The sequence below is a fragment of the Manis javanica genome, chromosome 10 (assembly GCF_040802235.1).
Source record: "Manis javanica isolate MJ-LG chromosome 10, MJ_LKY, whole genome shotgun sequence".
In the NCBI taxonomy this organism is placed as follows: Eukaryota; Metazoa; Chordata; class Mammalia; order Pholidota; family Manidae; genus Manis; species Manis javanica.
In genome coordinates, this window is record NC_133165.1 from 8,500,054 (window position 1) to 8,561,001 (window position 60,948).

Genomic DNA, 60,948 nt, shown 5'->3' on the forward strand with positions numbered 1-60,948 from the left:
TAACACTAAATGCTACTGGATGAGATTGGATTACTTTTACTAGGAGATTTTGCAGAGGAGGAGACTGAGGTTTAGTGAGGTTAAGCCCAAAATGACTTAGAATTGGTTGCATGATTAGTCAATATAATAATAATCACAGCAGCAATAATAGCTTGTATTTATTGAACTGTTGACACATTGTAGATAACATGTTAGGTGCTCAATATACATTGTCTCATTTAATCTTTCCAAAAATTCTATGAGGTAGTATAATTTCCACTCTACCTTTTCAGATGGAGAAATGGAGGCTAGAAGAGGCTAAATCATTTGCCCAAGTTCACATAATTAGAAATAAGTAAATATGGGATTTGAACCCAAGCAGATTAGCTCCAAATTCAATTGCTTCATCTCAATGCCCCAACTGCCTTCTTGTTATGATAAAACTTCTGAAAAGGTCTATCACTTTATAGGTCCTCAAAAAAGCAAGTTCCCTTCCTTCTAATAAATACCGGGTTGCATCAAATGGAATCCACAGGCTATGAACTTCTCTGGCACATGCACACAGTTGGTACCAGTGAGTGTCTGCGGTGTCTGCTTCAACCTTAGAACCCCCATTTCCAACCAGTCACCAGGCACTCCAGCCTACAATGCAAATGAGGAAATCTTCCTAAGCTGGAAGGTTCCTTCGCCCAGTTTTTCACTTCATGTTTTGGATGCTACAGACCGGGTGAGCAGAGATCCCAGGCTCTGGCCCAGGCAGCTGCCCTGCCTCCGAGCTCTGCCATGAACCACTTCCAGACCATCCTGACTCAGGTCCGGACGCTGCTCTCCAGCCATCAGTCCAGCCAGGTGCAGGCCGTCCTAGACAGCCTACTAGAGCAGGATCTTCTCTCCCGAGAGTACCACTGCGCCCTGCTCCGTGAACCTGATGGTGAGGCTCTGGCCAGGAAGATCTCCTTGACCCTGCTGGAGAAAGGAGACCTGGACTTGGCCCTCTTGAGGTGGGCCTGGAGTGGGCTGCAGGCCCCAGTGGCTGCACGAGACCCCAGTTACAAGGACCATGGGGGTAAGTTGGCTTCCCCTTTGCTCCAGTAGCAACGACTGGCTTCAGGCAGTTCAAGGATTGTCCCCTCTCTGAAAGGGAAGTCAGTGAGACCATTCCCACCCCAGGATGGGAAGGCAGACCTGGATGGGAATGAGGGCCTCTCGGGGAGCTGCCAGGCGTGGCAGATGCCTGGAGAACCCTGTCCTTGATGCTGAGTGAGCTGGCAGCACACAGTGTGCTTCCCACTCTGCTGAAAAGAAGAAGGCATGCAGCCAAATGCCTCTTGATTCATTCTCTGAGCTGCCTTGACATGTCAGGCAGTGTTCTGGGCACTGGGAGCAGGGGGGCACAGATGGACAGATCCACTCCTTCCTGCAAGGGACTCACAGTCTAGTGGGGAAAGCGGATGCAGGCACAATCAGAGTGGTCTCAAAATGGAGAAATAGGGGGGGCCTCGAGAAGAGGGGCCGAAGAGCTGGCCAGCAGAGTATGCCGTGTGTGTGTGCATCTATAGGCTTGTGCGTGTGTTTGTGTGTGCATGTGTGTATGGGCATGGGTGTGCATCCATGCCACGGAGTGAGACAGGAACCAAAAGTCAGACAGGGAGAGACAGAATAGAAAGAGCCAGACAGAGATGGAGAGAAGGAGGGAGAGAGTGAGAAAGAGGAAGACGGTGGGAGAAAAGAGAGACAGAGACAGAGGCTAGGAACTGCATCAGAGGAAGAGAGGAAGAAAATATATTACTTAAAAAAAAAAGTATCAGTGACACTTGATGCATCTTAAGTGGGAAAAACAAGCCTGTCCTACCCCGCTGCTGTACACACCTCGGCTCTTCAAATGTGGTAGGTCTTCCCTCCTGGTTGCAAAGAGGGTCTTATTTTGTTGCAAACAACTTCTTCCCAAAGACACCTTTGCTCTGTGCCCTTCTCTATGCCAATCTGTGCTTTTCCAAGTTTATGACTTGGCATCCTACCTTCTAGTCGTTCTTGGACCCTTTATGGTTTCTGAGTAACTTGAAACTTGAGATACTAATGATTTGCATGTACTGAGTATTTCCTGAACCTGTTCCAGCACCCTCTCGGCTAGTTCACACACCCACCCCGAGCCCTTGGGTGACCTCCATCCTTATTTTACACATAAAGAACCAAACAGACTGCCTGGAGGTGGCACAGCCTGGGTCCCTTGGGGGGAAGTGGTGGAGGCTGGGTTTGAAGGCAGCAGAGGACAAACTTTTATCCATTCCTGGCCTTGGGATGAAAAGCCTTTCAATGGTCTTGTCTTAGCCCCCAGGGTGGTGTAGATAGTTCTCCAACTCCTCTGCCAAGACTCAAGTTTATATGGGGCTGTTTCTCCTCCCATTAAATTCTCACCCAAATGGTGTCTATTGATCTCTGGACACGTCTTTTACAGGACATCTGTCCCACTTGTATGACCCTCCCTGGCATCTTAAAGGGAGTGCAAGCAGCTGGGTGGTACTGATGGGGGTGGCAGAAGGGAGTCACTGCCTTTTTCGCTCCATGCTCCCCTGCGCCAAGGCTGCCCGACACCTCTGCCCCCCCAACTCTCTCTGGTTCCTGTTATTTAACTCCGTTTCCTCCCCGGGGATGTAATATTTTTATTTCTGATCCCACGTGACTCTAGAAAGGGAACTGGCTCAGGGTAGCATGGTCCTCAGGGGGCTTGGAGACAGAAAGTCGAATTTCTTCCAGCCCCACCCCCCCAACCGATCCTTCTAACTGCCCTCCAGGCCAGCTCCCCGCTGGGGCGGCTGGAGCCAGGAGCAGGCCAGGCCTCGAGGAGAAGTGCCATCTGAGCAAAGAGCTGAAGGCTGAGAGGAGGTTGGCTAACAGGGGGTCTTTCCCCCAAAGGGAAACGAAGCTGAGCCAAGGCAGGTGGGCTGCTATGGTGCCGAGGGGAGGGAGCAGCTCTCGGACCCGGAGCAGGAGAGCAGGAGAGAGAATACAGCACTTTGTAAATGTCGTGCACTGAGCTCTGCATCAACAGGGGTTCAGAAAAGGAAATGGTCATGTGAAGAATCTGTAATTCTCTCTCCAACCCTGGAAAGATCATCCTCCTCCGCTGCTCTAAACCCTGCACTGGCTCCCTGTGTCCTTCCAGACAATGGCCTGCCAGGCCCCTTACATTCAGGCTTTTGTCACTGCTCTGCTGTCAGCCCACCTCTGCCTTGCCATCCACTGCAGCCGGGCTGGCACCTCACTGCTCCTGCGACAGGCCTGGCAGGCTTTCCCTCAGGACCTGTGGATGTGGAGTTCCCTCCATCTGGAACACTCCTCTCCAGATACCCCTTTGGCCGACCTCCTTACAGCCTTCAGCCCTTTGCTCAGATGTCACCTCTTCGAGGCCCACCCTGGCCACCCCACTTAGAATTGCAACTCCGCCTCCCCCTTCAGCCTCCTCCTGAGATCGACAAGTTCACCTTGTATAAATTTTACTTTTGCATTATGTTTATTGTTTCCTATCTGACTCTCCTACTGGAAAATAAGCTGCACATGGGCAGGGGTCTATATTTTTACCACAGATGCATCCCAAATGCCTAGCCTGGTGCCTGGCACAGGGTTGGTGTGAGATATGTATTTGTTGAATGTTGATGGATGGAGGGATGGATGGATGGGTGAGCGGGCAGGTGGAGGGGCAATGGGTGGTTGGTGGATGGTTCATGTGCTACCATTATTCTCACTTTATTGATGAGTAAACTGAGGCCCAGGGAGACTAAGTGATTTGCCTCAGGCCGTGCCCTGGGAGGGGGGCTGTCGGATTTCAGAGTCCAGATCTGTTACTGCACTTTCTGCTTGGCTGCCTCTTCTAAACAACCCAAAAGGATACTGTAAATGTACCAAAAACAAGTTGGCCTACTTCAAACCGAAACTGACCTGATGATTCAGAAGGCACCCTCTGATATCGCTGAGCTTCGGTTGCAATGGTGCAGAAAGCCCATTTCTGGGGATGTTTGCCTCTGTGCTTCACAAAGCAGCACAGGTACCTCCAGCCCCTTGCAAGCATGGAGGAGGCCTGAGAGTCGAGGTTGCTGTCTGGCCAGAACTCAGCAGCCTCACTGAGGAATAAGAGCCGACACTTGGGCGTTCTTTGCTTGACAGGGTGACAAGGCTTGAAAGGACCATCAGAGGCCAGAGAAGAGAGAATTGGGGTGGCAGTGATGGAAAGAGAACCAGGCTAGAAGCTGGATAACTACAGGTCTAAGGCCAAACACTGCACTTAAACTAATTTTGTGACTTTGGCCATGAGGCTGGAACCACAATGACCCTCAGTTTCTTCATCTCTAAAATGGAAGTGATGATATAAGCCTCCCAAGGCTATACTAAGGGTTAAACGAGGAGAGTGTAGCTGGGAAACTCTTCAAGGTGGTGCTTGGCAATAAAGAAATAACTTTAGAGAGTTAACAGCAAGAAGAATTGGACGGGGAGAATAAGCCAGGAGTTTCAAGGTGCTGAGAAAACAATCATGTCTGCAGTCTACAGGGACCCCCCATCATATCTAGATACCCACTCCCTGTGAAACACAGTGCTGAGTGTTGGGTGCTGTGTACATCCAAGAAATAAGTCAGTGTGGCCCCAACCCTTGGGTTGGCACATTGGTTAAGCATGTGGGCTATGGCCTCACAGACCTGAGTCCCAGTCACGGCTGCCCGATGCTAAAGGGTATGACTGTGAGCACTTCCTGGGAACCTCTCCAGGCCTCAGTTTCCCCATCTATAAAATGGAGGTGATAATAGTACCCAGAGCGGTGTTCTGAGGATGCGGGACATCACCCCATGCATGCCCAGCCGGAGGAAAGCTGGCTCTGGTGTATCTGCCTGAGAGCGGTGTTTGGGGTGACCTCAGGCCGGAGGAGCACAGAGGGATGACTATGGGCAAGGTCAGCACCCCCGGCCTTGGGTTTGTGGGGGAGTATGGGGCTGAGGGTGCCTTTGGAGCATGCTTTCTCAGAGCTGTGGGCCTCCCGGCTGGGTTTCTCTGTTTTCCTGTTTTCCTTGGCTTTCCTTGGCTGTGCTGTTGCTCTGTGCTCTCATGATGTGCTACTCTTGCCCGTGAGGACTATGTCCTAGCAACCAGGGAACAGAGTTTCCCTCTAGGATGTTGACTGACTTACAGGAAACAGAGGGACCACCCTAGCCGGGAGGGGAAGGAAGGGGAGGGAGAGACCCGGCTGCCCACCCCCCACGTCAGCCGGTCCCTCCTAAGCCGCCAAGCTCTTCCTTCTGCATTTGGACTTTAGGATGACAGACATCAGAAATGGGAGCTTGGAGAGGAGATGGGGCAAGCCCTCCCTCTCTCCCCTTCCTTTCCCAAAACCTGATTCTGCTCCAATCCAGGGGCTGCTGGAGGGCAACGTGCTGGCAGGCACAGCTGTTGGCCCTTTATCTTGGGCAGCTGCCCAGCCAGACGGACCCACTTCACCTTCATGCACAGGAGCCGCAGAAGGAGAAGCACCTGTACCCAGAAGCTGGCACTTCCCCGTGGGTTTTCCCGGGCTGGCCGGTGGCCGGTTCCCTACTTGGCATGGCCCCAGGCTCGGCGCCTAACCCAACCAGGGACAGTTTCTGTTCTCTGCTGTTGTCACCTTGAGCAGCTCACCTGTGTCACTGTCTGTTGGCCTCTGCAGCCACCTGCCTGCCCACCCTGCCCTCAAACTTACCTGGTCTACAGAACCACATACCAATACTTACTTGGCAACTCATCAGCTTATATCTACTTACCAATTTATCAGTCTTTCTATTCATCTAATCACCTACAGACTTATGGAATAACTTATTTACCTGCCTTCCTACCAACTTACCCACTTGGATATTTACCCACCATCAGACCTACATTCTCAGACACCCTCCTACCTGCCTAATTTGGATACATACCATCTTATTCTGTTCACCTCCTTCCTTAACCCCCTCCTTCCTTGTTTATTTAGCACCTGCTAGGGATGATGGTGCTCACAAAAAGCGTAAGAAAAGGCACTTAGAGCTTCAGAAGGGGGTACTCTTGGTCTGTGGGGAACCTGAGCCTGACTTGATTGTTCAAATGCAAACTCCATCCATTCATTCAAACAATTGTGAAGTGGTGAGTCTTTTTTTAAACAAGCAAGTAAAACACCAAGTCCCAGACATTACAGACTTTATGACCTAATAGGAGACAACAGGGACCATCCTTGTTAGGAAGCTCATGAGATTTTGCCATATACATGGCAATAAGCTTTCTACAACTGAATAAAACAGAAGATTGTTGTTAGCTGGGACGCTGATGAAGGAGGGAGCAGAAGAATTCCTATAAAATATGGTCCGATGGGGGAGAGGCTGGGAGCTCGGTCCTGGGACAGGGTGCTGCAGGAGCTGACGTGCACAGGCAGGGTGCAGTAAGGTGTGCTGTGTGGGACTTCAGCAAGCGAGGGCCAGTTCTCAGGAATGCTGATCTTACTCAGAAATCAAGTCCCCCCCCCTGACCTCCTCCCCTGGGGACTGCGCAGGGAACCCCAGCCAGACTGGCAGCGTTAACTATGCTTCTAATCTGCTGGTGGCTAGTGGTCTTTACCATGTTAGATCCTAATCAGAGACAAGAAATTCGGAAGCCCAGCGAGGCTGGCTGCCACGGCACTGAGAGGACCCCTCGGTCAGGAGGGGACTGACTTTATCCAGAGCAACTCCGGGCCCAGGAGAATGGTCGCCACTCTGGGAGAGCTTTGAAAAGGAGCACCAGCAGGAGTGCGGGAGGCTTCAACGGAGAGAAGTCCTGGGGTTGGCTCAACGCCTCCGCCCTGCCCCTGGCCCCATCCACTCAGCCAAGGCTCTGGTCATTCTACCCTGGCACCACCCTGGCCCATCTCCCCATCTCTCTATTTCCACTGCCTCTGTTGGAATTCAGACCCCCCAGCAGCTCCTGGCTGGACGCCACAGCAGCTTCCCTCTGATTTCTATCCCGGAGGCCCTCCTTGTGCCCATCTATAGCCTCTGCCAACAGGCTGGCTCATGTCACCTCCTGGCTCAGAGACCTTCTGTGTTACCACAGGTGTGGTCAGACTAGGGTGTTGTGGAGCATGGGTCTGGAGCGGGTCAGGGAGGTCATGGAGAGACCAGGCAGCAGATGCTGCAGCCATCCAGGTGTGAGGCGATGGCGTCCAGGCAGGATGACTCCCATTCCAAGCCTTGCCCTGCCATGGCCCTCAGAGCCGGCTGCCTCTGAGGACAGGAAAGGACTCCCATAGGCGGCCTCAGGACAGCTGAGCCGCCAGGGGGGCTCTCCCTTGGCACCAGGCCATTGGAGGATGAGGTTTCTTGGGACTTCTAATATGTGTCACATCTGTTTCATTAGCCTAGCAAAGCAAGACTCTGTTTCAAATCAACTATTAGCATTTCTCATTTGTCTGCCTACCCTGGGACTTCTGAAAGAGCCAGTGCTTCAGAATAATCAGATACATGCACACACACAGGTAGACATCATTATCTTCATTTCATACATGCGGAAACTGAGGCCCACTCAAAGGCAACTAGGAGTCCAAGGTCACACACCTATTAGTAATGGCAGGGGCCAGACTCCAGCTCTTCAGACTCCCAGCGTGGGGCTGTTGGGCAAAATGCACGAGGCACTGAACTCACTGTTTCCCAGACTTTATTCATTTCAGTGCCAACGTCATGATTTCTGCACACTGACTATATACTATTATTGACAGGTGTTCCCCCCCCCATCCCAAATCACTCACATGTTCTATTCAACTTGATTTTTCAAGGGAAGTTTAATGTCTGCCATCAATGAAAAAGGTGGCCACACATAGAAGGTAACTATGAAACCAGAAAGCAGAACAAGATCATACGAGTCTAACTAGATGCCATTGCCTACCGAAGGTTTGAGGTTGGGGGCTGCTGTCTGTGAAATGGGCAGGTGATGCACTAGAAGAGGTGGTCAGGAAATCTGAGCCCCACACGGAGACTTTCTCCCAGTTGCCATTAGGAGCATGAGTAGAGATTTGAAAGGATACTTTGTCCCTGTGTGAGTCAATGTTCTTCAGCAATATATCTGCATGTCACCACAAGTCACCTTGCTGTAAGCATACCACATTTTGGGTAATACCTTTTTGTGTGTAATTTGTGTTTCAATCCAAGCTCTTGGAATAAAACCGTGGGTGAACCACCTATGATCTCCAGGGAAATTCAGGGCAATTTGGTGTCGTGGTGAGGTGTTGGAGGGGAGCAGAATCTAGAGAGTCAGCTGGAATCCAGCAGAGGCGCTCAGCTCGCCTTGAGGCATCTGGGGGCCTCCAGTCCCAGCCCCATCCTGCAGAGGATGGCAGATACTGGCATCTGGTACCAGCGTGGCTCTATTGTGATCTCCATCAATTCAGAACATCAGCGTGTCGAAGGTCCCCCCAGCAGACAGCTCACAACCTTCTGTGGTTACCCCACTTGGTCCACAACAAGGAACTGAAATTAACATGGGAGGTATGGGAAGGGTGTAAGGGAGTGTAGGCAAATTAGAGCCCACGTAGATGTAAGAAATCTGACATCTGTGGGGCTACCTCACAGGAGGAGAGTTTTCTACCGGTGCCTTGCTTGCTTCCTTTGCATGCTGTCTTGGCGCTTGGTGGTTTCCTGCCTAGTGCAGGGAGACAGGCTAGAGATGAGGTTGCCTGCTCCTGAGCTGGGCATCCGAAGGCATCCCTGGGCAGGCTGAGCGCACCAGGAGGGTCTGCCAGACTCCAGGAGCTGCTGCCTTGCTGCGTTTCCCACACCATGCGTTGCCTGGCTCCACGCCCTGCGGGGTCCTACCTGCCAGAGCCCCAAGGTAAAAAGGCAGGTGGAGGAGGTTGGCACTGAGAGTACTTCTTAATTTAGGGTGAGATCTCAGCTGGTCCCGCCACTCCAAGTAAATAGAGACACTGCTCTGAATTGGGGGCTGGGGGTGGAGAGAGGGGTCCTTGTGCTGTTCGACCTGTTGGAAGGAGGGAGGTGGTTGGCCATTTCCTTCCACTTGAGGGACATTCGGGTCAGCCCAGGTGCCTGGCATGTGAGAGGGCTTCATCAGCACTGAAGGGTTCTAGAGGGCCACCTTTCAAGGGGTGTGCTGTTAGCCCTCAGCATTGTTAGCCTGGTTCCGTCAACCACAAGCTCCTCTCTCTGCCAGGTAAACACTGAAGGGTACCCTCAAAGGATGGAACAGCTGCCAGACTCCGCCCCATCCCTGGGGAAGCAGGGAAACCCAAACCAGACCCAGCCTCTTGGTGTAGCTCTTGAGCCCCAGCCAGCTAGGAAAACACCTGGAGAGATGCTGTCCAGTTTCTCCCTGGGTGTGTTTTGGCAAGAACTGGGGTACAGGGGACAGCCGGTGAGAGAGCACACAGCACTTCTTCGAAGTCAGCAAGGCAGGTTCGAATCCCAGCTGCTCTGTTGGCTGGGCGCAGTGCGACACTGAACACGTCACCAACCTTCTCTGAGGCAGTTTTCCTGGGCAGTGAAATGGTATAAAAGGGGAACTCTTACAACAGGGTAATGGTGAAGGATTAGAGGGTGTAGCACAGTGCCTGGTACATCCGAGGTCAGCCAAGAAGCCCAATATGATTGGTATCATCCTTGTCGTGTGTTTGAGAGGGATGCGACTCCTTTTCTCATACGCTGCTGAAATGTGTGGCTTCTGCTGAACACACAGATTGGTGACCCTTTTGCCAGCCCTACTGGACGCAGCAGAATCTGTGGGTATATTTTCAGTGTGTGCGTTGGGGGGAGGTCAGAAGTCACTTGACTGACCCACTCCCTCAATTCCACGTGAGGAAGTCCACTCCTGGGAAAGTCTCACAGAGGGAGGGGCAAGGCTCCAGGATCTCTGGAGGAGTAAAGGTGGGAAAAATGCCACCAGGGGGTGTGGTGATGGGATCTTCTGGTTGCCAGGGCTGTTACCAGCCACTGAAGGTCCCCGAGGAATTTTCTCTTCCGAGGACGTCTGTCTTCCCAGGAGTCAATGGCTCAGCAAGCAGGTTTCTGGGTCCATGTGCCATGCAGAGGCGGTTTGCCACTTCACGGTCTGGCTGAGCGTGAGAGAAATCGAGACCACCTAGGGGTAGGGACATGGTGCCCGCAAGCCAGGGCTTGCAGATCCCGTGCCCAAGGGCAGGCTGGCTTCCCCGAAGCGGTACACTGGACCCATGGAGAGCTCAGGAATGTAAGGGTGCAACACAGGCGCTTCTGAGAAAGCACGTGGTGGGGGCAGCAGGGAGAGCATGGGTGCCTGCTTACTCCCCAGCTTGGCCCAATCCCCGCCCTACAGAGAGAAAGTGAAAGAGAAAAAGGGCAGCCGCGGGGTGGAGGTTGGGTGACCAGGCGACTAGCCCGCCTGCGGCTCACTGCAACCCAGGGCGCGGAGGGAGAGGCCACCGGCGGCGCGCAGCAGTCCGGGGAAGCAGTGGTAGGTGACCCAAGTTCCCTCTGCGGCCCCTGAGTTTGAGCTGGGAACGGAGATTTAGAGACTGGCAGCCACTTGCCCCGGGAGCAAGACTGCCAGGAGGGAGGAGGGAACGTGCAGAGGGCGGACTCGGCAAGCACTTGTTTCGATCATCCCTGGAGCCACTCCACGCCAGAAACGCGAGCGGGGAGCCCGGAGCTGCGCTGCCATGCCCAGCGCGCAGGGTGCAGGGCGCAGGGCGAGGGGACGGGGCGGGAAAACCGGGAGCGACAGGGAGCGTCTGCAGAGACTGGGACGCAGAGGGAACGCACCGAGCGGAGACAGGCGCCGGGCCAAATCCTTGGGGACTCGGCACCCTAGAATCCGTGGAGGCGTGCAGGGGCGCGTGGAGAGGCTTTCCCTCCGCAGGGGACCTTGGACCAGGGCCGCCCTTCTCTGAGTCTCAGCTTCCCACGTGGAGCGTATGCCCACTCTGACTCGGGTCCGGATGCTCAGCCCTCCTAGTGGGGTCCCCTGCACAGGGAGGGCTGCTGGGCGCCCAACCTTTAGCGAGCGGACCAGAAAAATCCTCACCTCTCTTTGACCATCTTGGGGAGCGGGGGCTCTCCCGCGCTGTCTGACTTTTGGCATCTCGACCTCACTGTAGGAGGCGGAGACACACCCTCTAAAGAGGGAAACTAAGGGGCCCCGGAAAGGCGGATGGGGGCCCCGGGATGGGGGCCCCGGTCCCCGGAAAAGTTCTCTGAGGTCCCAGAACGCCAGAATTGGAGCCTCCATGCCTGTGACCCCTAAAACCGTTCCACAGCCCTGTCTCCACCCAAGGTGACGGGGAGGGGACAGAAGCCAGGAATCCACATCGCCACCTCCAATCGCAGCCAAGAGTTCTTCCATCTATGCGCATCCCCCTCCCGCCTCACCCCCGCCCCAAGAAAAGAAATACTCTTAGCCAATAAGAAGGCTAAGGAAGTTGGTGCTTCTTGTTCAAGGGCCTGGTGGACCGGAGGGGAAGGGATGGAAACCCCAGCAATCCAGTACCTTCCAAACCCCAGGCTGCTGTAGGCAAGGACCTGGTCTCCAAAATGCCAGGATGTGGAGTGGAATAGTCCTCAGAGACAGGCTTGCCTAGATGGACTTGGGGAGGCTGTTTAGTGTACAGGAGTCCAGGCTCCGCCCCCCTCTCCCCACTGGCTGAGCCTGGGCTGGGGCTCCCAGTCGCAGGTTAAACCATTTATACCTGGTGGTTCCTGCGTCAGAGGTCCGGAGGTCATACATACATTGAGAGGCACTGATGTGGTTCAACACCTGTACCCTCTGTTAGAAAACATCTGGGGACTTCTGAGGAAGGTTTTTGGCAAAGGCCACAGAGCTGCTGTTGGCAGTCAGTATGTGCACCCAGGTCTCTGGAAAACCCAGTGCCTGGACCAGGGGGTGTGAGCCTCCACAAACACAGGTCCCAGGTAGTCAGAAGGAGATTATTGATCCAGCAAAATATGTCTGATGGCAGGGCCCTGCGTTCACATTCTTGAGCCCACAGCACCTGGTACCCCCGAAGAGTAGAGTCAGCAAATTAACCCAAGGACCCCATACCAAGGTCCAGGGTCAGTTCCAGGCAATCAGGGAAATGATCTCTGGGAGAGGGGGAAGCTTCTACACTTGGCTTTTAGACTTACCGTTGGTCACCCTGGACGTCCCCTCTCCGAGGATGGGTAAAACATGAGCACTTTCCCGATGATTGCCTGACAAGCCCTGAAGCACTTTGGAAAAACCACCGAGGAATAGACATGAGCCAGGAGTTAGTATTAGAGATTATAGAGGGATTGCATAGAAAGATCTGAGAGGAAATCACAGGCAGAAAGGAGATTTCCAAACACTTTGACATATGCACAATTGGTGGTCCAAAGACAGTTCTCAAAGAGGCCATGATGGACAGTGGTTCTCATAGGAGAGAAATTGGTGCTTTTCTTATTCATTTTCAATCCTTCTCCATTTTTGTGTGTAGGCATCTTTAAAAACACACTAATACTTTTTAACAAAGTGGTAGGGCAGCTGATATTACTGTAACATTGCTTGATAACATTGCTTCATTTCAATGGCAAGTGATACTATTTTTTTTCCATGTCAGGCAGTGATAGAATGTTGCCTAAGTTCTTTCTGTGCTTAAGGACACAGTTCAGTGGCATTAAGAGCATTCACAATGTTGTGCAGCCAGCACCCCCATCCATCTCCAGAACTCATTCATCATTGCAAACTGAAACTGTCTCTGTTAAACATTCACTCACCTTTCTCTGCACCACCACCCGCTTGCTCCCCAGCTCCTGGAAACCATTCTACTTTCTGTCTTTATGAATTTGACTATTCTAGGTACCTCATATAAGTGGAATTATACAGTATTTGTCCTTTTGTGTGTGGCTTCTTTCACCTAACATAAGTGACATGAGCATAATAAACTTCAAGGTTCATCCACATTGTAGTATGTGTCAGAACTTCATTTCACTTTAGGGCTGAATAACATCATTTTGCATGATTAGACAACACTGTTCATTCATTCATCTGCTGATGAACACTTGAGTTATTTCCCCCTTTTTGTCTATTATGAATAGTGCTGCTATGAACATTCACGTATGAGTTTACGTTTAAATCCCTGCTTTTAATTCTAGAAAGTTTTCTTTAAACATACAAAAAAAAATGTGTGTCTTCATAAAGTTAATTCAAGGAAAATACTAAGGTAAATCATAGAATAGGTGGTGTGCAGATATGACCAGACAGTTATTAAGGAGGCTAGTGAATGCCTGAAGTTTGGGAGACTTTGGACTAACAGACTGACCCAGTAGCTTTTGTAACAAGGTCGACTGTAGGGCTACTAGCTCAAAGGGATGGCTGCTGAGAGACTCTTGGAAGGGAAAATATAAAAACTGAGGAAGTGTCCGATCTGATTCCAGGGTTCTAGGTAGGGAAAAGTGGAATGGGGTCATAAATGGAGGGTCTGGAAGGTTCCCTTAGCAGAAGGAGAACTGTAGACATCCCGGTGTTCAAGAAAAACCAGGCAAACTGAGGGGTCATGGCTTCTCGGCACGTGAGAACTTAGACTGCCTCTGAAGTCAAACTTACCTTCGTTCTCAGTGTCACTACAAAGCATATGATCACATGCAAAGTGTGTGTGTGGGGGGGGTAGGGGCAGGGAATGTTCACTTAAAAATGAGCTTCTGGGACTGTTACTGTGTGTTTCTCACTCTTCCCAGGCAATTTGGTTCATAGCCAAGCCTGCCAACTGCTGGGCTCTGTCATCAGATCTTGGCAGGCAGGGCTGGCTCCTGATTCATCTTGGACTTTCCAGCCCCTGCAGTGGATGCCTGGCACTAGCTTAGGTGCTGGTTTAGGTTAAGTCGGGCATATGGGCTGGAGCTGGGAGCCTGACTTTGCTAACTGCGGCCATGGGATCCTCATTTCCCTCCCCGCACCTGCACCTGGCTTGGGTTTCCTTCCAGGAAAAACTTGCTGGAGTCTTTTTCCAGGTCATTGATTGCAGCTAGGAATGTTGGGAAATGCAGAGGAGGGCCGCTGGAGGTGGGAGAGCCAGGCCAGCGGAAAGGGGCCTGCTCTCCGGACATGCGCCGAAGGCACCCTACCCCTGGGCTGCGCTCTTACAGCTGCTCTTCTCTCTTTTCCTCCGGGGACCACCAGGCCCTTCACTCCCAATAACCATGCCCTTCACAGCAAAGGCTGTCTCATTTGGGTTCCAAGGTTTTCCAAGTTGCAACGGGGCCATGTCCTCAATGGGGATCCAGAGAACACAGGTGGCTTGCCAGAGCTCTTAGAAGTGGCCTCTGTGGTTTTTTTGTTGTTTTGTTTTGTTTTTTGATTCTGCATGATTTCTTTGGGAAATTTACTTGGGGGAAAAGCAGGCAAATTGTCTCAGGTGGGGTTCCAAGGGAAGTAGACTCAGGTGGAGATTTGCACATGGGTGGTTTACTGGGGAGAGGTCACGGTCGGGGGGAGGGGACACCAGGCAGTGGTGGGGAAGAAGGAGGACCGGACCGCGGGAGGACTGGGCTGCCATACAGTCGCAACAGAGGTCTCAGCCAGTGCCACGTGGAGCACTGAAGCTGGGGTGGCTTTCAGAGTTATCCCAAATCGCGACATGGAGGTCAGACCTTTGCATCCCAGGGGCCAGTCTCTGGATGTGGGTTACCCCCTGGAGAAGGGGTGTGTGCTGGCTATCCCCAGAGATGGTGAGCAGTGAGCTGTGAGCCCCTTTCCCCCTCCAGCAGCTGGTGGATCGGCTGGATGACTGAAGGCTGATCTGAGCAGCATGCTAATGTCCCCTTTGCCAGTTAAAATGATCAAATCAGAGTCTCTGGAGGCCAAGGGCTAAACTGTCACCTGGAGTTGTGCTTTTAAGTGGAGTCTGTGCAGCCCCTTTGGGGAGGAGAGGTTGTGGGCTCCCCAAATCCCTTTAATTGAACAGCTCCATCATCACCTGTTCTGAGATTTGGGCTCCTTGTCCAATTTCATTTGAAAGCCGCTGCTCCGGTGTGACATTCTTATTTAACAGATGAAGGCACTGGAGACCAGAGAGGGAAAGGGGTTCCCCCAGGGTCACACAGCCTGTCAGATGCAAAGCAGGACCCAGGTCTCAGGTCTCACGACACCCATGTTGAACCCATCCCACTGGTCTGCTGTATATTCGGTGGTCCCCTTGGCTGTGCCAGTTGGCTTCCTCCACCCTCCCTCCAACTGCTGAGAAGCTCTGTGGACAGGTCCTGGAGACAGTCATGCTTCCCCTTCCGGCTTTCCCGCTCCGAGGCCCCTTTGTCCTGGAACAGGCTGGTGCCAAGATTCTTGAGGGTGCTGGCACTGGGGGTGGTCAGGGGAACAGCAGGCCAAGTCCTGTAGGATCCAGTCGCACCCTTGTGTCTCTGGTTCCCCAGACAGCGTACCTCTGGATCCCCTTTCAGTCTGAGCTGACACCAGAGCCGGGGACATACACCCAGCACCCTGGGTGCTGCAACTCCCACGCTTCCTGCTCCTTCCTTCTGTGGAACTGGCCGGGTTGGGTGCTCAGGGCCAGTCCTTTCCAAGCCCTTCTATAGGAAGAGACCCTCCTGTGCATCTCAATTCCATTGTGTGGCAGGACAGACCTTAACCCTGCCTCTCCCTGCCCCAGTCACCTCTCCTTCCCAAGCCATCATCTTTCCAGCAGGTCAGAGATAGAAGGGACCTTAGAGGCCTCCATGCCAATGGCTACAAATCCAAATGCCTAAGAGGCTGTAATTGTTGAAATGGGGCCAGGTGGAAGCAATAGGGAATAGTGGGAACTTTGGTCACAAGCAGCTGTATACTCCATCTGGAGACATTGTGATGGTAATTAAGGCCCACAGACACACAGGCCCACAGACACACACAGGAACAAAACACCTATGCCTATGAGCCTCACTCAACCATCACTTTTGAGCTCATACTCCAAGCCAATCCCCCTGCAGCACAGATGAGGAGCCTGCGGTCAGAGTCAAGTACCAGAGCCAACCAACAGCAGTATTTCCAGACCTCTCCTGACATGAAGCTTGTCTAGCCTGCTACCCCAACCACAGTACATGCACATACACACAAAGGCATGCATGCACATAGTCTTCCAGTCTCCCAGCCTGGAGAAATGACCAGACGTCCAGCTGCTTCCCAGCCTCATAAGACCCTCAGCATTGCCACATTCCTCAGTTTCTTCTCCTTCTCTTGTGACCTCCTGAAGCTTCTCCAGGAAGTGAAAGTCCTAAGTGAGACCAGCAGTTCCTAAAAGTCCCCTCTGTCTCATTTTCCTGGGACACCCATGCTGGCTGGAAAACAGCAGGCCAGATGGCGGGGCTCCCTCCTCTGCAGATGACTCCTGCCTCCCCTGTCCATCCAAACCCCCGTGCATCTCCTCCCTCGGGCCGTGGGCTCTTGGGCCCAGGCAACCCATCACCGGGCAGCCTGCGGGATGGGCAGAGTGCAGGTTTGTTTTGTTTTGAGCATCTATAGGTGCCAAGCTCTGTGCAAGCCCTGTGAGTGAACCACAGAGATACACCCCACACCGTGAAACTTATGTCATTTTTATTTATTTATTTATTTTTAAAATTTCTTTGAGACTGCAAGAGCCTTTTGACCCTGGGTTCACTGCACACCTCAGCACACTCTGCTCTTTGGTCTGCATGCGGCATCTCTCCTGATCGGCTTCTTCTTCCTCTTTCATCATTCTGGGTACCCATGGAAATGCATTTGCAGTGAAGCCTTGTTTGTATATATTTCTGGAATGTGTGCATTGCTTTTTTATGTGCATGCCTAGAATTGCCACACATTTACAATTGGGGTGTCAGAGCTCATTCTGTTTCTGATTTTTCACTCCGTGCTATGTTTCCAGACTCACCTGCATTGCTCTGTGTACACCTGGCTGTGGTTTCTAATCACTGCACCATCTTCCATGGATTGCTGTGGCTACTTTTTACTGTCCCTCCCCCAGCAGTGGACACCCAGGTGGCCTCCACCTCCCTGTGAACACAGCTCGCCCAGTGGTGAACATGTGCTATTCCTCAAATGGTGTCCTTGTGGAGTTGTGGGACCATTTCTTGGGGAAGTACATATCCAAGGACTGAATTGCTAGACTGTAGGATCTATGCAACCTTAGATATTCTAGGTGGTGCCAGACTGTTCTCCAGGGTGAAAGGGTCCCTTTGTCAACTTCTCAGAGGTAAGAGGAGAATTAATAATAGTAATGGCCATTCCCCCATAGTGTGCTCATCAAGTACATGCTGAATGCTGTTTTAAGCCACCATTCATTAAATATGTACTAAGCACCAGTCACCTTTCCAAGGAATTTATGAGAATTAACATGCTTAATCCTTACGAGCAACCAATGATTTATTCCCATTTTACAGATGAGGAAGCTGAGGCTCCAGTTAAAAAAAAAAAGAACTTGCCCAGGTTGCGCTGAGTTGGAAGGTAGGAGCAGTTCCGGAGACAGGCAGTTTGATTCCAAAGCCCAAATGAGTTGGCGTCTTTCTCTGGTGTTTGACCACACTTGGTGATGCTGCCCCAAGTCCGTCAGTAAATGAGGTTGGTTGAACTTCTTCAGGCCGCACCTTCCTCCATCGCTCGTCTGTGATAGGACCCGGTCCCCATTCCTGGCCTAGATATGATGCAGGTGTTCATCTGAATGGAATCATTTTCACTGGCAGGAATGAGCACTGGACTGGGGGCATTGTGCTGCGGGATCATGCAGGCTCAGCCATGACAGGCCGTAGAGCCTTGTGCAAGGCACGTCTCTTCTCAGGGTCTCATCTTCTCCTCTGTAGGGTCAAGGATGTGGAGCTTGAAGGTCCCTGTGAGAAAATGAAGAGTTTGGGTAACTTGGCCAAAGTCACATAACTTGTTTGTGGGATGAATAGGGTCAGGGCAGGGCTGTGTTACCAGATCTCGCTGCCTGGGAAGGAGGCAGATTGCTACAAAGTCGGCTGTGAGTAAATACCATTGATGAACAGGGTGCAGGCAAGACTCTGGGCAGGGAGGTCTTCTCTTCCCTCCCTGGAGATAATAGGGGATTGGGGGGCTGGCTCAGACCAACATGCCAGAAGAGGTGAAGCCCTTCACCCCCCACCCCCACCCAGACTTGGCCCCATTCCAAGAAAAGGGTGGTGGCCCATCTTTCAGTTCTGCTTCCTCCAGTCATGGCTGGCTGGGCCTTTGATGCAAGCCTGTGTTTGGGCTCCTATGGCCCCCACCCAGCCCTTTATAAATAGGCAGCCTCCACCAGGCCCCTGCATTGGACTGGAAAGTTCATTCTCTGTGGTATCTGGGGTCTGAGCTGAGACCCTTTGTAGGCAGTGAGAGTTGATGAAGGAAAAGACAAAAGAAAAACAGCAGCTGGAAAGTAGTAGTGAGTTGGGTGTATTTTCTCATGTGCTTAACTTCTGCTGTCCGTCCCCACTTCAACCTCATTTTCTTCTGGCCTAGACTTTCTCCACCACTTCCAAGGAGCTTCTCTGATTCCTTCCTTCTAAACTACTGCATCCCATGTATAGTGGGTTGACTGATGTCCCCCAAAAAGATATGTCCATACAAATGTCTGGAGCCTGCAAATGAGACCTTATTTGAAAAAAGGTTTTGCTGATGTTATTAAGTTAAGCATCTTGAAATAAGATCATCCTGTGTTATAGAGGTGGGTCCTAAATCCAGTGACGAGTGTCCTTTTAAAAGAAAGGCAGAAGATTTGAGACACAAAGAGGTGGTGAAGTGACCACCGAGGCAAAGATGACAGTGATTTGGCTGCAAGGTCGCAAGTCAAAGAACGCTGCAGTTCTCAGGTGCTGGAAGAGGTGAGGAAAGGCCCTCCCTAGAGCACCCACAAGGACAGTGGCACTGCCAACATCTTGATTTGAGGCCTGCTTCCAAAAGTATGAGAGAATAAGGCTCTGTTGTTTTAAGCTACTCAATTTGGGGTTCTTTGTTACAGAAGCCCTAGGAAATGAGCATATGATGGAATCGTAGGCTATCTAATAGAGTGAAGTAGGGGCATTGGGGCCACAGATGAGAACGCTTCAAAGTTGCTCCAGCTAGCAACAGCTGCGCATACCAGGGGGCTGCTCAGACTCTCTGAGTGTCAAGTTCCTCATGTGCAACGTGGAGACAGTAATGCCTACCTTCCAGGGCCGGGGCTTATCAGCTTTATTGGGATATGATTCACATGTCAAATGACTCACCCACTTAAAATTTTCAATTCAGTGGTCCTTTTAGTATATTCACACAGTTGTGCAACCGTCCCTACAGTCAACTTGAGAACATTTTCATTCCCCCCTCAAAAACCCCCATACCCATTAGCAGTTGCTCCCCATAGTCCCCTACAAATTTTGCCCGACCCTAGCCAACCACTAATCGACTTTCTTTCTAAAGATTTGCCTATTCTGCATATTTCATATAAATGAAATCATACAGTATGTGGCCATTGTGTCTGGCTTCTTTCACTCAGCATAATGTTTTCAAGTTTCATCCACTTGTAGTATGTTGGTACTTTATTCCCTTTTATGGCTGAATGATATTCCATCGTGTGGACTTACCACATTTTGTTTATCCACTCCTCCATTGATGGATATTTGAGTTGTTTTCATATTTTGGCTGCTATGAATTATGCACCTATGAACAATCATTTACAAGTTTTTGTGTGGACATGTCCCAGGGTTGTTTGAAAGATTAAGTGAAATAGTATCGAAGGAATCTGATATGCCCTTCAATAAATGATAATGAAGGTTCTTAGAATCTTCCCCAACTCCTTCAATTTACAGATCAGGAAACTGAGGTATGGAGAGGAGCAGACTTGCTTGAGGTCACCCAGGGCAGTAGAGCATAATACTTAAATGCATATCCTTGAGTCAGACTGCCCAGAACCAAATCCCTCTTCCACTTGGACCTGAATTACCTTATGCAAGTCACTTCACCTCTCTGAGCCTCAGTTTAATCATGTGTAAACTGAGGGTAGTAACCATATCTAGTTCAAATGGCTGTTGACGTGAGGATCAGATGTGCTGACCCATGTGTCTTCCACACAGTAGGTGCTCTTTAAATATCAGCTCTTATCATTCATGGTGGCGCCAGATATGGAACTCAGGTCTCCTGGCTCCCAGGTGTGAGATGTCTTGAGTCTACACTTCCCCAGTTTCCTCTCCTGAATCATGGGCATCTTTCCACTGTGACTACAAGTTCCTTGAAGGAAGGAAATATGGTTTCCTCTCCCCATTTCCCTGAGCATTTAAGAGGCATTAAATGAACATCTTTGCTCACTTTCTTGGGCTCCCCGCCAACCCTGGCCTTCACTGACTGACCCAGCTGGGAACTGCGGTGGGTGTTAATCTCCTGCATCCTTCTAACATTCCATGAGATGACTGAATGCACCTTCCCTTCAGGCAGTGGGCAGTGTACCACCATGGAGTTGGGGCCTCTGGAAGGTGGGTACCTGGACCTTCTCAACAGCACTGCTGACCCCTTGAAGCTCTACCACCTCTATGACAAGATGGACCTGGTTGGTGAAGAAGAGATCGAGCTCTGCTCAGGTGGGCTCCCCTCCCTCTGACCCTTCTCCAGTCCCTCCCCACCTCTCAGCCCGCGGTGGAGAAAACTTGCAACCAGGGGAAGTGCTGGCCACCGAGCCCCAGTCAGAACCACGGACAGCTCCAACGGTTGCATGATGCTCCCTCCCTTCAGGGACATCTTGCAGCCCTGCCCCGCCTCTCCCTCCTTCCCCAGCAGCCCTCTTTCCAGATCTTTCCTGCTTCATCCAATGGGGCTTTTCCCCCCAGAACCCGACATGGACACCATCAACTGTGAACAGTTCAGCAGGCTGTTGTGTGACATGGACTGTGATGAAGAGACCAGAGAGGCTTATGCCAATATCGGTGAGGAAACAGGCTGAGCCCAGAGGAAGGGCCATTGAGGGGAAAGGTTCCTTTTCCTCTGTTGTTAATTGTTCTTTCCCCTCTTTTGTTAATCTCACCCATTCACCATGAGCCACAACAGGCCCTTCCCTCAGAAATCAGGGCAAGGGGGGTGTGGTACAAGGGCCAATAGAGCAGAGTCTCCAGGGAAGAAGGGAGACAGGGCTGAGTGAGGGAAATTGTCCCCTTCACTAGTCACCACTAAGCAAACAAATCTCCTTTTTATGTCCTCTGCCTCCATCTCTGTACCTTCTTCTATATCTTGCTTTTCTTTCTCTCCTTCCCACAAAGCTCATACCACACACCCTTCCCTTTCTTTCTCCCCAGCTCCTATGCCAAACTATCCTAGTATTTGCAACGTCTGCCATTTGGGGGGTACTTGTGGCATCCTGATCACTGTATGCGTGAATCCTTACAGCATGAGGACACTGAGGTTTAAAGAGGTGAAGCAGCCTACCCAAGGCTACGTTAGAGATGGTAGCGGCAGGTTTGAAATTCTAATCAATGTCTTTCTCATTTCAAAGTCCTTTTTAACGAAAAGGGAAATACCTGGGAAGGGTAGGTTTGTTAAGGTTTAAGCCAAGAGGCTGGTTTGCAGCTTTAAAAAGAGCTACAGCTTTCAGGTAAGGGCAGAACTCTTTAGGGAGAGGTATCGTTGTTGTTTTTTGTTGTTGTTGGGGGTGTGGAGTGTGGTAAAGGTACCCTCCTCACCAGGGTCACCTTGTATCTCATACAGAGGCTTTGATGAACTAGAAAAAAAAATGCCCCTTTTTCTGGGGGATGCAGTCCCCAGCAGGAAGTAACAGCTTGGCTATCTAAGTGCCTCCCCACCCCATCTGCCCTTCTAGCTGGGTTCCCTTGTACAGTGAACAACCTGCACAGCTGTTCTTAGCATTGAATGGTTTCCCTGGCAACCCAAGAACCACATCACTCAGGAGGTCTGTGCTTGGCCATAATGTGCAGGTCTTTCCCCAGGGCACAGTTAATCCAGAATCACACAAAGGCAGAAAATGGAGAGGAGTAACTGTGTGTGTCTCAAAAATTGCAGAACCGAGAGCTTGCCTGCTTCCTTCCCTTCCTGGGAATTTACTTGGGGGGAAGCAGAAGTGTTTGGTGAGCATTCACATTTCCTCACAACCAGAGGCAGTCATGAAGGATTTGGGCATCACTGAGGATTTAGGGGCTTTTTTGCTTCAGGGCATCTGCACAGGAAGTGGGAGCTGCCGAAGCTGGTGGAGAGGCAGCTTCCCTCAAGCCTGTGGGTTTTCTGTCTGCTTCTAGGAGGCCCTGCCCTGGCCTGGGCATGCAGTCATTTGAGGCATCTTGAAATATTAAGTTGGCTTCCGCATGTGTAAAGTAGCACAATAATCACCCCTGCCTCATGGGATGGATGAGGATTGAATGAGTTTCTGTGTGCAAAATGTTTAGAAAAGGAATTTACAAAGAGTAAGCATTCAATAAGTGTTAGGCACCACCCACCACCACTACCACCATCACCGACTTCATTACTGTTTTTATTCTCCTCATCATCGCTACCCTCACTCCATACTCAGTGGCTCCCCATTGCCTATAAAATCACGTCCTACCTCTTCCCAACATGAAACTTCTACTGCAAACACCGATCTCTCAGATCCTACACGCTTTTCCCCACCCTATCCCCCTATACAGAAAGCCCTCCACTTTCTAGCCCCATCTTTCGAGGCCTGGCTCCAGGATCCCTTCCTCTGGGAAGCCCTCCCTGATTGCTCCATCCCACTATACACCCTCTGACCTCTTGCCGTGATAAACATCTTCCTATTGATTCCAAGCCATGTTCTGCTTTATGTAATTAACCACCACTTATTAAGAGCCTAGGTGTGTACTGCCTACGGTGCTGGATACTTTGAAGGCAGAGCTTCTAATCCTCACTATCTATCCCTGGGTTATAGATATTCCTCATTAAACAGATGAGGAAATGAGGACCCAGAGAGGGAGAGGTTAAGTAACTGGTCTAAGGTTTCCCACTTAGGAGGGCTAATGGGGGTAGAGCTGGAATTTGACAACTCTGCCACGCTTCATTGTACTACTTCATAGCAATAGGTAAGTTTTCATGGATATATATCATCTCTTCAAGTAGATTAAGAGCCTATGGAGGTTCAGTGTTCCTTCGTTAATTTGATCACTCATTCAGCAGACATTTATTGAGTCCCCACTGTGTGCCAGGCCATGCAATAAGCATTCAGTGGAAATTCATGGATTGACTACACTTTTCCTTGTCTGGGCAGCGGAACTGGACCAGTATGTGTTCCAGGACTCCGAGCTGGAAGGCCTGAGCAAAGACATTTTCAGTAAGTTGTGTGTGGTGGTGGGGCATTGTCTCGGCTCAGCTGGCATTTCCTTCCTTGCCCCACAATCCCTGATGACCCCCGCTGATGGATGGTCAGATCCCTCCTCAACATTAGGGCAGTGGAGGGTCACCTTCGTGTCCCTTGACGGTGTGTGTTAGCGTCTTTGTTTTATTTTCCAGTCGAGCACATAGGATCAGAAGAAATGATGGGTGAGAGTGTGGAGGTACTGGAGCAAGCAGGGCAGAAAAGTCAGAAAAGACGTGAGTAAGCCCCTCCGTGACCCACCTCGCCTTACTTCTCTCCTGGCCCCATCTTGTCTCCGAAGCCTGTTGCGACTCCTAGTTGCTTCCCTCACTAAGTCCTGTCTGCTCCACCTGGTTTGGGTGTCCCACCCACCTCCCCATGCCCCACTGCTCCCTGGTGACCCACGGAGGAAGCAGACGGCCCAGGTGCAAATGGCCACTCTCCTGCTGGCTCTCTGTCCCTGGTGTTTCTGGTTGTCTTTTCCAAAAGGACGCTTGGGCTCTGGCTTCCTTTCCATCCTTAGTCGTTACCGCTGTATCTGAGGGGCTTCTTTTCAAGCATGGGTTCGGCTGGAGTCAGCAAGAACCGGGTTTGAATCTTGGATCTGCTATTTATGATCTGTGTGACCTTGGCGAGTACCTGAACCTCTCTGAGCCCCTTGCTCTGTCTCCCTGCCTCCTTAATCTATCCTTACCCAGGAGCCAACATGGGCTTTTAAACGCAAATCAGATAATATTGCTGCCCTGCCAGCAATCCAATGGCTACAAAATACCTACCATAAGGCCGTATGATCTGACCCTTCCCACTTGTCCAAACTCACTGTGAGCCACTCTGCTCCAGCCACACTGGCTTCTTTCCATTCCTGTAACCTACACTCCCCACTCCGCCTCAGGGCCTTTGCATTTGCTGTTCTCTCTGTCTGGAATGCCCTTCCCCCAGTCCTTCCCATGGTGGGCTCCTTTGGACCTTTTAGGCCTTGGTTGACATGTCATCTCCTCCTGGAGGCCTTCCTTGGCCACTTTTCCTACATAGATTACCTCACTTACTATCTGCTTGCTTGTGTCTCTCTGAGCACCTGAGCACTTGTCACACTTTGGACTTATTTTGTTTATTGCCTTTTGCCTAGTTGCCCTGCTGTGAGGACAGGGGCCTTGTCTTTCTTCCCCGTCCTGTATCCCTGGCCCCTACCCCTTTGCCTGGTGTATCAGAGCACCTCACAAATATCCCCTGAATGAAAATATCTGTAAAGTGGGTGTAACAATTAATCAAGTGCTCGCTATGTGCCAGACCACGTGCAAGCCCTGTGCCTTTTTATTTTTGAATAGGTAGAACAGGTACACGGTGTAAAAATTCAAAATGTACCAAGAATAGTCAGGGGGGGAAAAAACCTCCTTCTCACCCTGTCCCGTTTCCCTCCCTGAAAACAATTTATGCTGCCTGTTTCTTTTTTGCCTTGTTAATAATATTCTATTTCTCTCTAAGCCAACTCTTTTTATAGAGATTTTCCACACAAATGACCACATTTTGAACTACTCTCTTCTGCACCTGGCTTTCTTCATTTAACATGTCTGGGAGGTCATTTCCATATCACTGATGGGGAACACATGGTCCCGGCTCTAGAATTCCTCTTTCTTTCTTTGTTTTCATTTTATAAACATTTTCCCTAATATTTTATTATGAAAAATTTCAACATACAGGAAAGGCGAGAGAAAACAACACATATCCAACACGGACCTAGTGTTTGCTAATATTTGCCTTAATACGTATCTATCCATCTGTCTGTCCCTCTATCTGTTCACCCATCCATTCATTTTAGTTTTGGAACATTTCAAAGTAAATTGCAAACAGCAGTACACTTCCCCATTCGCCCTTCTGCATTCTTGTTCTTTGAGGACTGTGTGGGGTTTCATTAGTGGATGAACCATAATTTGTTTCATCAGCCCCTTGCTAAGGGACACAGGGTTTTTCTCCGTTGATCTGCTGAGTACTTAATACTCATCGATTTCCAATGTGCTCCTGCAAAGCAGGAATCACCACCCCTGTTTCACAGATGAGCAATCAATGGCCCAGAGAGGCTGGGTTGCAAACACACGGCTTAGGAAGGGATCAAAACCAGGTTGTTTTTCTTTTTCTTTTTTTAAACTTGAACTCACCTTGTGTTCTGCCTCTCCCCGTGTTTCGCTGCCCTGGGGGCTTCAGGTGGGGTTGGGGTACAAGGCAGAGGGGTCAGAGGAAGGGGAGGAATGGGACTCCCAATGCCACTTTCCAGTGTTTAAAGCAAGGCCATAGGGACTGCTGGGCTCCAGGAGGCCCCCCTGGCTGGGAAGCTTCCCTGGCGCTGACCATGGTGTTCTCTTTGCAGCCTTCCCAGACGATCTGCCCGGGGACCTGAAGCATAGGAAGCTAGGTGAGCAGGGTGGGGTGGGCCCAGGGAGACTGTGAGGCAGGAAAGCTGCAGCCTCCTCAGGTGCATGTATAAATGGAAAGCCAAGGCTCAGAGAGGTGAAGACACTTGTCTGAGATCACACAGCTAGTGAGAGAAGGAACTGGAATTCAAGCCAAGATCATGTTTCATAGCCCAGGCTCTACAGTGTGAGAGCTGCTGGGAGAATCAGATTCTCCTACAAAGCCTTTCTCTTAACACCCCGTCTTTTTAATTCTGAGTTAGAGTGGAGAACCCCCCTGCCCTCCTCAGCGCCCCCAGGCTTCACCAAGCCTCTCCCCCAGGCTGACCATCTCCTCCCCCCAGATGCTTCCTTCCCCCTTCCTCTCCCCAGCTCCCTGGGCGGGGAGCAGACTGAGGAAACAGCTCCTAGTTTGGTGGAAGAAGCCCAGTCTCTGCCCTCAGGAAGTCCCTCTGTGATGTGGGGGACAGGGCCCCTGCCCAGAGGGACCCCAAAATGATGCAGAGTGACCCCTGTCCTCAGAATGTCCCCTGTCTGATGGGAGAGACAATGTTCCTACTTTCCAGACCCCTGAGCTGGTGGGAGAGACCGGAGTTCTGCCCCTGAAGGTCCCTGGATGATGGAGAAGCTCCCAGTCTGAGGGGGGAGGCGAGTCCATACCCTCTCAGATCTCCCCATTAAGTGGAGGAGAAAATCCCCTGCTCCAATGTTACTGTGTGACAGTCCAGCCCTCCTTTGGGAAGTGCTTGGGGCCTCTTAGGGGCCCCTGAGGGCTCAGTGACTGGCTGCGGAAGGTGGCAGGGGCCTGAAACCAGCAGCCTGTCTCAGGAAGTCCCCAGGGCCCAGTCACCGGGACAGGGCTGGGGCGCTGCCTGCCCAGAGCAGTTGCTGCTCAAACCAGCTTCACCCAGGACGTTTCCCCAGCTGCCAGCAGAGAAATCCGCTCTGCTCCCCGAGCTCTCCCTGTCCCAGGGAGGCCCCTCCAGGCACCCACCCAGATCGCCCAGCCTCCAACACAGCCTCTTCCTCACAGCTGAGCCCCTTGCCGTACCCATGGTGACTGGCACTTTCCTGATGGGGCCAGTGGACAACTCCTCGGTGCTGCCCTGTCCGTTCCCATCTGCTCTGTTCAGCAAGAAGCCAGCATCCAGCCAGACCCGGCTGGAGGAAACCAACCTGACGCCCGGTATGTTCAGGCTCGGAGAGGGGGACCTACCCCCTCCCTGGGCGTGCTTGAAGAGTGGCTAAGGCAGGGACCACCAGGGACAGGAATCCACACACACACACACACCCGCCCCAGCCAGTGTCACCCACCTCCATGCCAGCCAGTCCCATCCCCAGGGGCCCCATGAGCTCAGCCCACGCCAGAGAATGTGCCTGGGAAGGAAATCCATCCCTGGGAGCATGGCAGGGAATCCCCACAGCAGGGAACTGTGCGCCTAGCACCTTCTCTGTGCCAGCCGCTCTGCTCCGTGCTCAGGACACCCAGGGGGCAGACAGAGCTGCTGCTCTTGGGGAGACGGGAGCCCTTTAGAAAGAGAGTCAGATGTCAGTCGGATGATCACAGAGCAGGATACAAGCTGTTTGGATCCTGCCTCACTGCATTTCCTTGCAGTCCCCGCTTCCGGTTGCTTGTTGGGCTGCCTCGCTCTCCCTGCTGGACGCGTGCAGATCATCCCCACTCTGCCCCAGGGGCTCTGGCGCATCTCAGGGGCTGGGTCAGGGGTCTCCAGTATACTCATCTACCAAGGTGAGTCTGGGAGGCCTGGCCCCCCACTCTGCTACCTGATCACTCCCCAATCCCATCCCCCCTCCTTCCCCAGGCATAGGACAGGTGTAGCCCAGCACCCCTCATGATCTTCTCTCCCAGAACACCCTCTTCTGTCCCCATTTCCCATAAATCAAAGCAGAAGACCAGAGTTCCCCAAGGTGGTCTGGGTGATTAACCCACCCCCTTGTCTGTGTGGCTTTTCATGTGTTACTTCCCCCTAATGAGGCTTCATTTTTTAAACTTTTTTTAACTTAAAAATGCTTAATTTCATATCATAGACAAATTTTCACAAATGCCTAGGGTGCCTAAATGGTTTTCTTGGCTTCACTGGAGATGGATGGTAATTATAGATTTGCTTTGTTTATGTCACCATATTCCTATTATGTTAATATGTGTGTGCAAATTAGTTAGTAGTTTAAAACCTATACATACTTAAGGTACTCTACAAGAAGATATGTCAAAGAAATAATCAATCCTCCCATGTTTCCTTCCATATGCTACATCTGTAGCTTTTCTTCTTTCTTCCTAATTACAACCCTTAAATAGAATTCGTGCCTCATATCGAACTTACCGAGTATCATAATTCCTCCAGGTGGTAAAGATACCTCGAGACAAGTGCTGGGCATAGAAGCCACAGGGCATAAATCTGCAAAGAAGTAAAAAGCTAACCTTTTCAAACAATATGGCTTCTCTCTCACTTACCAACTTTACATTTCCCTGTATGGCCCCGGAAGATGACTGGTTAGCCAGAGACGGGTAAGATTCCTCAAGGGAGGAACAACCTAAGACAGGCACAGTCGCAGGGGGGCCATCAGGTGAGAATTTGGGGATCAACAGAGGTGAGGCTCAGAACCTCACCCCCCCTGCTTTGAGAGAAACCTTCTGCATCCATGGATGTTTTGCTGCCCTTGTCTAGCCTGGATTAATACTTAGTCCATAGGCACACACCTGACCATCTGATCATCTACATTTGCCCTCTTACAGCACTAAACTATGTTTTCTACCTTTATCTTGCATCTACCTACCACTTCAGCATTTTATTAAAAATAAAAATAAAAATAATAATAAAGGGAGAAATGTGGGATCAACATATAAATCAAGTACAAAAATCAAACGAATATTCATATTTGACCTGATTGTTTATAGGTCTTAATGCGTGATCAAAACCGAAAGTTTCTGTGATGAATGCCCTTGTACTGTTCACCATGTAAGAATTTATTCACTATGTAAGAATTCATTCACCATGTAAGAACTTGTTCGTTATGCTTCAGAAGATTGGAGACTGATGAGAATTAGACTTGAGATGGATTAATGATTGTACATTGAGCATTGACCTCCCTATACTGAATTTTATTGTTGTTAACAACCATTTGAGCAATAAATATGAGAGATGCCCTCTCAAAAAAAAAAATACAATGTAACTTAAGTTGTTAAAAAAAAATGCTTAATTTTAAAATCACATCAATACATGCTTATTAACAAGCCAAACAGTAAGAGCTGCCTGCAAGAGTTACCGAGTCTTTCCTTCACTCTCATAGGATACTGTTGTGAACAGTGTGGTGTGCATCCTTACACAGCTTTTTCTTAATTGCCTTGTTTCCTGATCAGCGAAATGGTCCCTGCTGACCTGCCACACTGAGGTGTTGTGACTTGTCCAGGGGAAGGCATGTTTGGACCATCAGGGGTGGGAGAGAGGATAATGCCCAGGGGGCACTCTCACTCAATTCGTGGGCATCCTTTGAAAGTTGCATGTAGTTTTTGCATAATGCACTGGCACCTCAAAAGCAAGGGAACATTGATGACATCTAGGATAGTAAGCACTGACCTCACAGCAGGAAGAGTTCTGAAGCAACACCTGCCCCAGGCTCCCTCTGAGCTGACTGTGCCCATTACGAAGATGGGGAACCAAGCCTCTGCGAGCCAGATGTCACTCCAGAATTCTTTCCTCGATTTCATCCTGAGATATCTTCTTTTGGAAGTCCCCCTTTCCCTCCCCAGACTCCCTAAACCCCACAGCCTGATTTGGGGTGGGGGTGACCCAAGTGGGCTCCTGGTTGGGTAACTCGCTATTCTCACACTTGCCTCTTACACTTCTGTAGCTGAGATGCACCAGGCAGGCCAAATGCCTCCTACCAGTAGTCCACCTGTCCACAGCTTCCCAAAGTCTCCAGACCGGCCTGGCTCCACCAGCCCCTTTGCCCCGTCGGCAGCTGACCTCCCCAGCATGCCCGAACCAGCCCTGACCTCCCGTGCGAACATGGCAGGTGAGGACCCTGCTCAGGTGAGAGAGGGAAGGCATTGCTGCAGACAGTCAGGTCCACAAACGGAGCAGCCACAGGGACAGGCAGGTTGTGTTTGTGGGTAAAACAGGGCAGGGAGGTGCTGGAGGGACAGAGGGCATGGTGGGCTGGGTGACGGGGTCAGCTGGAGAACCATGGCCCACCTAGACCGAGTCACAGCCTTCGCTGTTCCTTGTCCTGCAGGAAAGCAGGCCCAGTGTGGCCAGATCTGAAATGTCGGCAGAATTTGCTAATTTTGATTTTTAAAGTGATATTGTGGTTTTTAAAACATGGGCAACATTTTAAAAAGTACAGCTGGCCAAAAAAGACATTTTTGAGTAGGATAGTGCCTCGGGCTATCACCTTGTAACCTCTGTCTCAGGGAGAGTCAGCCCGTGTGACTCTGCCCTTGGGACACGCAGAGGACTGAATGCTGCAGAGGGAGAGGAGTCCTGGGGGTGCCCCTCACCCTAATCTGACAAGGGCTTCTTCATTGCCAGAGAACGAGGTGTCCCCTACCCAAGGACTGGCAGTTCACCAGGTCCCCAGCAAGCTTCCAAAATGGCCTGGTGAGTGGTGGCAGGTCCCTCTGCCCTGGGTGTGTGTGTGCTTGGGGAGCAGTGGAGGGGGGAAGCCCAAACCTGGCTTCAGGTCAGTCATTCACTCAACACTTACCCAGCCCATGTGTTGGCCCCTCACTCATCTGATTCCACCCCTCTTACTCTGAGTAACATTTATCGAGGTCCTACCCCTCACAAGCCCATGCCAGGTGTTGACACCTGGTTGTTGAGCCTGGGAGAACACATGAGGGGACCCTGGGGGACAGCGAATGGATGAAGGTAGTTGTGAGGGTGGGAGTGAGGGGAGGTGGCCACGAGAGAGCCGGACAGGAGAACGGCCCTACCCGCTCCCGGCGCTCTTCCAGACACGTGAGATATGTTAAGTCAGAGTTGCAAACCACCCTAGGATTATCCCCATTTGACAGATGAGGAAACTGAGGCACAGTGGTTCTATAACACACTCGAGATTACACTACTGAGGGGCAGAGCTGGCATTTGAACCAGGCACATGGATTCCACCATCTTAGCACCACCTCCCCCAGGGCCTTCCTGTAGTGAGCAGGTGAAAGAGGAGGTCAGTGAGTCAATGAAGAAGTGGGTACATGAGCGAAGAGTGAAAGAACGGGTGTGAATGCATTCGTATTAAGTGTCTGGGTAACCCAGCGAGGCTGCTGATAAGAAGGCCGTTGGTAGAGACTGGGCAGCCAGTGGGTGAAAAGCTAGTGATGGTGGTAGGCCTGGCATCTCGGCTGTTCTCATGGTGGCCTGTCTTGCCACCAGCAATCACCCACTCACCCACCCCGGCTTTGCAGAGAGTGTGGAGCGGTTCTGCCGCTCACTGCGGGACAAGTACCAGGCCGAGCCTGCAGGCCCGGAAGGCATCCTGGTGGAAGTGGACCTGGTGCGGACACAGCTGGAGAGGAGCAGCAGCAAGAGCCAGGAGAGGGAACTGGCCACGCTGGACTGGGCGGAGCGGCAGCTGGCCCACGTGGGTCTGGCCGAGGTGCTGCCGGCTGCTGGCGACCGCCGGCGGCCGCGTGACACCCAGGTGATTGCTGCGCTGGGCAAAGCAGGTCAGGGTAAGAGCCGCTGGGCCCAGGCAGTGAGCCGGGCCTGGGCCTGCGGCCAACTGCCCCAGTACGACTTCGTCTTTTACTTGCCCTGCCACTGTTTGGACCATCCGGGGGACACCTACCGCCTGCGGGACCTGCTCTCCCTGGGCTCGCAGCCCCTGGTGGTGGACGATGAGGTCTGGGGCCACATCTTGAGGAGGCCCGACCGCGTTCTGCTCATCCTGGATGCCTCCGAGGAGCTGGAAGCCCAGGACGGCTTCTTGCACGGCACGTCTGGCCCGGAGCCTACAGAGCCCCGCTCCTTTCTGGGACTGCTGGCGGGCCTCCTGCAACGCAAGCTGCTGCGCGGCTGCACGCTGCTGCTCACGGCCCGGCCTCGGGGCCGCCTCGCCCCGAGCCTCGGCAAGGCCGATGCCCTCTTTGAGGTGGCCGGCTTCTCGGCTGAGCAGGCCGAGACCTACGTGATGCGCTACTTTGAGCGTTCCGGAGAGACTGAGCGCCAAGAGAGAGCGCTGGCGCTCCTGCGGGGCCGGCCCCTTCTCCTCAGTCACAGCCACTGCCCCACCCTGTGCCGGGCCGTGTGCCAGCTCTCCGAGGCCCTCCTGGAGCTGGGTGATGAGGCCAAGCTGCCCTCCACCCTCACAGGACTCTACGTTGGCCTACTGGGCCCTGCAGCCCGTGACAGCCCCCCGGGAGCCCTGATGGGCCTGGCCAGGCTGGCTTGGGAGCTGGGCCGCAGACACCACGGCACCTTGAGGGAGGGTGAGCTCCCCTCGGCAGCGGTGAGAGCGTGGGCTGTGGCCAAAGGCTTGGTGCAGCCCTCCCCGGGGGCCCCAGGGACTGAGCTGGCCTTCTCCAGCTTCCTCCTGCAGTGTTTCCTGGGGGCTGTGTGGCTGGCTCTGAGCAGCGAAATCAGGGACAAGGAGCTGCCTCAGTATTTGGCATTAACCCCAAGGAAGAAGAGGCCCTATGACAACTGGCTGGAGGGCACTCCACGCTTTCTGGCTGGGCTGGTTTTCCAGCCTCATGCCCGCTGCCTGGGAGCCCTGGCAGGGCCAGCGACGGCCACCCTGGTGGGCAGGAAGCAGAAGGTGCTCACCAGGTACCTGAAGAGGCTGCAGCCCGGGACGCTGAGGGTGGGGCGGCTGCTGGAGCTGCTTCACTGTGCCCATGAGACGCTGGACACTGGGCTCTGGCAGCACGTGGTGCAGGGGCTACCAGCCCGCCTCTCCTTCCTGGGGACCCGCCTCACGCCTCCCAATACTCACATGCTGGGCAGTGCCTTGGAGGCAGCGGGCAGAGACTTCTCCCTGGACCTCCGCAGCACTGGCATTGACCCCTCTGGACTGGGGAGCCTCGTGGGACTCAGCTGTGTCACTCATTTCAGGTGGGGGCAGGGGACGGGGAAGAGGGCTTCTTTGCAGGGAACACTTGCTATGATCTTGGCACTGCGCCCAGTGCTGGCTCTGTGAGGTCTCACTTAGAATACACAGTGGCCAGGTTGCGGAAAAGTGATTCCTCCGCTTTTGTGGAGGAAGGCAAGGGTCAGAGAGGGACAGCAGCTTGCCCAAGGTCACACAGCCAGTGAGAGGCAGCATGATTCTTTCAACCAAAATTTGATAGTCTACTATGTGCCAGTGATTGGGTCATATCTGGAAGCTAAGACTGATCTGGGTTCGAATTTGTTTCCTTCTCTCCCTCCCCCAATCAAGCCACCGTTTTGCCATAGTTAAATAAGGTCACAGCCTCCCCTTTACCTCCCTACCTCCATTCTCTCCTCTTCCATTCCACTTCACATCTAATAGAGCAACCTTCCCAGAACTTGCGTCTGATCATATTCCGCCCCTATTTACAACCCTTCAGAGGTACTTACACTGCGCTCAAGGTGAAATCTAAATTTCTTAATTTGGCTCATTTAAATCCTTCTGCAATCTGCTTGATCACTTCAGCCTAACATCCAGAGAATCTCTCCCACCTACCCTGTAAACATATTTTACCCAAACTTTAAGTTCCTACACCATTGTAGTGGTTCAACCAAGAACTTAGCACTGAGCTTCCTGGTAGCCAAAGCAAAAGGGCCAACAAAACCACTGGGATAGTTGAGGAAAAGGAGGAATTGATAAGGGCTGATGTGATCATGGAAGGCTTTCTGGAGGAGGTAGGGTTTAAGCTGAAGAAGGAAAGTATTTGAATAGGTAGGAGGTCCCTTCATGGAGCTGCCACTCCATTACGGTCTAGCCCAGTCACCTTGCCTGGATCTGAGGCCATTCCTCCACAGGGCGGCCTTGAGTGACACAGTAAGGCTGTGGGAGTGCCTGCAGCAGCGTGGGGAGGCCAAGCTACTCCAGGCAGTGGAGGAGAAGTTCACCATCGAGCCTTTCAAGGCCAAGTCCATGAAGGATATAGAAGACCTGGGCAACCTCGTGCAAATTCAGAGGTGAGCAGGGGGAGGGCACGGGAGGTGGTCCAGGGCCACCTGCATGTCCTCAGTGCAGACTGAGGACACGGAGGACCTAATATTAAGTTTGCCACTAGCAGTTCTCATGCCTCCTCTCCTTTGGGGGCATCCCATGCCCTCCCCCTGGGCCATGGCCACCTGGAATCTCTCACTGCAGTCAGTACCCAGGCAGAGCCCCCAGGGCTGATGACTTTGTTCCATTCAAGGCTTGCCGACATGTACCCAGTTTTTTCTCAGCTAAAGCCAGGGAGACATTCTCCCCTGCTAAGAGTTCATGAGCTGCCTTCTGCATCTAGTAACAGGTGACACTCATGACCACTTTTCAAGGCAGCTAGGACTGGCTGAGCTCTAAAGTTCAGAGGGCAGAGAAAACTTGACCACAAAACAACTTTCTTTTACTCATTTCTCCATCATACATTGTTTGAGCTCCTCCTATATGCTGCCTGAGGTGGGTGAACACAGTAATGCCTTAATAACATCCTGTCCTGAGGTTTTTCTTTTTAACATGGGAGCAAAAATGTCCCCAAGGAAGGCAGTCCATCTGACTGGGTCAGGCATCCCAGGGCTCATAGGTAAGAGCTTAGTGCAAAGCAAAGAGCCTGCTCCCCGTTAACACTGCCATTCTCTCCAGGACAAGAAGCTCCTGGGAAGACACAGCTGGGGAACTCCCTGCTGTCCGGGACCTCAAGAAGCTGGAGTTTGCGTAAGCTATGCAGTGAACTGTCTTGGGAGCCCGCCAGCTTTCTTCTCCAGCGTCAGCTGGGCTTGAGCCACCAGAATGGAGGTGGTGCAAAGAGTTATTCGTACCCTCTTGCCTTGCCACTCTGGCAACCAGCTTTCAGCAGCTGGGGCACGACCCATCTGGGCTAGTGCTGGAGTTTCTTGGGTGTGAAGCTAACTGGCCCATTTACTGGCAGACATGCTCATTCAACAGATGTACTCCAATGACCAAGGCCACTGTCCCCAGTGAGCTTGCAGTCTGCTGTATATAGGCAGTTACCACCTGCCTTGATGAGTGGCAGGAAGCTCAAGGACTGCGGGAGTGCGCGCCTGGGGGAGGTCAAGGGGACTCCTGGAGAAGGTGATCGAATCTTGACACAAGAGTAGGATGGGACCAGGTGGGGAGGCCATGTGGGCTGGAGGTATCATTATTAATATAAGGTATAATATTAATATATTATTAATAAGATTCGCATTGTACAGATATAGACACTGAGGCGTAGACAGTGTAAATTGTTTTTCCAAAGCCACAAGAGTCAGGTCAGCCTAGCTCTTGGTCCTTTGATCCTTGTTAGAGAACAAAATCATCTAACCATTAGGAAGGAGTGATGAGACACCAATAATATGCTCAGTGCATTGAATACATAATCTCATCAATTCCAAGAGCTACTCTGGGAGATAGTCATTATCTCCCCCATTTTACAGATAAAGAAACCGAGGCCTTGCCAGTTTAAGTAACTTGCCCAAGATCCCCCAGCTGGTTACCCACAAGCCGTCTGCTCCTCCTGATCACTGCCCCCCACTGCACCCCAGAAAAAGCCAAGTGTTTCTTGTTTTGAACAGAGATAAGATGCCAAATTTGTGCAAAGATAAAAATGTTGCTGAAAAGAGGAAATGTATGAAAACAGTCGGCCAGGGCCTCTTCTGGCTTTGAATTATTTTCCGCTTAAAAAGCCCCTAACTTGAGGTCGGAACTGTGCTCTGTCGAACAGCAGCCTTGGGGTGGAACAGCCCAGAACCAGGAGACAAGCCACCTGGGGTCGGAAGCCCTGAGAAAGTTCTGAGGAAGGAAGGAAGGAAGGAAGGAAAGGTCTATTTCGGGTGTGTGACGGGCAGCCAGGGTGCCAGGCACCCTGGAGGCATCATTGGTCTACAGATTGGGGTGCTCAGCTGCTCAAAACCCTGCGGGGCTCTGCTGGTAGACAGCGTCCATCCCCAATTTGGCCCCATTTACCTCTTCACCCTTGTCTCCTACCCCTTCTCCCTTGCTCATTCCACTCCAGCCACATGGGTCTCCTTGCTCGCTTTCAGCTTCACAAGGCATGGTGTAGCCTCTGGGCCTTTGCACAGACTGTGCCTTCTGCCCAGGACACTCTTCCCCAGACTTCTGCATGGCCCACACCTTCACTTCCTTCTGGTTTTCACCGAGAGAGGCCTTTTCTGACTCTCATATTTAAAAACACAGTTCTTCCCTCCTTGCCACTATACTTTTCTTCTCTTATTGCCACTGTATGATTTCCCTCACCAGATAGTTTACTGATCTCTTTGATAATCTGCCTTCCCTATTGGGATGGAAGTCAGCTCCTCCAGGACAAGGATTTTTTTTTTTTACCTTGCATTTAAAATTTTATTCTTAAACTAAAAATTGAGAGCACCTAGGTCAAATAATAGCCTGATGTTCTTGTCACCCATCAGATCATTACATTCTTTTTTTTTTTTGAGAGGGCATCTCTTATATTTATTGATCATATGGTTGTTAACAACAATAAAGTTCTGTATAGGGGACTCAATGCACAATCATTATTCAACCCCAAGCCTAATTCTCGTCAGTCTCCAATATTCTGAAGCATAACGAACAAGTTCTTACATGGTGAACAAATTCTTACATAGTGAATAAGTTTTTACCTGGTGAACAGGGCAAGGGCAGTCATCACAGAAACTTTCGGTTTTGATCACGCATCATGAACTATAAACAATCAGGTCAAATATGAATATTCGTTTGATTTTTATACTTGATTTATATGTGAATCCCACATTTCTCCCTTATTATTATTATTATTGTTATTTTTAATAAAATGCTGAAGTGGTAGGTAGATGCAAGATAAAGGTAGAAAACATAGTTTAGTGCTGTAAGAGGGCAAATGTAGATGATCAGGTGTGTGCCTGTAGACTAAGTATTAATCCAAGCTAGACAAGGGCAACAAAACATCCACGGATGCAGAAGATTTCTCTCAAAACGGGGGGGGTGAGGTTCTAGGCCTCACCTCTGTTGATCCCCAATTTCTCACCTGATGGTCCCCCTGCGACTGTGCCTGTCTTAGGTTGTTCGTCCCTTGAGGAATCTTACCCGCAGGACAAGGATTTTTGTCTGTTTCACTCATAGCTTTCTCTATGACAGATTCTATGGGCCCGAAGGCACACAGTAGGCAAGCAGTGATGAGTGAATTCTTTGGTCCTTCCAACAACCTCATAAGATTGGGGCTAAATCTGAGGAGACTGAGACTCAGAGGTGAACATATTTGCCCAAAAGTCACCACAGGAACTGAGTGGCAGAGCCCAGATTCAAATCAGATTTCAGACTCCCATCTCATGACCTGAGTCTAGTGGCTTGAGACTGTGGGATTTCAAGATCGAGAATATTTCAGAATGAATCTGAGTGACTAAGGGCGGCTACCATCTTTTAATTTTTATCAAGTATGTTAATTCAAACAAGCAAAATAACCACTGCTGGCACTATAATTTTGTCAAAGAATGAGCATTTTAATATCAAAAAGGTCCAAAGGTCATAATTTCAAAATGAAAGACAGTGCCTGACACTGATACCTATAGCTGTAGTTTAAATACAATAGGCCTCCAATGTGTTTATTTTTCTCATTCCCTCGAAGTCTGGTCTAAATGTCGATCCAGGCGATGTGACTTTGTGTGAGTTAATTCACCAATCTGTGCCTCAGTTTCCTCATCTGTAAAATGGGATAAGAAGTGCGCTTAGCTCAGAGTCATTGTGAGGAGTGAATGAGATCTAATCTGAGGGAAGGACTCAGCATATAATAAGTGCTCAATAAATGGTCCTATTTGTTATTGAGTAAATAAGAAAACCATTTTTCTCAGGACTGGTGGTGGTTCTCAGGCCAGCGTTTGGGGACCACTTCCCCAGGCCAGGGTAAGAGAGGGCTGCGTGTGTGGACGCCAGCAGGACTGAAAACTGGCTTCTGCCTCGAAGATGAAAGCTGCTCAGGGGCTTTATGAAATCTGCTCAGAGCAGAAGGGGGTGGGGTCCCCCTGGCGGGGGTGGGGGAGGTAAGGCGCTGGGGAGGCAGGGAAGGAGACGGGGCCTCAGACTGGGCCGACCCTCTGCGTCCTGTTTGAGCCCCACCGGGGGCTGTTCTGGGGTCTTATCTCTGCTCTTTGCCTCCTAGGCTGGGCCCTGTCTTGGGCCCCCAGGCTTTCCCCAGACTGGTGAGGATCCTTGAGGCCTTTTCTTCCCTTCAGCATCTGGAGTGAGTATCCATCCCGAACGCTCCCCACACTTTGGTGTTGGATAGCCTCAGCCCCTGCCTCTGAGCCACCTGCATGGAGAAGGGCCTTCTCTTCGCCCTCTCTCTCTCTTTTCCTGCTTCCTCAGTGTGGCTGGTGTGGGGGACCAGGTGGCCCCACTCCCGGGAGGGGACGGCAGATGGGAGTCCCTGATAATAAACAAAAGGCTGAATCCTTTTGTGACCTTTTCCACCTCCAGCCCCATGTGCTGCTCCCAGCAACCTCCTGGGCAGGCACGGTGGGTCAGGAAGCATGATCCCACCCCACGATTGTGGTCCCAAGAAGTTAAGGAAGTTGCCTGAGCTCATGGGGCTCCCAGGAAGGAAAACAGGGATTCAGGTCCATGGGAGTTAGATGCTTGTCCCCTAGCGGGCCAATTGGCACCCCCAGGTGATGAAGACATGCTGGGCTACAGGGAGAGGGAGAGGAGGGGACCTATGGCATGCTGGCTGATGGCCCCCCATCTGATTCCACTTGCAGCCTAGACTCACTGAGTGAGAACAAGATTGGGGATGAGGGGGTCGCGCAGCTATCAGCCACCTTCCCTCAACTGAAGGCCTTGGAGACGCTCAAGTGAGTGGTGTGGGCCTGTGGCATTTGGTCCCCCAAGTCCAGCTGGCTTTGTAATTCTTTGTTTCATCCACCCATTAATTCATTTACTCATTTCATTATTTTATCATCCACTCAACCAATCATTTTATTAACTCAATCAACAAAAATTAAGGAACACCTACTACATGCAGGCACCATTCTAGGCCCGGGAGACCCCGCCTTAAACAAAACAGAGCCCCTGACCTCAGGGATCCTCCAGTGAGGAGACACCCTGAGCAAGAAAACAGATGAGTCCATAGTTAGGAGGCATATAGTAATGAATGTAAGCAATGTTTAGTGAGAAAAAAATTATACTGGGGATAAAACAGAGATAGATTAGGATTTATGGGTAGAACATTATTACCAAGATAGTACATTTCTATTTTTAAAAAACTCTTGTGGGTTTTGGGAAATAGGAGCTGGATATGAAGCAGGAGAAACAACATAATTTTTCACTGAACCATAAAGGTTCAGAGGAGGGTGTCCTCAAACTCTACCTGCACCAGGGCAGCTACAGAATTCACCAGAATTCACTTCTGGATTTCCTTGATTGTAGGACACTAAGACTTCTTGGGGAATTTATAATTTTCTAGGCAATACAGGGTAAGCTAGATTTCCGTCTCTCCCTCTTTGCCTCCCTCCTGTCCCTTCCTTCACTTCCCTTTCTTTCTTTTTTTCTCCACTTAAATATTTATTGAGCACTTACTGGGTGTTTGGCAGTCTGTAAGCACGGGCCATAGTAAGGAACAAAACAGACCCAATCCCTAGTTTTGCGATACCGACAGCCATTAAACAAATAACAGGAACACTAACTTAATGACAGTGCTGAAAAGTGGCCCAAAGGAAGAAAGGAGTGCTGTAAGATCACGAGCAGATGTCCGGGAGAGCCCTCTCCCTCTGTCATCTGCACCCTCCCACCCGCACTATCCCATCAGCCACAGGATGTGACAGTATCTTCTTATCTATTAAAAGTCTGCACAAGTCCACCCGCAGAGCCATTCACAGCTCACCGCTCATGACTCACTGAGGTAGACGGGTCACGTGTCTGCTGCTCTGGGCTGCCCCTTGAGGAAGCAAGGGTTCCCCAGCTCTGCCTGAGCCCCAGGTGGAGGGGTGCTGATGGGAAAGGGGCATCCAGGCTTGGCCCTGAGTCTGTCCCCTCCCCGTGTCCCTGCAGCCTGTCCCAGAACAACATCACTGACGTGGGCGCCTGCAAGCTCGCTGAGGCCCTGCCCTCGCTGGCTGCGTCCCTCCTCAGGCTGAGGTGAGTGGGGCCCTGCCATCGGCAGGTGCTAAACTGGTGGGCTGAGCGAGGGCAGAGAGCCCCTCTGTGCCATCCGCAAAGCCTAGCCACTGGGGCCCTGGGAGCAATCACTACTGGCTGGTCTGCCTCACTAGTGTTGCACAACTTGGGTGGGTGCCATTCACCTAAAATCCAATATGAACACAGCCACCTGGAGCTGGGAAATGCCATGCCCCCGGACAAGATCTGAGGAAAGAGCATCTGACAAACTGTGGGCAAGTTGCTTACCCATCCCAAGTCTATTTTCTCATCTGGAAAATGGGTACCATCCCTATGGCCTATGGAAAGCACTTGGTGCAATGCTTGGCTCTGCTGTGCCATAATTATTGGTCCTCTTTCCCCGGGAGATGGCAGGGACCAACCTGTTCTGGAGTCCAGGTGATTTCTAGAAGGCTGACCATTCAGACAGCCCTGGCTTGCTCTGGTCACTCGTACACCAGTCTGTGCCTACACTGCCACCTTCTGGGGGGCATTGCATAGCACTTCCTGCTCTTTGTTACTTCCAGCCTGGCACCTGGTGGTACTGGGGACTAATAAGGGATCCTAGAGCATGGACCAGAGCCCCAGTTGTTCACCTCAGCTTTGCCAGCTTTCCTCTCCCACAAGGCAGGTAGGAACTTTCCTTTATTCCCCAGCCCTCATCACCTGCTGAGGACAACCAGAGTCAGAGCCTTCCAGTCAGGGTCACCGCGTGCAACTGTATAGGTTGTGTACCATGCAACTCGTAGTCTCCATGATTGGCACTCCCTAGACCTGTGCGGGGCATCTAATATTCTCTATATCAACCGTGGGCCGGAAACTGTGCTAAGAACTAGAGATACATCTATGAACAAAACAAATGTGGTTCTCACTTTCAAGATTCTTGCATAAAAATTAAGTAAGCATATGCATACATAAAATATTTTAAAAGAGTGATTCATTCTGGGATGGAAACTCACAAGGTCCCAGGAGAGTATAATAGGGAGTCTTGAATGCACCCAGGAGGTCAGGAGACCTCTGAGGAGGTGACCCTTCCCCTTCTGTGAGAGCTCTCAGGGACAAGCATTCCAGGAAGAGGGAACAGAAGATGCAGAGACCCTGTAGTGGAGAAGAATATGGGTCTTTGAAGGCCAGAAGGACCCCTCTGGCTGGCTATAGGGAATGAGGAACAGAGGGTGAGAGATGAGGTAGGACAGGTCTGGGGAGGCCAGATCATAGAGGCCCTTGTAGGTTGGTCAGGAGGGGGGTTTTTCCATTGTGAATGGAAAAGTGAGTGGGGTATATGGAGGTAATATCTGATCTTACTGACACTTTTAAAAGCCTCATATTTTATGGAATCTAAGATGCCATCCATTGTAAGACACTCTAAGCGTTAAAATGCAGTGACATTAATTAAACTATGACACTTATTGTTTATCAGAGACATACTGAATTCAATGATACTCAAATGTGAACACGTACAACCTGGCATGGATGAAATAGGGGAAGAACCCTCTGTGGGGAGGAGGGAGGGCCTTCCGGCCTCTAAGACCCACCCAGAAAGATTCGGTAAAGCCTGTCTAGTTTGTGCCTGGCTACTGGCTAACTCCTGACATGAGGAGCTTGCTGGAGTTTAGCTTGGATCTGCTTTGCTGCAGTATAGACCTGCTGCTTTTACTTGCAGCCCTGCAGTGTAGCCCTGAAGCTGAGTCATGACGAAGTCACAGTCTTTAAATTAGAACCATGTCAGCAACTGGCTATTCAAAGGACGCTTGTTAATGAGCACACAGCTCAAGTTGACCCCAGCAACACCTGTCCTGCTGATGGTGGCTGTAAATATGCCACAGAAACCAAAACCAGCCCAAGGACTCTGGGTTTTGCTCTCCCTGCTGTCCCCACTGCCAGTCGTACCCCTTACGATCACTCATATAACCCTCACAAAACCCCCTGGGATGTCGTAATAACCAGAGCCAATATTTGGTTCATTCCATGTGCCAGGGCCCATTCTGGGTGTTTAACCATCAGTAATTCATTTACTCCTCCCCACAATCCCTCTGTCATGCCCCTTTTATGGAGGCGGAAACTGAATCACAGAGAATTTAAGTGACTCACCAAAGGTCACCCAGGCAGCAAGCCACAGACCTGGGATTTGAACTTGGGAAGTCTCAGCAAGGAAGCTACAGTCCTTCTGCTTACCCAGACTCCTGTGACCACAGAGAAGCAGCCTCAATTCTCTGGGCCTCAGTTTGCCCCTGTATGAAATGGGGCTGGGTGCAGATCCCCCTGGGCCTGCACCTCCAGCCCCTGCCCTGACCTCTGTTTCCCGGCAGCCTGTACAATAACTGCATCTGTGATACGGGAGCTGAGAACCTGGCACATGTGCTCCCACAGATGGTGTCCCTCCGGGTGCTCGAGTAAGTTGGAAGCCTGGGCAGCAGTGGGTAGCAGGGGCCTGGGGCTTGGGGAGATGAGAGGGTTCCTGCTGGCATCCTGGGAAGGGCAGGGCTGAGATCTGATTGTTGGGAGCGTGGTGGTGGCCTTGGTCTGGGGCTGGATGGTCCCAAGGGCCTGACCCCAGGATGGGTTTCTCTCCCCAGTGTCCAGTACAACAAGTTCACAGCTGTGGGGGCCCAGCAGCTCGCCACCAGCCTGAGAAAGTGCCCTCACGTGGAGACGCTGGCGTAAGTCTCTGCAGCCCCGGTGGGTGGAGCACCAGCAGCTCTCTAGGCATGCTCCTCACCAGTGTGCAACCAGGCACTTCACCCCTCCAGGCCTCAGTTTCTTCATCTATGAAACGGGAGTGATAACAGTGTTTACCCTCAAGCAGTTTGGGTTGAATGATATGAAATTGCTTATAGTCAGCCATTTTTGACCTTCAAAATTGGCAAGTTTGTTTGGTACAAACTTATTTCTTATTATACCATTATGGTGTCTAATATCACATATTGGCACTGTATACTCTCTCAAAGCACTTCCATCTACAGTTACACTTGTCTTCTAAGAGGGACAGGGTGGATCTTTTAAGACCCATTTTACAGAGGATAATAAGGCAAAGAGGTTAACGTTTTTGAGGTCACACAGCAAGACAGCAGCAGAACCAGGTCTAAAGTAAAGGGTCTTGGGGCTCCTAGGTGTCTCCTGTCCCTAGAACCCCACACTGATCTGGTCTTGCCATGTGGCAAGTCCCCAAGGTTCTAGGCTGGGTGGAAAGAAGGGTTAGGGGAAAGCTTTCACTGGGGGCTCTGGGCCACCCTCTCTTCTCTCACCTGGCTGCTACATGCCATGTCCCACCAGGATGTGGACGCCCACCATCCCATTTGGCGTCCAGGAACATCTGCAGCAGCTGGACTCACGGATCAGCCTGAGATGATCCTGGCTGTGGCTGGGATGAGGTAACAGGTGGGCTTGGAAGGGGACAACTGCAGGGATCCCTGGGGTCAGTGTCCTGTGAAGTTGGGATCTATAAAAAGTAGTCAAGGGTGACAGGTGGGAGCTAGCCGACCACCCCCGGACTATGAACCATCCGGGGCACCCTGCCTCTATGCTAGTCTCGGTGGTGGAGGTGTCTTTGAAAGGCTTTGAGGACTTGGGCCCTAAAGACCCTCGCTGTGACCAGTCTTGGAGATGGGGGGAAGGACAGGGTGGGTCAGCCATCTGCAGCCCATGGCCTTAGCAATAGGAAGATCTCCTCTGAGGACTGCCAAGACCCCCTACTTCTGTTTCAGCCTGCTGGGTGCCCTGGTGCCCCACACTGTGTTCCTAGGAATTTGCTCTACAACCTTCCTGCCTCTCACTGTGCAGATGACGGTCCCCTTACTTCTGTGCTCCCCTGATCTGTGACACCGCCTTCCCCATTCCCACCATCTCCACAATGCTCTGTCTATGTGTCAGGCTGGTCTTCCTAAAGCTCCCTGACCAACCCCCTCTGCTTACCTCCTGCAGCACGTTCTCTGAGGACACTGACCTCGCTGGACCTTGAACTGGTCATTTGTGGGCACAGCTCTTCTTGGGCTGGCCCCTGCCCAGCCATGGAAGGGACAGACCCAGGTCGGCTCCAGGCCCCTTTGGGACCCAGGCTGATGACAGCCCTGCTCAACCACTGCAGCCCTGGCGGACGGATGGGTGCCTGGGGGCAGCTGCAGTCCACTTGGGCCCTGAGCCATTCATTCCCTGCAGGACGCTCTGGACAGTCGTGGCCAGTTCAGAGTGAGGGACTGAGATGGCCGCATCTCTGCCTCCACGTGCTCTAACAGCACATCCTTGGGCTCTGAAGATACCAGCAGGCAAATGTGGCCTGGCAGCTGGGATTCTGTGGTGGCTGCTTTCTGTCTGAGGGACTCACTGTTTTGCACTAACTGTGTTTGCTGAGGCCCAAGTGAGGCCTGGCCAGGCACGCTGGCCCCAAGCAGGGAAACAGCTGGTGGTACACTAATGGAGGAGGGGAGGGGAGACGGGCTGGAACCACACCTGTCTTTTCTGCCTCCATTTGTGTCGTTTTCACTACATTATAGATGGTTTTTATCTCACAGGAGGGCACAGTGCTTGAATTTTTGCCATGATTACTATCTTGGGGTGCTTGCAGTTCCTGTTATCTAATGCATCGCAAACTACCCCAAAATAAGTGGCTTGAAACAACACACACATTAACTTGCTCACGTGTCATTCAGGCAGGGCTCGGTGGGAACAGCTCATCTAGCCTGGGCCTGGATGGTTTGAAGGTTCACTAGATGCTGGCTGGGAGCTGGGGGCCTTGCTTCCCCTAAGGAACTGTCAGAGAGGCACCTCTACACAGGGGCTAACTTCGGCTTCCTCAGAGCACAGTGGCTGGGTTGAAGGATGATCACCCAGAACAGAACTGGAGTAGGGCTGGGGATGGAGAGAGACCACAGGGAGAGGTTTTGTTCTTTGTATAACCCAGCCTTAGAAGCCATATTCTTTAGTTTGACAGTCCAACTTGGTCCATGTCCTGTCTTTCCAGGAAGGGTTTTTTTATGGCATCCTAAGGCTCAGTGGGAAGTTCATTATCTGGGACATCAGTGAGGTCGGAGCACCAGAAGCCTTGCAGAGGGAAATGCCTTGCTCTGCCTCTGTCTGACCCACGCTCTGTCCTGAGAGCCATTTCCTGGCTAAGCTGGAAAACCACCTTGGGTGGCAAGCCTGGAAGGGACTTGGCAGCATTGCTCTCCATGCAGAGAGCTGACGGCTTGGCTGTTGTTTTTCCCTAGGAATGGCCTGCTCGGCCAGAAGCACTGATGTGGGGTAACTGGGCTTTCTCCTGGGGGCAGTGGGACCTATCTGTTTAGCCCTGGTGCGTCAGCCCTGATGCCTGGCTCCCAAACTGTCCTCCTTTTCCCAGCAAGTGGGAGTCGGGGGTGGGGGAGTGTCAGAGCGCTTCAGACACCTCTGCTTTCTGCTGAGGCTCAGCTGCAAAGGATATCAGGTGTTGTGACCCAGATTTGGGTGTTCAACAGCTCAGGGACCCCCCCCCCCTTGTGGTGTCCCTGCACTTGGGGACTTTGTGAAGTCCCTGGAACTCCCAATTGTTCACCGCTGGGGGTGAGCACTGAGCCAGTCTCCCCCCAGTCCAGACATCTACCACACCCTTCGCCAGGTGGGGAGGGCACCACTGGTCCCACTGTGTGGTCTGTTCAGAGATGACAAAATTATAGTCAGAGGCCTTAATTAATCATATTACTGACTTTTAAATGATAGCTACCCTTTATTAAATGAGTTGATACATGTAAAGCACTTATCACAGTGCAAGAGACAGTCAGTGTAGGAAACATATTAGCAATTGTTACTTTGTACCAGGCACTAGGCTAAAGTGCTCCTGCTCAAGAGGGACCAAAGTCTAGGGTCCGCAGCATGGCCTCTGGAGCTGGACCGCTTGGGCTCAATGCTCAGCTCACCACTTGTGCAGATTACTTCACTGTGCCTCAGTGTCCTCATATGTAAAGTGGGAATAATCACAGTACCTTCCCCATGGGGTCACACAGACAGTCGATGAGCCTGGCACACAGCTGACGGTGTGTTAGCTGTCCTTATCGCATAGGACAGCTCCTGCCTTGGCCTGGAATGTTCTTCCCAGCAATTCACATGGCCGACTTCGTCTCATCCTTCAGTACTCGGTCCAGAGGACAGCTCCTCAGCAAGGGCTACCAGACTACCCTATTCACCCCATCCCTCTCCACCTGCCACCCTTGCCACTGGTGTACCTTCTTTGCACTTATTTATTGTGCAGTCTGCTCTTGTCCTAGGATGTGAGCTCCAAGAGGGAAAGAACTTGTCTGCTTTGCTCACTACTGTGCGCTCTGCACCCAGTGAGGTGCCTGCACATAGTAAATGTTCTGGAAATGTTTGTGAATGAATGATCCTCACCCCAGCTTTGCTAAATTTATCTGCTTTATTCACTCCGCAAATACATATAGAGGACACAGTGGTGTATTCTGTAAGATGCTCAAGGTCCCTACTCTGGTAAGCCTTGTGTTTCAGTAAATTAGAAAAAACCCCCGGGCAGGTTGGGGTGGCTGGGCAGTCTGTGCACTGCAAAAAAGCACCCAAGCAAGACAGATGGCCAGTGGGCAGCTGTGCTTGCCAAGCTGTGAGTCTGGTGTGGAGCCATGTCAGCCCAGTGGGGCACCTTTGTAATGAACACAAAGTCATTTATGAGGTATGTAAATTATCGTCCCCATTTCACAGATGATGTGACTTACCCAAGGTCACACCCCTGTAAGGAGTCAAGACGCAAACTTGCCTTCTGACTTCTTTGGAGTGTCCCTGTGGGCACACGCATGGGGTGCTGAATTGTTGCACAAGCCCCATTTACTGGGTAGCAGAAGCAAGGCCCAAGAAAGTGCGGCATGTCACGTCTGGGGTCACACTGTACATTAATGACATGATTCCATACTTACTGTGTCTTTCAATGCCTCACCTTTCCCCTCAGGCCTCTCTCCCAATGCAAATGTCTCCCCTTTCACACTCACCTTTTCCTTTGGCTTCTCAAGTGTCTTCTGTCGCCATTTCTCAGCATCCCATGTCTTTAACCACATGAAGACAAGTGGTGCTGTGGGTGCCTTTTCTCTTGAGTTCTGCCAGAGAGGTACCTCCCCACACCTGTCTCCTCACCTGTAGAATGGAGCAAATCCTTGTACTCACCTGACACGAGTTATGTGGAGGAGCTTGAGAAAGCGTCACGTGCTCTGCAGACTGCGGGGGCTTACTGCTGTTTCTTCACGTAACCAGAAGCCACCTGGGTTCACCCGTCTTTTGCTTCCCTCCCTCCCTCGCCATCACCCTCTTTGAGGTCTTCCACCGGCCCAGCACAAGGCCTCCCACGCCTCCCACTTCTCTGGGACTTTCAGAGGCCCCCAGGCCTCCCACCAGCCCCTGAGGCTGGCCCTGGCTTCTCAGGCTTGTGGAAGCCGGGAGGGGGCCAGTGTGGGACTTGGGGACTCCCTCCAAACCCTGCTGGGTCTCCGACTGCAGAGCCCCCGACTCTCCTGCTCTTTGTCAGCCGTGAGGCTGCACAAGGACCCCTTTCCCGAGTCTCCCATTAAATACAGGCAGGGCCCCCACGGGCTGGAGTTGCATACAATATTTTAATTGAAATAAGTCAGCCTCCCAAGTATTGCTTTTACAGGTTTATCGAAATCAAGTATTCATACCACTCACATTTTCAAAAAAAAATATTCCGGCCAGAGGAGCAAAGCGGTCCTCCCCCAGCGTGACGGATCAGTTCTGGCAACCTGATTAGGAACAAGCAACTTGCAACGAGTGCGGCGGAACCAGGCCCTCGGCCCCTGATGCGCTCCTCGGCTCCTTTCCCTTCTGAGTCACTCCCTGCCCCTGCGACCAGCCTCGGGCCAAACCCGGCGCGCTGAAGACTCAACTGGCATCGAACAGCTGGCAGTCCCAGAGCTGGGAGTGTGTCCGCGGGTGACGTGTCCTCTCTGAAGGTTAAGTGGGGGAAGCAGGTGCAGCTGGGGGTGAAGAGCGGGGAGGCAGACCCTGGCTGGGTTCCTGTAAACGTCCGCCGCCGTTGCGAAGGGCCAGAAGCCGGGGCAGGGCCACTTGTGCGAAGCTGTAGGTAGGGGAGGCCTCTGGGTGCCCACACCATCCCCCTGGGGCGGGGGCAGACGCCTTTCCCACCTGGGCATTCAGGCTCAGTCTCTGCACCCCACCCTCTGGGGTCCGGACAGGAGCCTCTCTGATGGCACGGAGCTTTCGAGGGGAGCAGGCCTAACAAGAAGGAAAAAGGGGCATTACTGGAGCAGAAACGCTGCCCTGCCACCCTGCCAGCAGGGGATCTGGACCCATCCAGCAGGCCTCAGAGACTCGAGGTGGGACAGGGAAGCCTTCCTCCATCCTGTGTCTTCCAGAACCACTAGACCCCACAGACTCAGGCTTGGGGGAGGTTGCCTATACTTTTTATTAATGACTCCTCTTAATGAATCTGCCTGATTTCTGAGGACCCTGGGCTGGAGAACATGTGCCATTTCACACAGGAGAGGATAAACTGACCATTACTGGGAGGGAGGAGGGGGACCCTGGTGCCTGAGGAAGAAGGGCGGGCACTCAGAGGTCACCCAGGGTCTGCTGGCTGACTTGGTGCCAGGGCAGTGAGCAAGCTCTGGGTAGTGGGGAGGGCTTGGCAGCACCCCCCACCTTGCCCGGAAAATGCTTTGCAGCCTACAGGAAGGCTGTGGCCACAGCCAAGCGACTCAGCAGCCCCACTTGGCTCATGCTCCTGGGACCTGGCACCACCCCACTGCCTGGCCCTTCAGCTGGTCCCCGTTTCTTGTTTCCTCCTCTGTGTCCAGCTGAGTGCCTCTGCTGCACCTCTGTGCAGCAGCTTGTACTCCTGGACCCATCCTTTCGCCCCAGTTCTGACCTTCATCTTTGCCAGCTCAGACTATTCCTTCTGCAAACGTCACTGAGCATCAAAAAAAACCTTACATGTTTAACACACAATGTATGATGTTGCTCATCAGGATGCTGTTGGCATTTGGGGCAGGACACTTCTCCAATGCAGGGGCTGTTCTGGGCACTGCAGGATGTTCAGCAGCATCCGTGGTCCCTGACCACTAACGCCAGAGGCACCCCCAGGCACTGTGACAACTAGAAATGCTCCCTTGCCCTATTTCCAAGGGCCAGCCGAAAGGGCAGAACTGCTCCCGTTGAGAACCGTGCATTTCCACAAGGTTCAGAGATGCCAAGTGACCTGCCTAAAGCTGCACAACTGTTGACAAGCAGAGCTGGTACTGGACTGGTGACAACAAAGGCATCAGCAGTCAGGGCAGCTACCACTTCCTGAGCTTCTACTGTGGGCCGAGTCCAAGGCACAGGCTGTGGGTGCCTTGCCCCATTCACTCCACTCACCCTTCCACTCACCTTTCCAGGGCCTGCTGACCTGGCAGCTTGCACCTGCGGGGACCTGCCTCTCTGCCTGAGGCCTATCCCTGCCTCCGGAGCTGGCCTGGCCCCTAGGTTGCCAGCACAGGCAAAGCTAATGTCTCCCAATGGCTGCCTTCCCACCAGGGACAGCAACCAGGTGGTGGATCAGTACCCTGGCTCCCGACTCTGAGGCACAGCCTCCATCCACACTGGCTTCCGGAGTTGCTGAGCAGTACTGCACCCACAGCCTCAATGGTGACTACACGGTGATGCGTCCTTTCCCTGTCTCACTGCCCCACTCCCCACCAGTACTTCCTGGGATCGTTTGCCAAATAAATGACTCGCTCTTGACTCTTGTCCCAGGGTCTCTTCCTGAGAGAGCACACCTGAGGTGGGACGTTACACGGGTCACTTCATCCAACCCTCCTAACAATCCCAGGACTTACACACTATTATGATTCCATTTTACAGATGAAAACACTAGGGTTCAGAGAGGGTAAGTCATTTCCTAAGGATGCTCAGCTCTCCGGGGCTTTCCCACACTGCAGATTTTAAACATTACATAATCTTGTACCTCCTGTGTGCCAGGCCCCAAGCTGGATGCTGGGGACCCTGTGGTTGAATGCAGCCCCTGCCTTTGACACAATCTAGTGAGCGACTTCAGCCTAAGGTAACACACCTGACAGGACAAAGACCAGGAACAGATGGAGCCTGGAGCCTGGGGGAGGCTGTGCACAAAGGGAACGCCAGGCAGAGGAAGGGCAGGTAACAAGGGCATAGCAGGTTCTGGCACCTCCTGCAGTGTGATATGGGGTGGGCAGGGGGGAGAAGGCTGGCATGGGGACACATGGTGGGAGAGGTGAGCAGGCGCTAAATGGGCCAAGTTTCTCATGTCCTCTGCCAGGTTCATGTTCTAGAGGCCAGCTGGGAACATGTCCTTTTCTGCTCGGAGACCTTCCCTGGCTCCTACTGAGGACACAGGCAAGTCCTCGAGTCCTCGGGCCAACCCTGTCTACCCACCTGGCCTGGTGTGGAAGGGAAGCCCAGCCTGCAGCCAGCACATCCGAGAGCACAGGCGTTAGGAATGTGCTCACAGGGTCCCTGCCTGTCCTGCCAGGAGCCCACCTCCTTCTGACCTCCCTCCTCCAAGGAATCTCTGGGGTTCCCTGTGGGGTCAGTGGTTGGGGGGCTCCTGAGAGCGCCGGCCTCCAGGAACCTGACACAGAATGACTTACTGAGGCTCACCCTTCCTGGGGCTCGCTGCAGCCGTCTCCAAGACAGGGATCATACTTGGGCCCATTTCAGGCTCGTGTGGATGGGGTGTTAGGACATGGGATCACCCCACAGAACAGGGATGTGCTCCTCTCCTAGTCCTGTGACTCGAACAGCATCGAGTTCCAGACGAGCGTCAGGCTGGCTGGAATGCCGCGGTCACAGACACTAACCTCCCATCGGAACAAGTCGGGGCCTTCAGGCGCCAGCCCACCAGGTACACTACCGCTCTTCATTTTCATTGAGTTTATCTGTAGGCTCCCCTTCTATTTATGGCAGGTGATGTCTGATAGCAATATAAAGCTCCTCTCTTTTCAAAACAGTAATCTCTTTTTGAGAAGAGGGCTGATTCAAAGAAAATAACTACATAAATAATAGTTCAGGCAATAAGCAGAGAGAGCAAAAGTTATTGATGGTCTTGATCCCTCGCACTCCTCAGAGAATTAAGGGGACCAGAGAGGGCAGTGACCTGCCCAAAGTCACACAGCAAGTGTTGAGGTCATGGGCCCAGTCTTCGTTTCTGTGGCTGGAGGATGTCCTGGCACCTCTCATCTGTACCAAGCCTGCAGCCAGCACGTCTGTTATAGATCAATCCCCTTGTTCCTCTGACTTGCAAGTTGGGTCTTGCATGAACGAGAATCTCAACAACATTGAGGCATTTATCAAGCACTTTATGCTCACCTTGTACCATCTGCTTTGATTCATGTCTTAGCTTATTTAGTACTCAAAACAACCCTAGGAGGTGGGGCCAAGTAGGATCGTCATCCCAGAATTCCAGATGTGGCTCAGAGAGGTTAAGTAAACTGTGCAAGGCCACACAGCTTGCAAAGGGCAGAGCCAGAATTTGAACCTCCGTGTTCTGACCCCACAGATGTTCCTCTCAGCACCTTAGGGTCATCTTTTCCTCTAAGACATCAAAAGCCCCAGGCCGAAAAGCATCCACGGCCGTGTGCCTCCAATCTTCTGGTATTAGAGAATGACAGACAATTCATTAGCCATTGGCTGTCTTGTTTTCTTTCTTTTTGAACCTGTAACTTCATTCCAGGCCACTCCCCAGAGCTGGACAGAGGGAGTGGCCAGCTGACTCAGTTGTCATTAGAATGACAAGTGGTTATTTGACCCATTTTAAGAAGTAATGTCCCAGTTTGATACCTTTGTGAAAAAGCTGCCTCATTTGGGATTTGGCTTAAGTTGAGAAGATGACCCTTGTGTCTTACGGGTGCTGGACTTGTTGAAAGGGGATTTTTTTTTTTTTTTGCAGTTCAGCCATCACCCTGTCCTACTCCTCTGGAGCCACCAGGGCAAGGGCTGGAATGGGCCTGTCTGGGGAAATTCTGGCTTTGCCCCTTCCTAGCTTTGTGACCTTAAGACAAGTTACCCAATCTCTCTGAGCCTGTTTCCACATCTGAAATTAAGTCAATGCCCATCTCATTGCACCGACTGTTGTGAGGATACACGGTCATGTTAGTGGAATGCCTGCAATACCCAGCGCATACAAGGTGTCACTGCATGGTGGCTCCTCTGCTGCTTGTCCCCACCTGCTAGGCCACCTGCTGGGCAGGGGGCACGTCCTCTGAAAGGAGAAGCCCCTTTGCTCCTTCAAAGACTCTCCTGCTGGACATGAACTGCTCATTCTTCTTTTTCCATGTACCAAACCATCAATTAAAGTGGCTGGAGGCAGACATCACCCACATGACTTGCTCAGCGTCTCCGCTGTGGCTCAGTCTGCTGCTGGTACATGGCCGGAAGGGGATGGGAAAGGAGAAGCTGCTGTCCGCCTGGGTCCACAGCCCTGATGGAAGCCAGTGTCCTGGAGAAACGAGGACTGGTTTCTCAAACCTGGGTCCTCGTTTATGTATCAGCTATTGGTGCTCCTCAGCTGCGGGTTTTGTGAGGATCCTTGGTTGAGAGTGTCTCCAGCTGGTCTAACGCTTGGAGGTCTTCCAAAGAGCCCAATATTTGCCCAATGTTTGCCCAGGAGTCTTGCCACATCGAAGAACTGCCTGGACAATTATTTATTTAGTATTTTAATTCAATGTGCCTTTTCTTAAGCTCCAAGTTTTCAAAAGGACCTTTATGTCCCTATTATTAATAAAAACAGTATCATTTGTCATACACAGAAGGCAATGTTAAAAATAAATACAATGAGGATGAAACTATTAGTTCTAGCTACATACTCCTGGCCTGCAAAACTGAGCCTGGGCCTGATTTCTCTGGTCGAAGGGAACGTAGCAAGTGCCTGAGAGGTGTCAGGGCACCTGCAGCCTGGTCCCTCCTTTTTGGGGTACTCACTGCTTCATGGGGACACCCACAGCACCCCATTCAGAATGTGGCAAAGAGGCCCAAGTCAACCACCTCAGGGCTGAGTACCTGGGGCAAGTCACCAAACCTCCCCAAGCCTGTTTCCCTCCCAGTATAATAAAGCTTTTCCCTCCTGCTTCCCGGGGTGACATTCAGGGGAAGTTACAGAGACATGGGAGAGGCAGTTATTTTTAGCCATCCAGCTAAGTCCCCTGCCGGCAAGGAATCCCAGAAATGAAGGCTTCCCCTTCCAGGGTTGACTGCAACTGAACTGGCTCCCAGCCACACCTGGCTTAGGATGGGATGACAGTTGTGATGGCACAAGTCACCACCGCCCTTGGACAGCTTCAGAGGCTGTCCAGAGACATACCCTCCTTGGTGACTGGCCCCCACGGAGGGGAAGGGGACCTGAGGAAAGGGGAAGGCTTCCTAGGCTGGGCCCCTTTGGGCTGCCACACTGTCAACACTGACAGTATAATTTATTAAAAAGAGACTCTAGGCCCTTCACCATCTCATCTGATGTCAGCCTTTAAGCAGGTACTGCTATTATCCCCATTTTACAGAGAAGGAAATTGAGGCTTGGGGAGGTGTAGTCACTTGTCCAAGGTGTTGGAAGAGCTGGGACTCAAACAAGAATCTGACTGTCCAGCCTCTAAGCTATACTCTTAGGGGGACATGGAAATGGCCTTAAATGACACTGAGTCACACATCATGAGCGAGTGATTCACATTTCAGTCCTGGATCCATCCTTGGATTACTATGAGAAGTTCTACCTCCGTGCTGGTGTATCTTCATCACCTGACAGTCGCTTATACCCTGTTTGAACATAAAGCAGGACAGAGTCCTTGGGCCTTGAGCTGGCTCTGTATTTGGCCAGAAGTTAACGACTTTGGCACTTGCTTTTTTTTTTTTTTAGAAGAGCAAGGTACAGGCTTTTATTTAGAGATAAAGTGAAAGGACAGAGCTCGCGGCTCACGCCAGGAGGGGACAAGAGAGTCCTGGCACTTGCTATTTTTATCCATACCTAGGAATGCTCATTTCTCTTTTCGGTGACATAAACATTCTTCTGAAATATGTTTACAGCAAAAGTCAATTTTTTAAAGATTAAGTACTAAAACTAGTGGACTTAATCATAAACTGTAAGTCTTAAAGGGAGAAAAAGTAACTTTACAGTGCAGACACCATCTTAACCAAGAGATAAATTAGTATCACCAGATACTAATGAGACAGACAGACGTCATGTGTCTCCTGATATGATGTACCCAGGAGGACACACACCCAGGTCTCTGTGGTGTTGCTGCCGGAGATGCAGCATTGGAATCTAATCGGGAGAGTAAATGTTAGATAAACCCACACTGAGACACATTCTATGTCACAAATACCAAACTTGTGCTCCTCAGAAATGTCAGTGTCATGAAGGATAGAGACAGACTGAGAGCTGGTTCAGACTGAAGGCTCCAGACACAGTTAATGCAAAGGGGGATCTGGGACGGGATCCGGGGTCTCGACTCCCTCCTCTTCACTGTGAAAGGTCACTATTTGGACGATTGGTGAAATTTGAACAGATTCATAGGTTAGCGTGGTCATTGGATGGCATCAATGTAAAATTTGCTGATTTTGACAACTGTACTTTGGTTATGCAAGTGTATGTCCTTGTTCTAAGGAAATACACACTGAGATATGTATGCATCAAGGATGTACTATCTGTAATCTGCTTTTGAAAGGCTCAGATTACACATATGTATATGTGTGGATACACATGTACGCAGACACATACAGAGCGAGCACATGTTGCATATGTGCATGAATGTGGCAAAATGTTAACTGTCGTAATTAGCGAATTTGGGTGAAGGGTATATGGTAATTCTTGGTACTCTTCTTGCAACTTTTGTGTACTTATGAAATTATTTCAAAGTAAAGTTTTATTTAAAAACAAAACTCGGGAAAAAGAGTGAGAGTGCCTAAGTGGCGGGCCTCACAGAGCTGTGGGTGGTATTCTGAGGACAGGGGCCTCCCTGGAGGCCCACCCCCACCCCCACACACTGGCCCCAGGAGGCTAGCCTGTCTTTCCCTGCTTTGTTCCCTTGGCCCCTCACTCCCCCTTCCTGGGCTTTAGTTTCTTATTTATGAGATGGGCGTAATTTTGCTTCTTTTATTGTGATCTTGATTTCCCAGAAGCAGACTAAGCCTCTTCCAGAAGTCCTGGGAGGTGTGTGTGTGACAGTAGCTAGACCAGAAATAAAAAAAGTTGAGGAGCCCTCAATTTCTTAGTTCAATGCAACTGACAGCAGGGCTATGAGTGTTTTTTGGATGAAATCTCCCGTTAGCATAACTTGGGGCCAAGGGAGTGGGCCCCCTGGCAACTCAGCTGTTCTGAGACACAGTTGGGGTCTTCTCCTGTCCAAGGGGGCAGCCAGCACCCATGCACCTTGTGGCCAGCATCCTTCTAGGAGAGCCTCGTGTCAAGAACAAGTAGGCCAGGAGGTGCACCTGTCTCCCCGTGCCACCATGGCCTGCCTCTCACCTGGGCCACAGTCAAACCTTTGTCCTAGTTTCCCTCATCTGCTCTCACCCCTGCCTAGAGCTCCACCCCCTGCCTGTAGGATCTCCCATGACCTGAATCTTGTGCCTGTGGCCCTGTAGGTGGTTTGTGTTTCTAAGCAGGGCAGTGAGATGCCAGGATGTTCTGATGGCAGTGGTACAGAGGGACCAGGGCAGGAGACCAGGAGGAGCAGCTGCGGCACCCAGTCAGGAGGCTGAAAGCCTGGGGACCCTGCAGTAAGTAGACTGAGGGGTCTGGGCCCCTTAGCTCTGCTAGCAACACTGTCCTGGCTGTGCACCTCTGACAGAGAGGCGCCTCTCTCACAGCCCACTCTTTGTGCCAAGAGAAGGCTGACAGACACCAGTGCTTCATCAGGAACAGAGACAAATCAGTCCAGCTGAGCCGCTCCACATCAGAACTGCATGAGGACTCTCTCTAGCTCGCAGGCCAGCTGTGGTGGCCTTTTCTCCTGGGAGTCAGAGAGCTCTTGATCCTCCACTCCCTGCTCTTGGGTAATGACGGAGACTCTAGAAAAACCCCAGAGCCAGCTCTCCAGGCCTCCATATCTGGTGGCCTTTGGAGAACACACAGCAGTGGGGAATGTCCTCTGAGAGTCCCGGGCTAGGAAGGCAGAGTGGCAAGTCTGTCCCAGTAGTCCAGACCTGGACCTACCCAGCACCCAGGCAGCCCATCCTGTTCTGCTCATTGGGGGATATAAATATCCCTGCATGAGTGAATGTGCAGGTTTACACTTTCTCAAGGCCCGAGTGTACCCTTTCTGTTCTATCTGATGGTTAACGATAATAGGAGGTAATATGAATGTATCACTTACTGCGCACGGAGAGGTCTAAGAGCTTTATATATGCCTCATCTAATCCTCACAATGAGGTAGATTTCTGTCCCTACTTTAAAGGGGAAGCCTATGTGCAGAGAGATACATAGCATGCCGGAGCTCACAGCTAGGATTAGGTTATCTGAACCTAGGGTCCTTGCTTCTAATCATGACCCTAATGTAGGTGCTCAACAAATGTTTGAGTGACTGCATTACGTGGGCACCTACCTAAGAGAAAAAGAGAGCAAGCAGAGTGAGCGCACTTTTTTATCCTGGGGTCCATCACGCCCCACGGCCTTAGCCGGTGTTTCCATATGGCTTGTGTGTAATGTGAGAATGTGTCCACACGGGAACAAGTGAGAGAGTAAGGCCCAGCTACCAGTGTTCCTGTGCTCACAGAAAGGGGCCCGGAGACGAGGTACAGATCTTTCCCAAAGGCTTTTCCTGCTGCTAGCCACCTGCCCCCCACCCTGAGTGTGAGCTTCCCCAGTTCCTGGGGCAAGTTCTGCCTCGACTTGCCTTTGGGAATAGGGAAGAAGCAATGTTGTCCGTGGCTTCACTTCTCCAGGCTTGAGTACTTCCCACAGCCTCAGGCTCCCTACCTCCCTGGGTCAGGTCCTGCCACTTTGAAAGCTTTGCAAAGGTGACCCCACGACACACTTGGTGGTGTTTCTGCCCTAACAGGGTTTGCTGCAAAGTTTGTCAAAGCATCTAGAACTCAGTTTTGGTTTAGTGTATGCCAATGTTTTCATTTGGAAGGGGACGTGTTTCTGTTGATGTGAAGGGTAACATAAGACATTCTTCACCAAGTTACACTGTCTAAAGTCAAGGTGTGGACAGGGAGGTGTCTTGGGATCCCCAGGGCCTAGCATGGGGCCTGGCAGAGGAGCAGCCAGGGCCAGCTGTTGAATGAATGAATGAGCAAGTATCCAAAGGACCTAGAACCAGGTGTGGTGTATGGCCAATACTCAGTATGGGTTTTGAATAGATTCCACAGATTCCACCTTCAAGAGGAGTTCTCAGTCTGCTCACGTCTCTCCACCTTTACTCACCTTGCCTCATCTGAGGCAGCTTCCCTGCTTCCACACTCGCCCCTACAAACCTTTCTGCCACAGCCAACAAAGTCATCTTGGCGATATGTGAACTGGAACTGCGTCCACTCCTGCCTAAAACCTTCTGATGGCTTCCCACTGCTCACAGCCGTGGCTTTCCAGGTCCTCCACAGCCTCCCCCACCCCCGCCCCACCAGCCTCACTGACCTCTCCTGGGGCCACTCTCCAGCCAGGCAGCCTCCTGCTGGTTGCTGGAAGATCCAACTCTCCCACCCTGCGCCCTTGGAACTAGTCCCCTGTGCCTGGATTGGTTTCCCCCAGATCTTCATATCTGGCTCCTTCTACTAATTCAGGGCTCAGCTCAAATGTGTCATCTCTTTAGAGAGGCTTTCTCTGGCCCCACACTCCTTTTCTAAAGCAGCCCATCTCTATTTTTCTGCTCTACTCACTGGACATTTATTGAGTGCCTACTAGATGCCAGGTGCTGTTCTAAGTGCTGAGGAACCAGCAGTGAACACAATAGGGGATGGCCATGTCCTTCTTACATGTCTTCATAGCTGTCAAAAAAATCTGATTATCTTGTTTGGGAACCTGCTGATCTTTTTCACTAAGTGTCAGGAGGGCAGGAGCTGAGTCTATCCTGTTCACTGTGCTCACCCACTGGGGTACAGTTAAGTACTCAGTAAACATTTGTTTAATCAAAGAAAATGAATGGATGGATTGATGGATGGATGGATGGCAGGCAGGCAGGCAGGCAGACTGGGTTGGTCTTCAGAGCAGCTGACACACACTTAGCTCTTGTTAAGACCTCACTGAACTCAAATGAAGCTTTTATCAAAAATAAATCTTACTATCAACCCCTGACCCTAGCCCCCCACACTACTGCCAGAAGGTCCTGCCTGACTCTGCATCGCTCTCTGGCAACGGTCATCTTGGCAAAGCCAGGCAATGGTGGAAAGGGGTTAAGTCAGCCTATTGGAGTGAGTGGCATTAGTGTCCATTTTCCCAAAGGAGCCCTTGTCCACCACCTCAGTGTCCCCATTCATTGCTGCCCAGGCCATGTGCCTGGTGATACTGCAGCACTGTGTGGCTGAGGGGCTCAGCCAAGGAGTTCCTGATGCCCCGAGAACCGTTACCAGACCCAACAGCCTGCCTGTCTCGCTCCCATCTTGTGTACTGCCTCTCTTCCTGGCTGTGTGACTTTGGCTAAGTCTTCCGCCTTCCTGGACCTTCATTTCCCTCCAAACCACACACAAAGTGGGGCCAGGCACACAGCTGGCTGCAGCCCAGAGGCAATCAGGGCTTTAACTCTTCAGTGCAATGACCCTGTGGTCCTTTCTCCTGCTGGCCCATGAGTCCCTTGAGGCCTTGCAAACAGTGCAGGCAAAGCCAGACCCAGCTTGTCAGGCCTGTGAATGCAGCCCCTGCAGATTCAAATGACAACCTGGGGCACCCTGAAACCTGACTCCCAAACCGCAGCAAACCCAAGGCCAAAAGGAAGTATGGGGTTCTCTGCTCAAGGTCTCTCCCTTTCTCCTAGAAGCAGCTAGGAGCTCTTACTCTCAAGTCTCCACCTGGTCCCCCCATGGGCCAGAGGACAAAGGTTGTCAGTGCCTGGCTCCCTACCTCTTCTGACACTCCTACCCTTTCAGGGCTAGTGAGCACCCACAAAAAGCCAAGGTCATTACTAAGCCAGGCTGCGGATCAGGGAGTTGCTGACAGCCTCAAATGGGTTTGGGTGTAAAGACTTTTCTACAAGCTGTGGGAGTAAGGTACCATGGCTAACCAAAACGCCACTTAGGCCCTGCGTCCCTTCCTCTCTTCAATAGCTGTCACCTTCCCTAGGGAAATATTCCAGTCCTAAATAAAGGCCTAAGAGGGGCGTCTGGCCATTCCTGGCATTCAAATAGACTTGGAGGTGGATGGAAGGGAATCATAAGCCTGGGGAAGGTGTGTGTGTCCGGTCTGCCGATACCACCCGCTTCCTCACTAGCGCCCCAACCCACCTTTATCCCGCATAGAGAGGACACTTACAGGCCTTGGAGGCCAGAGAGGGCCTCGTCCCGAGGGACCCATCCCTGGCCAGACGGTGCCCCCAACCAGCAGCGGCGGCATGATTTGGGCGGCTGTTCCGGGCCAAAGGTTGCAGGTCGTTGGGGAGTGGTGGGACGGCAGCCAAGACTACTCCAAGTAACCATCAAAGACGTCGAGCTCCGAGTCGGCATCATAGAGGCCGGAGCCAGGGTCGGAGAGCACGCCGAGGTCCACGAGCGCCTGGTCCATGTCCTCGGGCAGGAAGACGAGGCCCACGTTGAGGACGATGTACTCCATGAGAAAGGCGTAGTATAGGATCAGCACATTGACGAAGAACAGGCCCACGTAGAACATAGAGGGCAGCAGCGGCGGCGGCACGGAGGGAACCAGGGGGCCCAGTACGTCCAGGTGGGCCGCGACCCGGGCGCCGGGCATGCAGGGGGCGGGGAGGGCGGCGGCCCGGCGATCCCAGCGAGCTCAGCCGCTGCGGCGTCCGGGCGGCCGGCGAGGGGGCAGTTCAGCCATCCAGGGGCGCCCCGGGGCTTCACCGAGGCGGCGCAGGGCCCCAGCAGTGCCCCACGTGGATGTACGGCGGCCCCGGAGGACGCGGCCCGGCCCCCGAAATGCGCCTGGCGGGGTCACCAAAGCCCCAGATGTGCCCACAAGGCCCTCTCGATCCGCCTAGCGGTCCCCGCGAAGTGGCTGGAGGCTGCCCGGCTCCTTCGGTGCGCCCCACTCGCGCTCACAGGCCCTTACAGAGCCGGCGGGGACCCCGCCGCGGTTCAGTGTCGAGGGCCAGTCCCTGCGGCGGTCTCTCCAGCCCGGCCCGGCTGTTCCTCGACTCCCCTCCGCGATCCCGCAGGCCCAGCGCCCATCACTGCGGCGGCCGCGTAGCACTCCAGGACGCGTTCCGAGCACAGGCTCCGGCGCGGCCTCGCACTCATTGGCTCGTCGCTCTCTGCCCGCGCTCATTGGCCCGCTCAACACCTGAGCTCATTGGCCCGAGCTGTCCGGGGGCGGGCACCGCTTCGCTCCGCCCCCCAGGGCGCTGGCCTCTGAGTTGTCTTCCTGTTTCCGGACTCCGCCCCGATCCAATTGGCTCTGCGAAGCCCCAGCGGAATAGGGGCGGGGGGGGGGGGTGGGGAAAGCGAACAAACTTCCAACCCCGACGTATCCCTAGGGTACGGAAGCTGAAGGGAACGGCTGGCTAGCTGCTTCTGCACCCTGCTGGACTTGGGTATGGCGCCACGCCTCTTTGGGACTCAGTTTACCTGTTGAAAAGGGAGACAGGCGGGCGGTGGATTTTCCAGTGAAAATCTTGGACTTCCCCAAAGTGGCACTTTTCCATCGTGGGGAAGATCAATTAGTGCCCCTCATGTCTCCAAATTCTGGCTGCTGGAAGGTCGGCCCATTGCGGGGCTCTTGGATAATACCGTTCAGGGACACCTGAGTAGAGATTCCCAGGCAGGTCAGAGCTGCAGCAGTAGAGTTGCTTCATATTTTTTCTTTGTAAACTATGTTTAAAAACAATCATAATGCACGTGGTTAACCATTCAAACAACTAAGAAGTTCACGAAAGAAAAGTTTGTCTTCACTGGCTGATTCCCCTCCTCAGGCGCAACCCTTCAGGA

General features: G+C 51.9%; 2 protein-coding genes across 5 annotated transcripts; one reads left to right on the forward strand and one right to left on the reverse strand.

Annotated features, from left to right (window-relative positions):
- Positions 1-488: 488 nt before the first annotated feature.
- Positions 489-44,417, forward strand: CIITA (class II major histocompatibility complex transactivator). Of its 4 annotated transcripts, none has more exons than XM_073214751.1 (20): positions 489-1,045; positions 20,361-20,507; positions 20,754-20,849; positions 23,153-23,215; positions 23,395-23,475; positions 25,602-25,646; positions 26,678-26,830; positions 27,260-27,394; positions 29,515-29,679; positions 30,195-30,263; positions 31,067-32,714; positions 33,606-33,764; positions 34,417-34,488; positions 37,922-38,002; positions 38,520-38,612; positions 39,808-39,894; positions 42,222-42,305; positions 42,489-42,572; positions 43,186-43,290; positions 43,834-44,417. In XM_073214751.1, exons 1-19 carry the CDS (start codon positions 763-765, stop codon positions 43,259-43,261), a joined length of 3,621 nt encoding a protein of 1,206 aa, XP_073070852.1. In that variant the 5' UTR covers positions 489-762; the 3' UTR covers positions 43,262-43,290; positions 43,834-44,417. The 4 variants fall into 4 exon arrangements, with proteins under 4 accessions (XP_073070852.1, XP_073070851.1, XP_073070853.1 ...); XM_073214750.1 differs by having other exon boundaries at positions 491-1,045; positions 43,186-43,283; XM_073214752.1 differs by lacking the exon at positions 489-1,045 and adding an exon at positions 7,670-8,826 and having other exon boundaries at positions 43,186-43,283.
- Positions 44,418-47,470: 3,053 nt separating this feature from the next.
- DEXI (Dexi homolog) lies at positions 47,471-60,256 on the reverse strand. The gene is made up of 2 exons (XM_017673797.3): positions 59,318-60,256; positions 47,471-48,129 (listed from the first exon to the last, which is right to left on the reverse strand). Exon 1 carries the CDS (start codon positions 59,750-59,752, stop codon positions 59,465-59,467), a length of 288 nt encoding a protein of 95 aa, XP_017529286.1. The 5' UTR covers positions 59,753-60,256; the 3' UTR covers positions 47,471-48,129; positions 59,318-59,464.
- Positions 60,257-60,948: the final 692 nt, after the last annotated feature.

Coding starts and splice junctions, on each gene's coding strand:
- CIITA (XM_073214751.1), top strand. CDS start 763: ATGAACCACTTCCAGACCATCCTGACTCAGGTCCGGACGCTGCTCTCC. Junction 34,489..37,921: donor CTCAAGAAGCTGGAGTTTGC/GTAAGCTATGCA, acceptor TTTGCCTCCTAG/GCTGGGCCCTGTCTTGGGCC. Junction 42,573..43,185: donor CCTCACGTGGAGACGCTGGC/GTAAGTCTCTGC, acceptor ATGTCCCACCAG/GATGTGGACGCCCACCATCC.
- DEXI (XM_017673797.3), bottom strand. CDS start 59,752: ATGCCCGGCGCCCGGGTCGCGGCCCACCTGGACGTACTGGGCCCCCTG.